A 71,489-nucleotide genomic window follows, 5' to 3' on the forward strand; every position below is an offset into this window, starting at 1 on the left:
GTCTTTATAAAGATGTCTGCATCAGCTTTACATAAAATTGACCTTTGCACTCTAACAGATCACATGTTAAATTTGTGGCTACAGTGAAGACAGAAACTGGGAGCATATTTGTAAAGAGAATCGCATAATGAAGTTTCTCATTATGAGAGTATTGAAAATAGGAAATTAGTGCTAGAAGGCTGCTAAACACAATTTGTAACATTAATTTGGATAGACAAGTTGCCTAGAGAACTAAATAGTAGAACCCAAGCTTCCAGATCATTTAAAATATGTTAATACGGTGCACAGTTAGTGCATTTCCTATTTGAGAATGCAGGATTGTACAATTTTACACCATCTCAACTCCTAATCCCATACTGATAATATTTAAATAGCTCAGTAGTTAACACAAGTTACCATGGACTTGTATATCAGTACCATAATTGTTACAGATGACAACTCTGTCTACAAAAGGTTAAAGGAACAGTTAATACTCCCCCATGTGGTGCTTTAATCACATTCTCTTATCGAAGCAAGCCAATAAACACGGTGAGAAAATCCAAACATTCTTCCAGACCTACAACAGCAATACAATGCCAAAACAGTGCTATGGGATGCTATGGAGAAAGATATTCAGAAGCAATGCATTTGTGAGCGTAATGCTATCAAACCCAATGGAAAGTCACAGAAGACATACTTGTCTCTGGGAAAGTTCAGATTTGCAATGTTCTTAGGAGGAACCCTAGCTGTGACCAGTGATTTTCATACTTTACAAGCATGGATGATAAAACAGTGGATCCGTATGAAAACTGATTGAAAGATTTACCTTGGACGTTTGGCCAGGCTGTTTTTCTAGCCACTGCTGAAATTGCCCTCAACCGTCAACAATCCATTTTTAAAACAATTTTGCAAGTGCTGAGTGGGCTGGGCAAGAAGCTGGTGTCAAGAATTACTATAGTAGCAATCCTTACTACTTATACACACACATCTGAATCTGATGTGTATTCAGTCACTTTACATTCACGGTATACTCCCAATTAAAAGGAGCCCTTATCAAGTTCAATGGGATTTGCTCCCAGGTCACTGTGTATAGGACTGCAGCTCTGTAGTGCTCTATAGATGCTGAAACTCTATTCATAACTATCCATCCTTTCTTTCTTTCTTTTGTTCCACTAATGAAAGCAGTTTCCTTTTACAAGAGTCAGCACAAGATCCTTGCTCTGCAGGCCCCTTTGTGCCGCATGCATACCTTCTGCTTATGGGTTTCTAGCACAGTAGAGCTTCCATGTTATAATGCAGCATTCTGTGTTGCCACCATTTTAGACCATGTCCTCCATTAATATTCACATAATAAAAAGTGCCAAGAAACCATGTTTTATTCCCTGTCACAGCATCTCAGTTGCAACACAGCCACGTAAGGGCTCCAGCAGATAATGGGCTTTCTAAAAGGAGATCTGTTGTTGTCACAAGCATGGTTGTTAATATGTTTATTTGATTTATATTGCATCCCTCTTCTGAAAGAGCCCAGGGTGGATAACCTATGCAAAACAGATTACGCCCCATAAACAATATTCAGACAAACTCTCTGAAAGCATAACTATATCATAAAATAGCATAAAATCATCGACACAATATTGTCTGTTTTAGCAGAGCAGCTGCTTCCTGCTCAGGGCATACAGTCTGGTGTTCACAAAGCAGCACTCTTTAGGAATCCCATTACCTACAAAGGTATTAAGAAAGTGTTCCCAGCTGAAAGCATTTATCCAATTCCAATTGTTGTTTGGACAACTGAACTATTAGGGAAGGTTGCTACTGTTTCAAAGATTGCAATTGCTGCTTAGAGTCAAACCTTGCTTTGTGAAAAGCTGATCTTATTTGTGGGAATTATTGCCATGTTTATATTTAAAATTATACTTATTTGACTGAGGTCAGCTTAAAAGAAGGAATATCAAATAGAACAGTAACAGAATGTTCTGGGTTACTTAGGGATAACCGTTCGTGTCTGTGAGATGTTAAGAGGGAGTGTGTGTGTGTAAAGCCGTCAGACTCTGCTTACAGACAGAGGACAGCCATGTTAGTCTGTTGCAGTAAAAACAAGAAAGGCTTTTGTTGCAACTTGAGGCTAAACTAGAATCTTCTCTGCATCTTTATACAGTGAAATAGCAATCACCTGGGTAAGAAACAAAAATGTTTAACTGATGCTTTAACTTGAAGTCCTGAATGGAGCAGGGGGTTGGATTTAATGTCTTTATAGGCCCCTTTGAACTCTACTATTCTACAATCCTATGTTAATATTCCAGTAGTTCTCTTGATATTTTGCTAAGCCTGAAGCGAAACAATATCCATTTGCAAACAGGAAATTTTTCTTTCCCTTGTTCAATCAGTGATCAGAACCAACCTAGTATATGGGGAACAGGTTTATTCCAGTCTTCTCCAATGTGGTATCCTCCAGAGGTATTGGACTACAACTCCCAGCATGCTTCATTCCACATTACTGGCTAGCAGATACTAGGAGATATAGTCTGGAGAAGGATGGCTTATTCACATGTTCTCAGATAACAAAGCAAAACAGAGAATATTCTCAGTCATCTCCTCTCTATAGATAACAGTGCCATAAATGAATGTGGATATTTGTTCCAGCCATTTAAGACTGGCTAGTGCAAATAAGATACCAAACTTGATCATAAGATACCAAGGATCCATGTAGGCCAATAAAGACAAATAAAGTTATAGTTCTAATTTTAAAACTCCAGCTTTTCAGGTATTTTCTATCCATAAAAATATTGTGTATTGTTTATACTAAATTCTTAAAATGGGTCATTTGTTTAAAGGTGTGGCTCTGATTTTTCCCCTTTAAAGAGATGTTAATACTCAGATATATCCATTAATTCATTCTGAAAGCTTAAAAACACAAATTTCATTTCCAAAGGAAATATTCCTTTACCATGCCAGAGCTCTTAGCAGACACCTAACACATTTTAAAACCGCTTTTTTCACTCCATAAGGAATAAATCCAAATCAGATGAGCAGCCTATAGGACAGTGGTGGCGAACCTATGGCACACGTGCCACAGTGGGCACGCAGAGCCCTCTCTGTCAGCACGTGAGCCAAGACGCCCCAGCATCGCCCCAGCAGCCGAGCATCAGATAACAGCACACACAGGGGCAATGCACACGCTCAGAAAGGAGCAGCGGCACCAGGCAATGACATCACAAGCCACGACTCATTAGCTGTGACTCATCTGAGCTTTCGCATGGCCAGTAAGTGTGCTGCCAAGGATATATATATATTTACTTGGACTGACTGTGAGTTGTTTTTTCTAAATTAAAACCTCAGTTTTCAGGTTTTATTGCAGTGTTGGCACTTTGAGATAAATGAGTGGGTTTTGGGTTCCAGTTTGGGCACTCGGTCTCTAAAAGGTTCACCATCACTGGGTTAGGGTTAGAAAAACGAGGTGACCTGGTATGATTTTGATGGTTGGAATATGTTTAGAATGGGCAGAAATGATGAGCAGTGCAGAAAAAGCTACTCAAGGAAGGCTTTTTCGCAATCGCCCCCTTTTCTATGGAACTTTAGACCTCTATTAGGGTTAGGGGTGTGCACCAGGGTAGGGTTAAGGTTACAAAAACATCGTGTCCTGGCATGATTTTGATGCTTGGCATATGTTTAGAATGGGCAGAAATGATGAGCTGTGCAGAAAAACCTACTCAAGGAAGGCTTTTTCAAAATCGCCCTTTTTTCTATGGAACATCACAAGCTGCGAACTCATTAGCTGCGGCTCGTCCAAGTTTTTGCATGGCCAGTAAGTGTGCTGCCAAAGATATATATATATTTGCTTGGACTGGCTGTAAGTTGTTTTTTTCTAAACTAAAACCTTAGTATTCAAGTTTGATTGCAGGATTGCCACTGTGTGATAAATCAGTGGGTTTTGGGCTGCAGTTTGGGCACTTGGTCTCTAAAAGGTTCGCCATAACTGCTCTAGGATATGGAGGCATAATTTGCCATTTAATATAGTGAAAGGTGTTTATCCCACTGAATCTCCAAAACATCAGAACACCTAGAGATTATGATTCCACAGTTTAAACAATGCATACAGATAGACAGAACATATTTACATATATGCTATTTGAATATATGCATCTTGGTGGAAGAAAAATGTGAATTTATGTCAGCAATCATTTGGATCACCTAAGGGACTCAGATTATTGATTTTTGAAACATAATGGTAATGAAAGTCCCCTTTAAGTTTCCTTTATTATAATTATTTATGTTTTTGGCTGCCTTGGTTTCTTAGACAAGCACAAGGGATATATAAACAATGATTCATTGATAGTTTTAAACATGTGAAAGGACTTGCTTCTAATTTTCATGTCAGTATTCCTTACTGAGGTGGACTTATATCGCAGTTTATTAAGTCTCAGTAGAAATTTAGACTTCTATCTATTGAAAGTATCATCTTTTTTGTTGGGCTGGGGGTGAAATCATCTTCAAAAATAGTTTTCCACCACCCCCATTCTATTCTGGAATACTCATATAGGCCCTCAGTTTCACTGTCTACACCCATTCCTGGAGGAGACGTGTCCTAGAAATGCCAGGGCATTTTCTTTAGATTCTCCCAATGTTCTCCACATGTTTCCACTCATGTTATTTTTGTCCATCCTCTTACCACTGAGATGCTGACACAAGGTTCTGATTAAAAAGGCTCAGTGTGTCTCCCTGGCAGATGAAAGGTAGATCACAACCCTGGCCAGTGTGCTAGAGGCACAGTCAGAGATGGATGAGGGATTCTTGGGGTTTAGCTTTGGCTAAGTGGACTAAACAGGGCAGGCTAGAAGGTTGGAAGCCTTTAGTGATGACCAGGGTGGTCATCCCATGTAGTGTACATCCCATGGCAGTTATCTCTCTCTGGGCTCAACAATTTTCTCAAAAGCTCTTCTGGTGCTTAGGCAGCACTGCTCTGCATTAATTTGGATCTCTCAGCCCTTTCAGCCTTAAACAAGGGATGGGCAATTTTAAGTTGGTTAAAACAGCAACAGCTTTTAAAGTTTGATCTCTGCATTTTGCCTTTGTTCTGCTCTGATACACAATTTCACTGAGGCTTCTGAAACAATGTCATTCAGAATTCCAAGAGTGGAGTTTGGTAGATTAAGGCCAAAAAATGAACAACAAAAAGTCTCAGCTCAGCTTTTTACATGCTAAACTACTTTGCATTCTTCAGCATAATTCAACTTATTGAATAAGGCTACATTTAGAACTGAAATGCTAATTCCAGTGAACTCCATGTGATTACTTTCTAGTAGTCCAGTCCTATGTATATTTATTCACAAGTATTTCCTATAGACTTCAGTTGGATTTGCTCCTATGTAAATGTTTTTAAGACACACTTCCAAGCAGGTTCAAGAGCAGAGCTTAGTCAACTAACTAGCCTGCCAATGGACAAAAAGCTATGTTGATCTTTGCCTTGATGTAGAATATGCCGTTTTTGTACAGCTGTTATATATTGCAGGGTTTGGGAACCTGCTCCCCAGATACTGTTGGACTACAGATCTCATGTGCTTGGGTCATTTGGCTGGGAATTCAATACCATCCAGAAGGCCACTGGTCTTCACATTCCATATCTTGGAGCTGAAAATAGATTCTCAAAATAGAGAACTCAAAATAGATTCTGGGATGAGAGGGCTCCAACACAGCTCAGGATCAAAGTTTCCGCTTTTATGGTTGAATCCCCACTTTGATAAGCCACAGTGGGTTGTATCCGGGTTTCACTCTGAACTTTTAAGGAGTTGTCCGTGGTACTGAACCTATATTGGATTAGCACCATGGATAGCTCCTTAACGGTCCCAAAGTGAACACATTGACCTACTGACACTGAAGCTCCCAACCTCCATCCATATAAGAACTTCTCCATCCATATAAGCCTACCCAGACCCTAAGACTGTCATGGCAACCCAGAGTACGGCCTTCTGAGTTGTGGCGCCCCATCTATGGAATCAGCTTTGCAGAGATATTCACCAAGTTCCATCCTTATACACATTCTGGAGCCAGACCAAGACTTTTTTTTTATTCAAGGAGCATTTTAATTGTTATTTTAGTTGGAATTTGATTTTAATTGGTATTTAAAGTAAAGTTTAGTATTTGTGATTGTGATTTTTCCAATCTGTTGTTAAACTATTATGTGGTGTTCTTGCTATGAGGGTGATGTTCCTTTATTTTTACCATTTATTGATACTGTGGTTTAATTGTTTATGTATGAAGTTTAATGTTGTTGGTTTTTACTATGTAAACCATCTATAGAGCCATGTGGCTATGAGATGGTGTATAAAAGTGCTAAATAAATAAATAATAAAACCTCCACGGGTGATAAGTCTCTTTTGTCTCCAGTCTTCCAGTAACAAACTGAATGGACACTAAATTATAAGGAGTGGCCACAGTACTGCACATGGTAGGCATGTCATGAGTGGAGCCAGCTGGAGCTGGGGGTCAAACCAGATGGCCCAGCAGACCCCTTCTGACTCTCCCTGTTTCTATGTTTCCACTTAGTGCTGCTTTTTCTGCTTTCACGCAAGTATTCCTTCCCTGCATCGTTTTTTCCTCCCTCTTTGTAGGAAGGGGCATGTGCTGTAGCATCATCAGCCATGCCTTCCCCCTGAGGCTTTCATGGCGACACTTCCTAGAATGCTTAGAAGACTACAGGATGTCTCATGATCTCCAGAGCATTCAGGAACTGCTACTGGGCTGAAAGTCTCTATTCTAAAGCCTTGCCTTGCTGCAAGCGAGAACGGGCCTTCCAGAATCTCAGGGCACAATTCTATGCATGCACAGATAGGGAAAAAAATCTACAACTGCCAGAATACTAACTCGGCTAACCCATTTTGGACGTCTCAGCATGCATAGGATTGCACCCTAACAAAAGATCTTTTTTTTCCTTTAAAAAAAAAATTTTTAGGACCTTCTCTGTGGCAGTTCCCAGGCTGTGAAACTTCCTGCCCACAAGCAATTTGCCTTGTTTCTTCATGAATGGTTTTTCATTGCCAGTGTAAAAACCTTCTTTGGTATGAATTTGGCATGCCTTCTGCTTCATCAAAAGCCTCCATTTTCTTTCTTACATGTTTAAATTATATGTTATGGTATCTATGTATTTTATTCTGGTTATGTTTAATGATGGTACACTGCTGTTCAAGAGCAAATAAAGCCAGAACTTTTCCTGGAAGCAAAAATGACAAAACTGAAGCCGTTGTATTTAAGGCATATCATAAGAAGACAGCACTTACTGAAGAAGACAATAATGATAGGGAAAGTTGAAGGCAGAAGAAGGGGAAAACCAACTAGGAGATGGATCGAAGCTACAGCCTGGAGCTTGTAAGAGCTGAACAGGGCTGTGAATGCATGCATTTTGGAGTGCATGCATTCATGGGGTCACCATAAGTAGATGACTTGACAGCACACAGTAGCACCATACTGGTGGTGCTGCCATTAGGACAAGATTTGCAGGGGCAGAAGTCAGAACATCACTCAGTATAATGAGCAGGAGGGGCCCCAGCAGAGGAGTCACATGCTGAAGTAACTGGTTTTGAGGGGCTATCCAAGGCCAGGTTAACTGGGGCCTGTAAGCTGGCGCAAATTCACTCAGTACCTCTTTCTGATGAGTAGACATACAGGACTGCAATACATTGAGAGTTAGTGCAGTGTGGTGGTTAAGAATGCAGAACTGGGACTCAGGCAATCTGGGTTCTAGTTCCTGCTCAGCCATGGAGCCAAGTGGCTGACTTTGGGCTAGTCATACACTCAGTACAACCTATTCATAGGATTGTTGTTGTGGGGATAAGACTGGAAACAGCAGCAAGAGACCGATGCAAGTCACTATTATTCCCAAAAGCAGGGAGGCCTATTAAGGCTTAATAAGGATATTAAGTCTCTGAGCCAAACTTGCCTAACCATGATATTGCTTAATGAACTGCAAACAAACTACCAAACAGGAGAATGCCCTTGGGAAAATGCAAGGTGCATTGCCTTAAATTACTTTGGATGCAATTCTAGTGATGGTTAGACAGTAAAAAGTCCTACAGGCTCAGCATTCCTGAGCCCTGGCTAGGAGTTGTAGAACATTTTTCTGTCTAAACATGCATGAGGCTGCACCCGAAGGAATAGCCATCCATAGACATTTGAGAAAGGGAGCAAATGATTTCAAGATACACAAGCTTAAGCCTTAAGATTTATGTTACACCTAGGTCCTGTAATAAGAGTTGGCAACCTAGCACCTGAATTTTTACACTGCAGCTCTCACAGTCCCTGAGAAAGAGCCATGCTTGTCAGGGTTTATGGGAGAGGTAGTCCAAAGCTACTAGCTGCCTACCTCTGCTCTCTAAGACCCCTGGAAAGCTGATTGTAGGCACATTTCCTCGGAAGGAGCCCCACTCTTTCCAGCTCAGAGCTTCCTAAGGAGCTAGCACTGAATGGCTTTCAGCAGTGCAGTCCTATGCCCGTGTACTGAGAAGTAAGTCCAGCGGGCCTTACTCCCAGGAAACTCTGCGGGCGATTGCATCTTCGGCAGTACAACCAGGCCCGCCCACGAGGTAGGCCGCTTGGCCGGCTGCAGCGAACACGGGTCGCTGGGTGAAGGGCGGGGTAGGCGCAACTGCCGAGCAAAGGGCAAAGGAGCCAGCAGCCAGGCAGTAATTACAAAGCAAACAAGAAGCGAAACCTCGGCTGGGTCTTGCCAGTGACAAAATTCTTGCGTTGCCTTCGCTGCCCATTTGTTTGTGTAGCTATATTTAACAGCACTTGATTGAGGAAATGTTGAAAATAGCCGCTCGGGCTTCCCTAATGAGACCTCTAGAGGAAAGCAGCGGCATGCAGGGGCTCGGAAAGAAGGGGAGGAGGTGTCCAAGCGCGGGGGGGGGGGGGGGGAGGGAGCCTTAACCCCTTCCAGGGAGAAAGCTTTTCCCCGCACGGCCTGAGAAGGGCTCTTCTTCCGCTGGGGTATATTGGCGAAGCGAGGCCAAAACCCCTATGGCTGCCGTTTATTCCGCCTTATCACTCCTGCCAATTCTACTCGCTTACATTTCTCTCGCTCGCTCTTCCTCCCAATCCCTTCTAGCCTCGGCCAACCAAGCCGCTTCTTGGAAAGGTTTTTGCGGAATGTGGGCCTATGCAAAGCGCTCCATCAGCTCCTTATTGGTAAATACAGCACAGCTGAGACAATGCGCAGCTTGCGTGTGTGCAGTGGAAGGCAGACAGACAGACATAGCTGAGATCGTTGCATTACAGCCAGCCCTTGCTCTTTTTTTCCTCCTGCGTCACAAATGTGACTGTGCTGGGAGGCTTAGAAAAACTGCAGCCCTGTGATGCTTTTGCACGGATTGCCTAATGCGGTTTGGAATCCACTGCCTACTCATCAGAAGTACCTGCTGTTTTACTTCCCTTTAACCCAGCCTGATCGTGAGTATAACACGAGACCTCCACCTTCTCGTCTCGAGTATAACATCTCGTCTCCACTCCACGAGGGTTCACCAAAAACAGCACTCCACCTTCTTGCCAAGTCCCGCTTGCCCGCCAAACACGCTTCATCCCTCTTGCCCTCCACCTTTATTTTCCCCGGTACCCATTCTCTTGATCTACCTAGCTCCGAAGAAAGTCTGACGTATCTGCAGGGCACAGTCGTTTTTGTTCTACTTTATTGCAAAGATCCCACTACCCTTGCTATCATCTTGTTTTCTGCATTATTTTATTTATTTACTGCTCTATACCTGATGTGTTGAATAAAAGTATAAAAACAATGTATTCAGAAGGCAATGCATTTTTTCTTCCTCTTCCTCCTTTATAATAATAAACAGTTACCTTTATGTTTCTCATTATTCCATTTCCCTATCCTTTCTGCTATACTGATGCTTTGTCAAAGATCCCTTTGTCTTGGGCACTGTATTTCAAAGTTAGAACAACTTAATAATGTTGCTTAGTTTTATAACAAGCATAAAATTAGAAGATAGGCTGGGCAAGTATCACCAAGAGTTATATAAACTATATTTGCAGTCCTAACCAATTTTATATGGAAGTAATGCTGCTGAAACCAGACAAGATTCAAATAGAGTTCTAGGGACTGATATTTTCATATAAGAATTGCTCTATCAGATGTGCAACGAAAAAACATTCAATAAAAATAGTAGAATGCAGCAAAGTTTAAAATAACAAATCATCACCATTGCAATCAATCTTCTATATTAAAAGAGAAAAAATCTTTTTTCACTGTAGATGAACCACTGTAGCTGAAATCTAAATGCCTAGTTTCAATAGCTCAATTCCATGACTACTCAGACAAAAATATCATCAAGTTCAATGAGACTGACTCCAGAACCATTGTATCCTGGACTTACTTCCACCTTTGTATCCAAGGATGGCCTATCTCCTTGTAAGTCCTTATAGCGCTGCAGTGTTTTGGCATAACTGAAGCTGGCAAGAACCTGCTTAGTCCTACACACTTACAAGAGAGTAAGTGTTTTTGCATTCCGTGCAACTTTTTGCATTCCGTGCAATAAATGTGTATTGGATTAAACGGTTCATAAATTGGGCTTTTTTGGAGGGGAGGGGGTATATTTCCTCATTTCTATAATTCAGATACAAAACCTAAGCCGGATTGCGCAAGGGATACTTAAAATAGGGGAGTCCCCTACACATATACATGCACACCATTTCCTGTATCATTAATGAAAATACAAGATCTACAATAGGTCAGAGATATATTCATTTTAAGGGAGTTTTCATACAGTAGGCTTAATAAGATTATTTCTACAGTGGATTTGTATTGCAAAAACAAAGCATGCTGGGTTACAGTTTGACTGCAAATACCTCTCTCCCTCATTACTGCCCAAATGTTGGTTCACTCAGGATGCCATCTGAGTGACTATGCCTCGGCATGTGCTAACACAGGCACATTGGCCACTACGTGCAGTGCACACATTCAGATCGTGTCGGGAAGAATGTTTGACTGGCTGCAGGGACACATTCCTGGCTGAAAGGGCTTCTCCGCTTGTTTGTGCAGAATACTAACCAATACCGGGCACCTCTCAGATCCTGCTCCGCACAGACCCAGCTAAGCCGCCCAGTTGGATCAGCTGCCTGAGAATGTTTCTGACTGTGTGGAGACTGCAGGAGGGATTAACAGGCCCTCAGCAACAGGAGCCTGGTGCTCATTCCTTGCGCGCCTAGATAACGTGAGGGTGTGGAAGAGCGCGGGGCCTGGCTGAGAAGCAGAGCAGGCATTCCTTCAAGCGTGTGTCTCTCATGTGGTAGGCAGCTTGGTGCCATACAGATGTTTTAGACTGCAGCTTTCATCAGCCCTCGCCAGCCAGAAGGGATTATGAGAGGTGCAGTCCAAAATATAGACAGGATACCTGGCTCCATATTCTTGGTTTAGCATCTATGCCTAGTCTAGATTGAGACCCTATCAGGGCGGGAGGGTCATGTAAAGGGTTTTTAAAATCTGGATTGGACTTCAACGCCTTCCCTCTGCTTTGGAATACACAAGACCCGTCAGAGGGGAGCTGTGGAGTTAACTGCAGCGGAATCAACTGGGTGTTTTGCGCCCACTTAAAGCAGCCCTACCCGATACCTTCCCTTCCTGACGTGCCTAGCTGGGGGTGCTGGGGGATGTAGTCCAACACCTCTGGAGGGTCCCATGTTGGAGAAGACTGCCTTAAACACATTTCTGGGGCAATCCTATATTCAGAAATAAGTATTATTGTGTTCAATGGGACATACTCCCAGGAAAGGGGTTAAAGATATGTTAACATATACAGAGAGTTTGAAGTATAATTCTTCATCATTCATTTGAGAGTAAGATTGCACTCTTACTGTGGCATAAACTTTCTTCTAGCACAGTCCCATCTATTTCCGCTCAAAAGTAAGTGAATGTGCATTTTAGTGAGGTAAATGTGTATAGGATTTCAGTCTTAGTTTTTAGGCTGCCGTCAGACGCATTGCTGTTTCTTAGACATATAGAGAAGGCCAGAGTTTCTTGTAGAACATACAATCTGCAAAAGCTCCAGTATAGCTCTTCTCCATCCAGAATCTGCAAGACCTTCTCAAGTCAGGAGGTAATGAGCCAACGGTCTGACTTAGGAGGCAGCTCCCTGTGCCCCAGTAGGATGAAAGAAGTACACACCTAGAATTCCCCACACCAATGAGTAGCCATACCTCACCTGTCTCCATACATCTAGTACTAGAGGGGTAATACTTCCAGATTTGTTTAAGCATCCTTGGGTGTCTCTGAAGAACTTAAACACAAAACTCATCCCTCCTCACCTCTTCACCTAAAAGTATAGTGTTTGATCTTGCATTCAGGTTCCCTTACTCTGTTTCTATTGTGAAGGGATGGATTTACTGGTAGATGGTTGGCATTCTTTCAAGGAGTGGGTATTGGAGGGCCAAGCAGGGTTTATAACAGCAATGCTAAAGTTGAAATGACACTACAGTCTTTCTTCCAACTGGACAGTCATGGACTCTTAGCCCAACCTGCCTCACAGGGTTGTTGTGAGGATAAGCTTGAGAAGAGGAGGAGATCTATGCAAGCCACCTTGGCTATATAAATATAATAAAACAAATAAACACAGAAATCATTAAGAAGTTTGGGTGATGCTTGTTTTTATCAGAGTGCTTAGGGCGGGTGCAGCTGAACGCTGAGAAAGGGTTGGAACAATTAATCGAGGTCACTTTATTTAGAACATGCCTCCTGCGTTTTTACTGTATGTTGCTGATTTACTTCCACTCAGGGCAGCAGCCAGTTCCGTGGTGAGCATTTCGAAGTAACTCTTCAAAATAAGGAGTTCTGATCTTGTGAAGATGCTCGCGCCACCTCGGCAAGGAAACACGGTTTGAAGGAGGTTATTTCCCAAGAAGCCACTCCGTCCTATACCAATGCGTGCTGGGAGCTTTTTCCCGTCGGAGGTCATTCACTCCCTGACTTATTTTCCAACAATTTCAGGAATGTCCGAACGCTAATAGCATGCTCTGTCTATCCATCTACTCAGAAGCAAGCCCTATGGGGTTCAGTGGGGTTTAGCCCCGGGTAAATGGGTATAAGGTTGCACCGGAAGTCCCTTTCCTGTCTCCTAGTGTATTTTGAATCCATCAAGGGGAACGGCGGGCTTTGTTCGCTTATCGCTCTGATAAGAAGGATGATCAAACGGAACGTGTCGTTTTACGACGATTAACCTGACTATCGATTCCCATTTAGGATTCTTCTAGCGGCAAGCAAGCGCTTGGCCCGCTGCAGAGACGGTGCAGCTCAGCGCACCAGTCCCGACACCTCGTCATCTCTCAGTGCATTTCTACTGGAAAGTAAGCCCATTGACATGCAACAGGATGATCTCTCCGGTGAGGTTGCAGCATTGCCACCTAAAGGTAGTTCGGTGCCCAGCTTCTTCAGACTACTTGCTCTTGAATGGCTTCCGTGCAACCAGCTAATCCACAATCCTTTATTTCGCGAATTGACCTCTAGCTGTCTTTAGGATCGCAGTCTTTAATCGAGTAACTTTCCCCTTCCTCCTCCTCCTCGCGGTTGGCCTTTAGAGTCTTTTAAACCTTCCTGTCAGTGTAAATGTACATTAAACCTTGGGCTGTACCCATGTGCTTGGAAGGAACCCCACTGAACTCGATAGGAATTCCTTCTGAATTAGCAGATAAGGGATTGCGCCACCGACTGCTCTAATCCGATGAGAGAGACTCTGCGCACAGCGTCATAAATCCAAAATACACCAGGACACAGGAAAGTGCCGGGTAGTCAACCCCATTGAGTTCGATGGGACCTGTTCCTGATGCGTACACAGGGGGCTGCTGTTAGGGTTTCGACGTTGCTCGAATGGTTGAAACGGGGGAAGCGCTATCAGAATCTCTGACTAGGCATGCGTCTCTCTGCGGAAAAAACCTGCCGCTCCTTGGCTCTGACAAGACACAGTAGTTCAATTTACAGGAAGTGTAGTCTGAGGCTGCGCTGTTCGCGCAGATATGATATGAAGCGGTAATATTTCGGATGGAGTTTTGTAAGCCAGGGTGTGGGAAGTACCACAGTCATTCTGCCTTTGCATTGAATGCACTGCCATTCAAAAGAGATTTCCCCTGGCCTTTGCTACATATTTCTTTATCTCAAGCATGTCTGTACCACCCGATGGGCACAGCTCTCTGGGCCCACCACAGCAATCCGAATTCTACTTCTTTCTTTACTTGTCAGCGTTGGCAGAAGCAGTTCACCGGTAGGAGCAAAATAGGTTCTCTTTCAGGGGTAACCAAACATAAGCAGGCAGAACAGCCTACTAAGTTTATAATCCTCTAATACCTACCCAGGCGTGAGTCCCACTGAATCAGATGGGGCTGGCTTCTGAGCAGGCAGACATAGGCGTGCCCTGGCATTGTCTATCGGAGCAAACCTGGTCTATTTCAATCAAGAACATGTTGATCCTGCTCTCCCTCAGGTGGGGATGCTATTCTCTGGAACTTAGCAGCCTGAACAGTGTATGTCATCCGAATCTCTCTTTTGTATTATTTGTGGCTGTGGGCTCATGACATTGTAAGGATTGTTTCGTTTCAGCTTTTTCCTCTAGTAGTGGAAGACTTATGAACCTTAGGATTCATTTCTATAATTTGCTTTTCCATAGCAAAGTATATGTCTGCACCCTAAATCTGTGATTGTAAGTCATGAGACTTCTTTCCATGCTGTATCCTCAGAATTGTGATGTCATGTGTTACAAAGTGAGTTAAGACCCAATCCTGTGCAAGTGTAGACAGAAAAAAAAAATCAACAGGTCCCAGCATTGGGAATTGTGAGGCATTTTTTCCTGTTTAATCATGCAAAGGATTACACCCTTAATGCCTATTTTGTTTAAACCCCTTCCATCTGGTTTGGACCATGTGGAGATGCTGTAATGAGCAAAAAGGGAGAGTTATCAGAATAGTAAAATTACATGAGCTCAGACGTTGTCAGCAATGAGAACATCTATCGATTTATTAAATTAAATTAAGGCACAATCCAAAAAGCATGTTTCGTTTTAAGTTTTCATTCCCCTAGAATTTTAATTCACAACCATTTGAAAAGAGTCTCTACACAAAATGAAGAGGCAACATGAGAAATCATGTTGTAAGGACACTTATATCTAATATTTTGAATATAAATATATGTAATCTCAGTCTTGATTACTGATGCGTTGTCAGTCTTCCTGGAGGTAGTGTTCTCCAGATGTGTAGGACTTCAAGTCCCATTGACACATCTGGAGGACACCACCTTGAGAAAGGCGGTGCTATGCCATTCCGAATTTCAGTTTGGGACCATTCGTTTCTCACCTTGTCGCACCCTGTGTGGTGTATGATCACCTGACAAAGTGAGTTATTTCCCGGGTTAACTCATGCTAGGATGCAGCAGTATCAGTCCATTCCTTTAGATGCTTATTCAGATGTGACACGTACTGCATATACTGGCGCTTACTTCCAGGCAAATGTGACTGCGTCTGCTCAGAAAGAAGCCCCACTGAATGAGTGCCTGGACAACTGTGCGCTGATCGCAGCCTTGGTTAGTTCTGAACAGATGCATTTAGGATCGCCACAGTGCTATTGTTCAATTTATATCACACCTTTTTCCCTTTCGCAAGGAACCCAGGGCAACTTACACGATCGTCTTCTGCTCATTTTATTTCAGAACAACCCTTTGAGGTAGCTTAGGCTGAAAGGCAGTGACTAACCCAAGTCATCCCGCGAGCTTCGAGGCCAGGACGGGACTTGAACCCAGATCTCTCCCCTTCCAGACCAACACTCTAAGCACTGTGCCATGCTGGCTTTCAGTCCTGCAATATAGGGTATAATCGTATGCAATGTAACATGGAGTCTAGTCTTATACGTATCTGCTCCGAAGTAAGTCCCATTCTTTTCAGTGAGGCTTCCTTAGAGGTGGGGGGTACAGAATCTCACCCACAGCCATAAAGGACCACAAAGGCCGTTTTCCCAGTGTGCTGTTTGTAGCCATGATTGTGCCGATCTCCCACGCACTTCCTTTCTTATTCTTATTCCCCGCACACATGAAGCCTGGGCTTCTACACGCTACGTGTGTTTGGGCCAGGGCCAGGGCCAGGGCCAGGTCGGAGGAGGAGGAGGAGGAGGGGCAAAGGGGCAGTCGCTCCCCCAGCAGGCAGTTTCCACACGCACCAGCTGCGAATACATAAAATAAATGCGGGTTTCGTCTCCAGCAGCATCTGCCCGGCTGCGCTCGGCGGGCTCAGCCGTTCGCTCCCAGCGGCCGGAAAGGAGGACGCGCAGGCGAGCGCGGAGAAGGGAAGGTCTCCCAACACGTCTGCTGCCTGCCCGCTTTTCCAGTAAGCCCCCTGTGTTTATGTTATGACATTTTCTGTTTGTAATTATTTTTATTTTAATTTATGTCATTTTTAACATGAGCCAGAACATTTTTCCCCTTCGCCTTTTGTACACAATGACTCTCTTCATGATAAGATGTTCTTTCCTAAACCCGGTATATTCCCCCACCCCCAACCCATCAGAGAGCATGTTTACTATGCTCTATTAGCAGAGTTTCCTAATATTTCTTCCTCTCCCCCACCCCAATACCCTCTATGCCCGGGCGTGTGTGTGCTCTAAGAATTTGCTCCTGTCTTGCTTTATTTGTTTGTGTGAAATTTAGTTTGAAAGCAGATCAGAGAGCGCAGGAGGGGTTTGTCATGAGAGAATGACCAAGTGACCTGAAGTCTGATTATATGTCATTATCTGGAGACTTGGTATATCCAAATTACCAAAACGGCCTCACTCAGCCAGATCAATTACGTTTAGATACAGAGGGAGGGAAAGGGGAGGGAAAGGGGGGGGAGGAGGGGAGGTTGAATATACAAATACATGCACACCGACACCTTTCTGGCACGGTGTGAGTGTTGCGCATTATACACAACTTTTGCAAAAGTCGTTCACTTTAGCTTAAAATCCAACTTTTTTTCCCCCTTACTTTACTTGGTAAAAATCCTATGTTGTGGCAGGCAGACCAGTCCTGAAACTGCAATCCCCGATCGGCTTCCTGGGAATAAGCCCCATTGAACTCAATGGGACTTGGTTCTGAGTAAACGTGCATAGGACTACGCTCAGCAAGCGACCAGATGAATTCAACACGCGTTGAGATTTGACTATCTTAGGATTTGGTTCCCCACGTTCCAGAAGCCCGGCTTGGATCCAGAAGAGACTGACCTCATCTGACGTCACAAGACAAATGCACTTAAAAATGAGCTAGCTAATCACCCGGGGCAACTCCGGTAGAAATTTAGGCAGGTGCTTAGCAATTCTGTAAAAAAATAACACGGAAAAAATGCTCGTTTCTGACTCAATCGCGCCCCATATTTGGTAGTCTGACTCCTAAACTCGACCGGTCTTTAAAGGCAACTAATAAAACGTGAAACCACCTGGGCAAGTTTTCCAAATCGAGGAAATGATTCCCTCGACAACATGTCATGCATGTTAAAGCGCCTTCCCCAACAGCTTAACAGCCACCGACCTCCCGTAATCCCCAGCCAACAATAGCTTCGCCGTATTTCCACACAGAACACCGTCTCCAACTCTGGCGATTCCCCACGTTTTGCACTGGATCCCACCACCCGGGCCTTGTTCGATCCACGGGGCAATTCGATAGCTCCAGCTAGGATTGCCCTCTCTTCCTTTTCTGGTCGCGGCCCTATCGCCTTCTGCAGTTCCGGGGTCGTGAGGACCTGAGCGCCAAGGAGATGCCACGAGCGGGGTGCGGGTGGGGGGGGGGCTGGGGGGGGCAGCATTTCTGCTGCCGTGCAGCTCTTACAGCCGCAGTGACGCTGGCAGAGGAAGGTGGAGGCAATCTTCCATTTGCACTGCAACCACAAGGGGGTATTGCTTTCATAAAAGCTGGCCGTGCGCAACTGTCTCCAGGACTGCAAAGGAGCCGGTGCCGCGCACCTCCGCAGAGGCTGCCTCACCTGCCTGTGTTCCTGCCAGCACTGAATAAAAATCAGCCCTTATAAGCCTAGAGCCGGGTGCTAGAATGGGGCCGATACTCCATGTTTACGCTATCCTATGGCAGACCTTGAAACAGACGAAGCGATGCCCTCTTTACCCGGGGATCGTTTCATTGCTTAGCCCGCGGTTCCCTGCTATGCTCAAGGTAGCGTACAGGATCCCCCACACCCGTTTTATCCTGGACGCACGAAAGCCAAGGACAAGGGCGGCTCCCTTGGTTCGCAGAGGGCACTCGAGGCTGCAGGCTGCATTTCCTCCGCTTTACAGTTTATCCTCCTTGGGAGGCAGGTTAGGCTAAGAAAGGCAGACTGGCCTGAGGTCACCAGGCGAGCCCCGTGCCATTGACTCTTGACCCAAAGGGCTGGGTAGCGCCTCGCAAGGAGATCACCCCTGAGAAAGGGGCCCTCCTTTGGTCCGCAGGGCAGGCAGCGGGTTGTTTTACATGTTTCAGAAAGCCCGCGTCCGAGAACTCTGACGGAGCCGTAACTTGTGGCGTCCTTTAACCCCAGACTCTAAGCAAGCAGTCCACGTCCCCCTGACTGCGTTTGAAACCACTGCCTTACGGGCCGATTCTAAGCAGGCTCACTCCGCTGTATTGTCCATCGAGATTACAAAGTGCCTTCTCCAACCTGGTGCTCTCCGGATGTTTGGGACCTCACCTCCCGTCTTCTGCAGTCAGCAAAGGTAAAGGTCAGGAATGTTTGGAGTTGTCCTCCAAAAGGTCTGAAGGGCACCAGGCTGCGCTAGAGTCTGATTATCTCCTTCGCGGAGATCGGCTGATGACTGTAAGCAGGCCGGACGCTCTGGGGTTTCTTTCTACATGGGCTTTAGTTCCCCCACTACCTCTGCGGCAGCTCCCAAACAGAAGGATGCAGCATTCTGCTCGGCGGCGGCGGCGGCGACTGCCAAGGCAAAAGCCAGCCAAGCCAAGGAACTCGCCTCGGAGATGTTCCAGTCCATTGGCCGAACTGGGACTGCGCAGTCCATCCTGAAACAGCACCCAGGGAAGTACATTCTACTGGAAAGCAATGTGTTTACTTTGGGACAATACATAGGCTGATGCTTCCTCTTGGTCAGACGAAGTGCTGGTAAATTGAAAATATGTTTTCTTCCAGGGCTGTCGATGGCCAGCACAACCACAATCATCATGGCTGTTTACGCAGAAGTAAGTCCTATTTGTGTTAACTTCCCGACCAGTGCGCACTTGGACAGCAGCCAGCCGAAGTCTCCCATGCTGCATTTCTTTACTTGGATGCAATTCTCAGAATGTAAAGCTGTAATCTCAAAACACCTGTACTAGTGAATGTGAAACCAGAAGTTATATCTGAATAAATATTCTTAGGATTGAGATTCGATGCAAGCTTCACTGATTTCTGTTGATTTTAGCATTCATACCCAGAATAGTTCCCTGAAAGAAACCGATGAAATATACACTTTAAATGCCACGTTTGTTTTTGGGTGTTGACAGGGTTCCTCTATTCAACCTTTTGTTAAATTCTGAATATTAGGCATGGAGATGGGAAGGAATCAAATACCAATAAAAGCACAGAATTGTTCATTTTTCAAGGTGTGGCTTTAAAAAACTAAAGGCAAACTTAGAAATGTTGTTCTAAAAAATATATCATACATTATGACAACAAAACAGTAAGGGAAAGAAACAAACCATATAAATAACATCTGTTTTGAAAATGGCATTGCAGTCAGAGCTGCATATATCTGAAAGAAAAATCCCAAAAACAATAATAGCCTGTCCTCTTTTAGGCTGCAGTCTATATTCACTTACCAAGGAGGTAGTCCCATTGACCTCTATGGGAGAAGACATGTACAGTATTACATTGTTAGGATTCTTCAAAAAGACAAAACTTACTTCCACCAGAGCAGCCTTCCCTAATCTGGTACCCTTGAGATAACCGTTCCCAGCATCCCTGATTATCAACCATGCTGGCTGGGGCTGATGGGATTTGCAGTCCAAAATATCAGGAGGGCAGCAGGTAGGAAAAGGCAAAATTCCATGACATGTAGAAACTGTGTGTGTTCACTGTGCGGACTGATTTCAAGGTGATGGAGTCTGATCTCACCCATCTTGAGTCTGTGCATCAAATAGGCCTGCTTTTTAGTGAATGGCAAAGCTGGGAAATGCAAGGCTATAAAAGTAAAGAGCTTCAGTTCCTTGACGGTGTATTGCAAAGGCCTGCCCTGTTGTTTCTACCACCCACCCACAAACAGGCCTTTCTATTCTTGGTCAATTTCTGTAACTGGAACTGCTGAGGTGGGGGTGGGGAGGATGCAGCCAGCCAGATGTCAGCTCGCTTTCAAGACTCCCTGATTTCTGCATAAATTAATAATTCAAATTGAGAGTGAGGGGGAAGCTTGGCAGAAAGACGATACCAGCCCTCAAAGAATAAACCTGTCAGTCTCTAGGCCTACCCTAAGCATAAGTTGACTTGGGGGTAATTCCCAACTATTTCAGTGGAACTTATTTCTGGGAGGCTTAGGCCAACCATTTTCGCTGGATTGCTCCTAATCGGTTTAATATAGCAAATGTAAGGATGCAAACCACAAGCCTGCAAGCATCTTAAATCCAACACTCTGGATAAGCTGGGAATTAAGGGGAAGAAGCTGTTCCACTTCCGGATTCCTCCCCCACTCTCCAAATAATCAGAAGTAAATCCGGAGTCATCTGAAAGAACTCCCGAAGAAGCCACGTTTGGAATGAATGAAAGAAACCTGGGAGAAGAGCAAGCTGCACATCAATAAATATGGCTACTAGGAACCACCAGGCAGCAGTTTAGGAGAACCTGCTCTAAGGAACTTTATCCACAAACATTCCAAACCCTGAGACAAAGTCAAGCCAAATTCCACTGAAAGCCTTGGGATACTTTTCCAGCTTTAGGACTGGGGGGTGCACTGAGGTACTTTAGGACTAGGGGAGTACTGGAATTACAATAGAGAGGCGGAGTAAAAAATATCTTGGTAAATCAATAAATAACCACAGTGCTGTCAACTGGGGTGAGCGGGTGAAAGTGGGAGGACACGCACCCCTTGGCCGCAGCTTGCAAATCCTCACAGGTCACGCAGCCTTCTGAGCCTTCTAGCAGAATTCACAGGCTCATTAAGGCGACCACGCAGTTGACTTTCAAGCCAATGAATACCTGAATGACTGATCTTATTTCTCAAGTGCTGTCAATTCAGCCTCTTCTGGATGAGGGGTCGACCAGCATACTGCACTTGAGGCTCACCTCCATATACTCTCGGATTCCGGTCCCAGTGGCTATAATGGGCTTGCTCAGAACTGCCATCTTAGGTGCCAGGGAGATTCGGTTTATAAACTGGAGTGCTCTTTCACCGGCTCATTGGCCAAACGATTCTCTAAGGACAAACCAGGTGCAAAAACATGAGGGACAACTCCATTTGAGTGTGAGAGGGGAAAACAGCCACCAGCCAGTGGCTGCATTAGGAGACCGGGTGCCTGAACCTCTTTTCTGTTTGACCAGTTATACCTCCAAACACAAACTTTTATTCTCACTGCGAACCAGAACTATCAGATGGATATTATGCTGCAGTGGCTGCATAAATCCTATTGCACATGTCACTCTCATTTTATTATATCTGTGAGCTGCTTGGAAGTGGGAGGGGTGAGGAGGCATGTGTGGGAGAAAGGGGGCGCAGAAATTGTCGCCTTGGGTCTATTTTCCTGGTGGAAGGGCAGAGTATGAAGGAATGAAGGAATGAAGGAATGAATTTGTTTCTGAATAGGCATGGATAAGACCGCTTTGCACAAGGTTTTTTGGGTGCAAATGGGACTTGGTTTGCATCTTGGAGAGCTAAAGCTGCACTGAACAATATTGTTATGGTACAATATATTTCTGCTTTCCTGTACATCCCCCCCACACACACATTTTTTGTTTGTTTGCTGTAAGACTTTGAAATAATTGTATCAAAACACATTTGTCAATCCCTACCTTAAAAATCAGAGGTGACTGAAGCAAGCTGATGAGAGTTGATTTGTCAGAAAATACAAAAAAGTGGCATGCTTCTTTGACCTGTGTCATTTTATTAGTCTTTAAGTTTCCATTCTTTGGAATTGTAAAAGAAACCAAAAAATAAAAAGCTACAAAACACTGCATTTCCCCTACAACCCAATGTCCCTTTCATATACATTGTGTGTGTTTCTGTGCATGTTATTTGTAATATAATATAATCTTGCAATGTTAAAGGGAAACTAAAGTATCTCCCCCAACTTCAATTCCTTTCTTAAAAGACTAAAACAAAATAAAAATGGATTAAGGGAAGTTAGAAAGTAAAACATATAAGCCTAACCCTATATTTGCAGGTAGCAGGGACTGCCAAGGCAGAAGGATTTCACTTTCAAATGCACAGCACCTTGCACACAGAAGTCTCTGATAGGGAGCAGCACTCCGACATCCAGGACGCAGAGAAGCAGGGTCACCTTGATGCGCTTTGACTTCCAGCTCGGAGAAGGGCAGCCCGCCCAAATAATCAGCTGGGCTCTCTCCAAGGCTCCCTCTCTCCAGGCCCACAGGAAAGATCCAGCCAGCAATGTCTGGGGCTTCTTTCAGGTGACTTTTGCACTCAGTTTGTAAGCACCCCAAGCTTCAGGCAAGGCTTGGCTAGCCATTGGATCAAAAAGGGTTCTGAAAGACAAGAAATAAAGACTCATAAACAGGTATATTGATTTGGTGTGCAGACATCAGATTTGCTCAAAGAAAGACACCTAGTTTCGCTCTTCCTCTCTTTTGCCTTCCTCTGCTTTATCTTCACCATCATTAATTTTGAATTCATCTGCTGTTCTTCGGTTGCTTTTATAATGTTCTCTTTTTTCACCAGCCCTCCTTCTTTCCCCCATCTTGTCTCATAATCTGTAACTGTGTACGTTTTAGTGTATACATCATAACTGACCTTCCTTCATTCCAACAAGCTGACCAGCTGGAATTGAAAGTAGTTGGCAACACAGTCCTGAGCACAACTATCCGCAGCAGAGGACTCAGAATTCATTTAGTTCCCCCAGACTCTGACCCCACAGGTGGGTAAACTGCTTAAGAATGCCACCCTGTGCCCACTGACTTGGCAGGATGCCCGGTTGAACTCAATGAGACTTACTTCTGAGCTGACATGCAGAAGATTGCTCTGTAACTTTGCCATTTGCTTCAGTGAAATTTAAGCACTCTAAATGCGTGCAGGAAATTTTATTTCATCTTAACAGGCTTTTTATTATACAGTGAGCTGCTACCATGAATGCACTAGAGACTCCGTTCATGGTTTGTAAGAAGCAATAGTTTATGGAACTAAGAAATCCCACACGCAGGCACACACAGCAAACACTCCAAATGCGAATCCTTTAAAACTCGGAATACCGTTGTTATTTTGTTCAGACCCACAAAGTCTGCCTCAGTGGGAAGTCAGCGTTACTGGTTTCTGAGGCTTCCAGTTCGGGCTTTTAGGATTTGAACAGAATGGAAAGCACATACGAAATTCGGGGGCGGGTGGGACTGGTTAGTTGGAGTAAATTGAAGGAAAGTTTTCCAAAGGAGAGGATCAAAAGCGGGAGGTAGCTTTGGGGGCGGGGAGACCGATCCTGCTCGGACGAGTCTGCCTGGAGGTTTCAGGATAACTAAAGCAACACATTCTGAAAGCAAATCAAGAAGCCCACGGACAGTGGTGCGTGAAGGGCCCCTGACTGCGAATACCGAGAAGGGAATGGCCTTCTCCTCTTCCTCTACTGAATAAGCCGTTTGCAGTTTGCCCCTCTGATGCACGAGTTCCGCTCGCCTTTCCTCAGCCCTTTGCTTGCCAGGGCTTTTCTCCCCGAAGAGATGAGGGAACCAGCTGCAGCGGTTTGGCGCTGAGAAGTTTTTCCGCCCTGCGCTTGGGCATGTCCTAAGGCTGCGCGAGGGAGCCCAGTTTTAATTGCGAGCGAAAAATACTTGCGAAAGAAATCGCTTCCTCCAGTCCTCTGAGAAGTCCTAATTTCTTTCCGGACAGATAGACGAACGCGGGATGTATCATCCGACTGCAAGCGAGGGCATTATTAAGCAGACGGCTGGGTTGTTCTCGCCCCTCCGCCAGCCACCCCGCGCTCTCCGGCAAGCAGCTCCGCTCAGCCTCGGACAGCCGGATTCCCAGAGTCCGACTGAGCTCCTAATGCAAGCAATCCCAGTCCTAAAACAAAGGGCATTTCCTCGCGAGGAAGGGAGTCCCCCGAGCTTCGTTCAAGGGGACTTGCTCTCCAGGAAGGTTGCATTCAGGATTGCAAAGTAGTATTTGGGAGCCAATATTAAGCTGGATTGAGCACGTTTATTGCAAGACCACCGAAAACAGTGCAGGTTTTACTTCCAAGTAAACGCCTTTAGGATCGGGGTGCCAATTAGCTTAATCGGGAAATCGGAATTAAAGCGAATGCTTGGCTTTAGCCGGACTGCCGAGGGAGGCTCTGATTTCCCCATCCGGACTCCTTTCCTGACAGTCATCCTTCACATTAATTGAATACAATCCAAGCTCCATTGAAAACCATGGCACAATTCTCATGTGGCTGTAAATAATTAGAATTCCACTCACTATATTTAATCGTTGTATGAGAAGAATATCTAACCAGGAGAGAATTTGGGATTTGTATGCACCAAGATCTTGAAAGAGATCTGCACATTTCTTTACCATATTCAGATGCATTCTATTTGTATATCCATTATACTTCCGCTATGTGGATCTTTATTTAAATTGCTGCTGCTTGACTGAGCTATGCATCCATTCATGAATGTGCCAGCACAAGCTCAAGTCTAACTCTGATATGAAGAGTTCTGTTTGACTGGCTGAAGAAAATTCTAATAGTAAGATAAATGGGGTTTGCCCTGATCTCAGGATCATCGGTCAGGGCACACAATTCCTGACACTCTGATCTTAAGGCTGCAACTGTAGTCACAGCCCCACTGAACTTACTGAGATAGTCCCAGGCTGTACTTTGATTGCAACTGAACTAAGTCAATTTATATGACATTAATATCTCTACAAGATGAAGCTGCAAGCAGTTATTTTTATTCCTAGCCTATTTAAGCAAAGAGCATCCTCTAGCGTGACACATTATAGGATGCGGTTTGGATCCAAACAGTGCCACAGTTGGAGCCCATCCACTGAAATTTATGAGATTTAAATTAAGGCTTTAAATCCCATAGATTTCAAGGGGTCTGCTCAAAATATGGCAAAGACTGGATTTAGCCTCAAATTAGGAACAAGATTCCTGAGACAAATATGGCAGGCACCAATCTGAAAGATTTCTCACCAAGAGATGTTTACTTGAGTTTAAGGGGCAACCTGTTTGATGGAACATGCTCCCAGTCCAAGTGCAACATATTTTGAATGCTCCAAAGACACCCTTAACTTTGTCCCTACATTTCTTCTCCAAGCATCAGGTACCCATGAAAAGTTTACCTGGATTCCTCAGAAGGGCTTGTGCCTGAGATCTGCAAACTGTGAGTGTTCAGGTTTAAGCCAAAGAAGCAGCAAGAAGTAAAGTCCCATTTCACTCATGGATTCATGGTCTGGGGGGTTTGTTAACGTGATTTCCCCACAATTTTTGGAACTGCATGTTAATCTACTCCAAATCCAGCAGTCCTCTTGCCAAGGCTGGAAAAAAAATGCCCAGCTATTGAGTCTTCTTTGGGGAAGGCAACAGGAAACTCTTTGCTCCGTTTCTTACCTCCAGTTACCAATTTCTCAATGAAAAGCAGGTTGGAATCCCTTTTCCTGTTAGAATGTGTTCAACATCTCACAGGCACAAAAGTTTTTATATCTCTTGGCTTTCAGCGGGCAGCCTTTAAACCTTTCTTTAATTACTCCCCCTCCCTAAGTGAAACCTGTTTTCTTCATGATGCCTTGGCATTTTGATCAGTTATTACTATTATTATAGGCAGCAGTGATTTTATAGCAAAATAAGAAAAATGCAAAGAGATATTTATATCTTTGTTAACCTAAACGGGAAAATAACATAACATGCTGTTAATAAGATCTGGTTACTTACTCTGTTGAGCTGCTTAAGTCGAAGGGAAACTTATTTCAGGCAGGGAGCGTGTGAATACCCACAGAACTGAAAGAAAAGGATTCAGATGTCATCATTTTGCTTTGGAAAAGAAAAACATAATTATTCTTGAAAGATTACTTTCTCATCCATTTGAGCAATGGATTTGTTTGTGTCTGTAAGAAGCAAAGGTTTGCAAGCAACACCATCCAATTCCTAGTTTGGAGCATTAATTTTGCCATATATACCACATGTAACAAGCTTTTTAGACCAGATTAATCATAAACAAGCCAATAGATCTTGGCTGTAAGTCTTCCTGAATGGACCAAAGTGGATGAAAGGAGCAAATGCATTACTATAGTCTACTGTAAGAATATTTTGTTAGATAATTTCTGATAATTTCTAAGTGGCACTCAGATTCTGAATTCATTTTCCTTGGAAGTGCATCTCATTCATTTCAAAGGAGTTTACTTCCAAGCTGTAATAAATGCTAATCTCAGTTCGAAGAATCTTTCTGATATTGTCCCACTTCAATATTTTTCTTTAAGAATTATGCATGTAAACATATGTAATGTAACTAAATTGATCGTCCACATTATCTATTGTTACCACTTTCGGCAGTCAATATGGTCTTATAGTACAGCATACACTATAGAAATACATGCAGGTTATTGCAATCTAGAGTACAGCCGAATTTATAAGCAATTTTAGATTATCTATCTGTCGATCTGTCTATTTCAGCAACCAAAATATCGGCATGCATAGACATACTTACAGCAAAGCATTGTTAAATACTTGCATTAACCTCTGTCGGTGCTGGAAGGGGGGGACCCTTTCCCTCGTTTGTTTTAATTATATTATGGATAGGAACGGCAGCCAATCCTAAAAGAGAAGCCGAACAATTAGCAGCGCGAAGATCAAAAAAAAGTTTTATGGCCCAGAGCGCTGAGCCCCGCCCCCGACGTCGCCGATTGGCCGAGAGAACCTCTGACGACATATATTAACCCGAGCTGCCCTAAAGATGTAGCTGTACATGGAGATCAGGCTGGGAAATTCGACCAGCGCTCTACGCACCTCCGAATCTGGAAAGCAATCCTGAACGCGACTGGTTTTTTTCCTCCATTCCTCTCTTTTTGCCCCTTTTCGTCACCACCATCTTCTTCACAGTCGTCATCATCCTTCTCAGCAGCTCCTCCATAGGAATAGAAAGTTTCGGATTTCCCCGAGGGGTGGACTCTGTGGGTTCTAGTCCCCCACGCTAAGCCAGGGGAAAATGCTGGGATCTTTCATGATATAACGAGCGAGCGAGTCGCTTCCCGTGCAGGGAGCAGAAGCAAGTGGACAGACCTTGGGGAAACGGTTCGGCCGAGTGGGGGCTTGCGGAGAAAATGCAGGTGTAAGTAAACATCCCTCCCTCCGCGCCCACTTATTTCGCCCTCCCCCCATCAAAGCCGAGAAGAAGCAAAGCAAGGACAGCCAGTGAAGCTCGAACCTATCCGTGGGGGGAGGGCTCCTCTTTTGAGGGAGGGGGGCTGCGCCCCCTGCCCTGGCTGGATTGGGTGGTTACTTCCAGCTTCAGCCCGCTCCTGCTGCTCCGCATGAGTGCCGAGGGAGGCCCTGATCCTGCCCTCGGAGGGCTCCGGGGACTCTGCAGCGCCCACCCCATGGCGACCGCCCTGTGCTAAGGCCAGCCGAAGGCGGGGGCCCGTCTTCTCGGGAGCTGAGATCCAGGGGACAGGATCGGGGGTGGTGGGCGGCCGGGGGCCCGGCGATGAGCCTGGTGGGGGGCTTCCCCCACCATCCGGTGGTCCACCATGAGGGCTACCCGTTCGCCGCCGCCGCCGCCGCCGCTGCCGCCGCCGCCGCCGCCAGTCGCTGCAGCCACGAGGAGAACCCCTACTTCCACGGCTGGCTGATCAGCAGCCACCCCTCGGAGATGTCTCCGCCCGACTACAGCATGGCGCTCTCCTACAGCCCCGAGTACGCCAACGGCGCGGCGGGCCTGGAGCACCCGCACCACTACGTGGGCGGCGTGCCGCCCCCGGGCAGCGGCGGCGGGCCGCCGGGCTTGGGGGGCGGCGGCGGCGGCGGCGGCGGCCCCCGGCCGGTCAAGCGCCGCGGCACGGCCAACCGCAAGGAGCGGCGCAGGACTCAGAGCATCAACAGCGCCTTCGCCGAGCTGCGCGAGTGCATCCCCAACGTGCCGGCGGACACGAAGCTCTCCAAGATCAAGACGCTGCGCCTGGCCACCAGCTACATCGCCTACCTCATGGACCTGCTGGCCAAGGACGACGCCAACGGCGAGGCCGAGGCCTTCAAGGCCGAGATCAAGAAGACCGACGTCAAGGAGGACAAGAGGAAGAAGGAGCTGGTCAGTAGTGCTCGCCGCCGCCGCCCGCCGCCGCCGCCGCCGCCGCCGGTCCGGGGAGGGTGGCGCGAGGAGGAGCGGGGAGGGCGCGCGGCGCGCAGCCCCCGACGCCGGGGACGGGTAGGCCGGCCTCCTCCAGGGCGCGCCGCAGGGACTCGGGCCGCCGTCCTCCGAGCCTGGGAGACCGAGCGCAGCCCTGGAGGTGCGCCCCGGGACCGCAGGGGACGGGCTGTTCCTCCCCGCGGCTGGGCCCGCCTCCGTCCGGTGGGGAACGCGCGGCGGAGCTGCCAGGGCAGGTCCCGGGCGCGCGGGACAGGGCCCCACGCGGGAAAGGAGCCGCGGGTGGGGGAGGCGAAGCGACGGGGATGGCTTATCCCATTTCGCGGCCGGTGAAGGAAGGCCCTGGAGCATCCACGGCGGCCGGGATCTTCCACTGCCGAGCTAGAACTCGCGTTTGGCGCTCGGGCTTGTTGCACGGAAAAGCAGCGTCTAAGCGCTCCTCGCTGGAACCGAGTTCCGCGGACCGGAGCCGTGTGAACTGAACGAGTGCCAAGCCCTCGAGGAGCGTGCAGCTTCGCTCACGGGGGGACGTTTAATGTGAGAGGGGCTGTGTTGGGACACTGATTTCAGCCGGCCTTATTTCCAGGGAAGTATTCTAAAGGCAGTGGAGTCCCCGGCCTCCCACACTCCCGTTTAAACACGACCTCTTGTCCCAGAAATCCCATTACTTTCCCCAGAACCGAGCTGGGGTTCTGTCCAGTAGTGCTCTGTCCGACGCGTAATTTGCTTTCGCAGCGACCTTTCGGTCCGCATGTTTCTAGATGGAAGGACAATAGGTTTGGGAACTAGTCGATTCTAGATACATAGTCACGCCCCTCTATTTGAAAGGAAGGTCTACTATACCGCTCATTATTAATATTATCATTGTTATTAATAATCATTAATCAGAAAGTATAGGGAAGGCCTCAGGGGGCGGTATCAAAGGAAGAAGTTTATATCCGTCCCCTGCGCCTTCACCATTTGCTGTATAAACTGCAGGGGCCCTTCGAAAAATACTGAATTGGTGAATTTCCCCACTGAGTTTAGTGCAGTTTGTTTTCGTTTGAGGCTTTCTTGGGGTACGCATGATCTTGGAAATTAAACCTCGTTCATTGACGGTGAACGCGCTCCTATTTCGAAGGAAGAGCTTTTAGGATCGCTGCAGCCATGAAGGCATTATAGGCAGGGATCCACGCAACAAACATTAGGTCAAGTAAGACCGAAGCAGTCCCGGAGCGTCCTTGCCCATCTCGATCCTAAACGCGCTTCCAGGGAATCTCAAGGAAATGCAAAGAGGCCTGCTTAAAGAGGAATCTCCTGGCGGTGGGGATGGGGGCGGAGAGAGAAACTCTTTGTGATCCGAGTGGCTGCGGTCTTGGGAGTGGGAAGACAACCGGCCGTTCTCGCTCTTGTTTCGGCCCGTGGATGTCAACGACAAACATTCATGCCCGATTAAATTCATGGATTTCGCTCTTACCCAGTCTCGGGTCGGACCGGAAATGTCCTCGCTCCAGTCCGTGGATGAAGCTGTCAGTTTTACAGTCCACAACTCACAAATTTCGCAGCGCTGCCTTTAAAATCAAAAGGAAAGGAACGCCTTGTAATGAGGGAGTCGTGGATTGATCCCCCAGTCGGCAAAGCCCCGCAGAGATCCTGAGTTCCGTCCAAAAACTTGCGGGGGGGGGCTATGAATCGTCTCAAAAGGCATTTTCTGGGATAGGGGAGGGGTAAGCAGTCCCACAACATCAGTGGCATTTCAGTGACGCAATCCCAGACTGCAGACCCAGTTGCAAGATTTCGGATTTATGACACCGGCCGGTGTGTTCGGGTTTCTTCTTCCTCGCCGCTGAAATCTGCAAATCATGTGTTGCAGTACTGAGGGCTTTGCTAAACCCTAGTTACACATTCGCGCAGAAGCATTCAGATCCAATAGATCTGATCTCAACTCAATTCCAACGATCACCCCTTTTCGGAGATAATCCAGGGACCTCGATTCTCTCCGTGTGCGCACCAGTTCGCTTAATGCAGGATACAGTCTACCGTTCAAATGCCTGTTAAGGGGCGGCCCCTTCCTCTACCAATAATTCAAAATATCCGACCTTTTATCTTCTTGGAAGCCAAGAATTAACCTACAGAGTAAAACCTAATTAATCACATGGGGAAACCAGGTTATAATAACCTCAAATTTTCTGCTGATGTTCTTCCTTAAATATGTTTGAGAAGGATGACTGGGAAGACAATATTCTCTGCAGGACTTTGAATCTCAATTCGCATTAGAATGGTTAATCATGCGAACAATCCTGAACTCAAACACTCGGAATACATTTTCTTTTCCCAACTAAACCTCCACACATTTTTTCAGGCAGTGAGATTAAGCCTTAGGAAGTATCTTCCATTGAAAACAATGGGCTATTTGGAAATGCAATAGTGCAATGTGTGACCGTAGGAAAGGTGGAGCACTGTAGACTGGGGTCAAAAAGAATCTGAGTATATACTATACACAAAAAGAAAAAGATCCCACCGAACTAAGGAAAGGAACTAAGATTATTTTGGGGCTCAAATCCCACTCATATGCAATATTATTCAATGGATATTGTAAGGCTGCAGTCCTCTGCATGTTGAAACAGAAAAAAGGCCCTACATTTCCCGGCATAGCTTGCACCCTATACCTGTTTGGGCTCAGTCCGTGAAGTTTGGGCCCTAAACCTGTTAAGCTAGGTCCAAAACCCATGGAATGTGGTTTCCGAGGCAGAAGTGTTTATGATCGGGGCGCCGCAATTTTTTCAGGGATCTGCCTTGGAGTAAGCCTTTTATACCCTGCTCAACCATCCATTCTTTAATTTGTGGCGTTGAGGGTGGTGGTACAGACTTGGAACAGACTTTCTTGGACAAGCAGGAAGGCTGCAGGAGGGGCTTCCTGTGCTCTTAGAGGGGAATCCCCCGCCCATTAAGCCCCCGCCATCCCAAGCTTCCAAAGATTTATTCTTAGTCATGATCTAGCCATTTACAATCAGCTTGGCTAAGCATATGGAGCTCGTGTATCCACAAAGTTATAGAAATCAGTTTTCTATGCAGTGTTTGTGTGAATAATATACAGATGTGCTGCGAGGAGGGCGGGAATGACTGCATGGATGCGAAGTAAAATGGGAAGGGAAATTGCATGTTGACTCAGGCGTGTGTTCCACAATACATGCATTTCATAGCAAGAGTCACAGGGAATTTGTCTGAACCTGCCATTCGGAGAAATTATACAGTCCCTCTACAATATGTTTCCGTAGATGCTTTTGTTTTTAAGGGGAGGTGTTGGTGAGTCATCGTGCGTGTGTTTGTGTGTGTACACGCATGAGTGCGCGCACACACACAATATGAGCGGGCGGCTCGGTTGATGCTCTGTTTGGCTCAGACCTGCGGCTCTATCATGCCGGTTCTGAAATCGCTTAACCCGGAGCCGTGGGCATACCCCTCATAACGAGAGGGAGGGAGAACCCAGAGCTTCGCTTTCCAAGGCACTTCGCTCTTCGTGATCCGCTTCAGAGAGCCATCCCGCTTGCCATCTACCTCCACGTTGACGCGGAAGTTCCCCTGGGTTCAGTGCTCTGTACTCCGGGGTATGTGGTCCTACCGCAGCGCCAAGCGCTTTGCGAATCAGCCCAGGCTCGTTCAGAAGGTGCAAGACTGCGTAAGACTGAAAAGCTTTTGTGTAAGACTGAAAAGCCCCCTCCCCACAGGGCGCACACGCCGCTTTGCGGGCGCCTGCAGCCGGAGAGAGTTAGGCAAAGCCTGCGGTTCGATCTACGGTCGGGAGGCCTCAGCGAGAGCTGGGCAGTCCTGAACTACGCGCGAAGCGGCTCCAGAAGTGAGCGAGGCATGTTTCCCTGCCTTGTGCCCCGAAGGTGAGGCTGGCGGGAGGAGGTGACCCAGAAACCGCAGGGCGATAATCTCTTTGTTTCTCCTCTTCGCCTCCTTTCCCAAACAGAACGAAATTCTGAAAAGCACAGTTAGCAGCAGTGACAAGAAAACCAAAGGGAGAACTGGCTGGCCGCAGCACGTGTGGGCTTTGGAGCTCAAGCAGTGAGAGCGCGGCGAGGACTGGAGGAAATAATGTCTTGGAGGACGCTGGAACTTCAGGAGAGGTTGCTGAGCTGGGGACATCTTTTATTTCTTGTTTGGAATCGTCTGGTTTATTTATGTGCAATTTCCCTCCCCTAGTCTCCCCTTTCAAAATGTGGATCTTTGGAAGAAAAGCATTCCATATTTGAATATATGAAGAGGAAAACTCCGGCGTGGTAAGGGATCGTGTGGTCTCGCTAGTTATTTTCCCCCTCCCATGAATGTTATTTTGCTTTGTTTGTATAGAACACACGGGACGAAATAATAATAATAATAATAATCTTGAAGGCATTAGTGTGTTATGTGAAGTGTATATGTTTAATACTTGCCCTGTTGGATGAACATGTGGATGGGAAGCTCAGATCAAAACAGTCCCGTCCCGCCCCCGCCCCCGCCCCCCCCCCCGCCTATCCCTCCCCGAGATTGCTGTGTCTTGCGCTGAGATGGGACTTCATTGTTCTGCCTTTTCCTTGTGGTCGCTCAATGGTCGGAAGAGATTGTTCGAACAGCTCTTTGTTAATGTGCACTTCGGTCCTCCCTAAGGAAGCAAAACCTAAAATTAAAATAATAATTATAATAATCCGTGGAGTTGAATTAATATTGAAAGGTGTAAATGCTGTAAGTATTCAATAAACCACTGTGTGTTTGGGTTTTTTTTTTTTTACTAAATGCAAATCTGACGCTTTATGTCTCAAAAAAATTTTTTAAACACAATCTCTCCGAGAGACAGAGACAGAGAGGTTGTGGTATGCATAATATTTGGAGGGGAATGATCAAGGTGACATCTAAAAGGTGATCCTTTGGAGGGCTACCTGGGAAAGGACCCTGAACTCTGTAGCGCTTTCGTTGCTCATCTATTCTGAGTGCAGGTTCTCCCCGGGGAAGCAAAAGAGAACTTTCTTTACCGTTTCGAAGCGGAAGGAGCGATAAAGAAGTGGGGTGTCATTTCTGAGATTTTTGGCTTTCCTCTTAACCAGGGATTCTTCATAGAAATCCCACTGAAATCAAGGGGTCCGGAGCGTTCGCATTCGGCTGAACGCTGCTTCTTCGTGTCTAAATGCAGCAGTAGTTTGCGCTGGAGCGAGTCAGAGACGAGCTTTGCATTGTTTTCTCTGTCGGGGAATGAGGAGGGAAAGAGAGAAGGAGCCAGAGAGACGGTCTCTTTTTCCAGAAGCCCTAGCCATTTACAGTGAGCTTCTCAAGGTGTTTGGCTGTGAAAGAGGGAGGGAACTGTGGACGGAAGCTAACGTGACACGTACTTCATACTTACTGGATCCACTGTTTTCGCTGCGTCTTATACTCGGGATATTGCAGAAAGCCGTAAGAAGCGGACTCCAACCTGGACCCGCCCTAGCGCTTTGGCTGGGGCAGGCCAAAGACACTCGCAAGCCTTGGTAGAAGTGATTATGTAACAAGTAATTTTGCCTCCTCGAGTACGAAGCAGAGAACAAGGCGAGGGATTTAGGGAAGGGATGGGGGATGGGTTGGGGAGAGATGCAAGATTTACAGTGAGGTATAGTGACCTCACCGAGTTCGCCCAAACTCGCTCGGGTTGCAGTCTTCCAACTCGCAGGAAGAAGTATTCAATCAATAAATACATGGCTTTAAAGGAGAAACTACTCTGGCAAAGGAATGCGAGTTAGACTGGTGGAAACTCCGAACCTAACCCTGATGGGTGGAGTAGACACCCCTCCAGGTCTATCGGTCTCCCCGCCTCCCTTGAATCTGACTAAGGCTTCGATCGCGTTTGTTTCTTAAGCGAAGCCGCTTCGGAAAGGACGTGGACTGCGTTTGGACTGAAGGGTTAGGACGGACCCGTTCTAGGATCGCTTAGTTTGAATTATCTCCCCTGGGTGGGGGTGTGCGCGCGCGCAACAGATCTTTCTTAAGCCAATTTCTTTATATTTCCTAAGCCTAGGGATTCAGCATGTAATGTATCGATTGATAAGGCGGATACTGATCGATGCTTATCTTTTTATCGCTCGATTGAGCACTAACGGCATCTTGGGGCTGCCGGAGTGAGGTCGAAGCCACCCCTGGTTTGCAAGGAGTCCAGCTGGCCCCGAGGAAGCTCGGTGGGGTCTCAGTCGGGTTAAGAGAGAAGATTTTTCATCTGTCCTTTCTCTCAAACTCGCTTTCATGTAGCGAGCACGCCGGACTCGCTGCCTAAATGGGACGGCATCCAGGTTGGGCGCCCGCCCCCTTTTGAGTGGCTTGCTCCAGCCGGGCCAGAGGGCTCTGACCACGAGAGAAGGTAGATCTCCAGCTGCCCATAAAAAGATAAGCACGCTCTTGTACAGCGCTGCCCAGGCCTCCCTGACAACAGGGAGGTTGCGAGGTTAGAACAACCAGGCCAACATGATGTGCCCTCTTCCCGTCTCGGGGTCAGGCGGCTTGGGCCGGGCTGGCCCGGGTCGCTGTGTTTACAGGCACGCCTGCCTTCGAAAGGACACCCCCTTTTCCAAAGTTTTCCTTCTAGTTCCCGCTGCTGAGGAGGTGGATACAATCCCTCCACCGCACACACCAGTAGCTTTCTGTGAATGATTATCATGTTATCAGATTTCTAAGTTCTTCTCTGGCTAGAGAAAGAAATGACTCCAGATCGCACAACTACTGAGGGGTTGTATCCAATGCTAGTCCTGCTTAGAGGAGACCCATTCATTGTGTAAGCCTGGCAGTAAGGCCTAGGGGAAGGTTGCTACCTTGTGCCTGAGGAGACTTGCACAGGATCGCCCTTTGGATTAGATTAACATTGGATGCAAGGCTAACCCCTCCTCCATTGTGGCTTGTTTGTGTCTGTTCCTAGTTTCCTGGCACAGACCCCAACTGCACAAGTTTTTCTTGTGCAATCAGTGTACTGTATTTTTATTCTTCGAAAAATGCAACTCTTTTATACAGTGCTGTAGAAGAGCCAAGTTTATGTCCAAGATTTGTAGTGTTTAGAGGAGATTTGATTTTTGTTTTGGTGGTTTTTATGTCTTTTTCTTTTTTGGAAGGAAGAAATATTTCCCAATTTAGCAAAGAAAAGAGATCTCTCCCACACTTATTTCCTACTCAAACTCTCCTTCTTAAGCAGCAGATACAACTGAAACCTGCACAAAGTTAATTTACACTCCCTCGACCCAGGTTTTCCCTCACTCCGTGGTTCACAGGCACCCTCCACCATGCCGCCATTCCAAACTTAATTTGGTGGGATTAAGGCTCAGGGCCATCCTGGGGAAAGACTTCCAAGAATTGGCAGAGGGGCCAATAATTCAATAGTGTGGGTAAGGCAGCTGAGACATCAGTGTGAGAACAGGTTCTGTCCTTGATTCAGGTTTGCATACAGGAAAAACTGAAATATACTATAGAATCCAAAAGGGACCAAAATGGGGGATTGGTAATTTGGGGGCTGCAGTCCTGGGATCACTTAAATGCGGAACAGCAACTTGGGTAATAATGATGAAATTGATGGACTGACTTCTTAGTAAGCGCTGATACTGGTTGAGTTACTGCACCATGCAGCAAATAAAGCTGCCAATGCTAAGAAAATTGTTCTGCTAATGTGTTTTAAAGCATTTTAGGGCACAAGCCTGTGCCTGTTTAGGCAGAAAAATAGTCCTACATCTCTTGCAGGGGAATGCTAGAAGTTGTAGGACTTTTTCTGCCTAAGCAGAGGTAGCATTACACCCTAAAGGACACAATCCTGTGCAAGTTTATATAGAAAAAAGGCCTACAACTCCCGGTGCAAGTGACTTGGTTGTGCTGGGAGTTCCAGGCCTTTTTCTGTCTAAACTCTCAAGATTGTGCCCTAAAGTCTTTGATGGGACCAGACCCTTAGATTTGTTCCTCAGATGTTGAGATACCATTCCCTTGTCCCCCACAAACCCTAACAACCATTGGGTGAAAGAAGAGCTGGCTGATTTCCAAGTAAGCATAACTTAGGATCTCAGCCTCAATAAGCAGACATTGGGTGGTGAATGGCTGGCTGGCGTTGCCCCATTCCCACACACAAGATGATCAATAGGGCTTTTGGCTTTTAAATATTCCCCCACCCCCCCGCACCCGACCCACTGAAAGGTGATGGCGGGCAGGCTAAGAGAGCTAGGAGAGAGCATGAACGGGGGAGAGGGGGAGGGGAGGGGGAAAGATCCTTTTTAATTGCTCGGTAATGGGGCTGTTGCTATTTTCTCAGGAGCAATCATTCCTGGAGCTAAATCGCAAGAGCCCTAGACAGGCCGGAGCCGACAAAAATGTAGCTTTTGACGTTAAAAGCTAAATGGGGAAGCGGGGCGGTGGAAGGTAAATTGATGGCCGATTGGGATGTCAGCAGCCCTGGCCCCAGATCGCCGGGCTGGAGCGGAGAGCCTGATAAGGCCTCTCCGCTCTCGGGAGCGCGGCCCTCTCGGCCGGCGACTCGCTGGGAACCGGGCTGGCCTGGCAGAGAGAGACGCGGCTCTTCTCCGCTCCCCCCGCCGCCCTCCCAGCGCTCTATCTGCAGAGTTCCTGCTGAGGTCAGGCCTGAACTTCTCAGTCGCCTTATCCGCAACCCCTCCCCGTGTTCCCCTTCCCCCCCGATAACCGCTCCGCAGCGAGCAAGAGAGGGGCCAAGAGCAGGATCTCGCTCTCTTCTCGCCTCCTGGCTGGTGCTAATGGCTAAAAGGCTGCAGCAGCTATTTGGTTAGGTAATCCGAGAGGGAAATTAATGAATGAGAGAGGAGAATTTCCTACAGCTGCCTTGGAGGAAAAATGGCCTCGAGGAAAGCACGAAGAGCTTGCACTAAAGCAACTTCTGCAAACCTAAAGAGTCTGTCCTATCGGTGTGATAGGCCGGCTTGAATCGTTTTTGTAGTGAGCATACAAAATATTGGGCTCGATCCCCAGCGAGGACGATTCTATAGTGGGGGGGGGGGGGGGGTGTCTGGCTTAATCAGTGCTTTGTTTTCCAGTAAATCCTTTGTTTTGGGGATCAGTACCCCTACCAGACTGTGACCCTGATATCATGGGTTGGATCCTGGGTTTTACTCATGCTTAAGAATAAGTTCCCTTGAGTTCAGTGGGTACGTTCTGAATCTGGATCCAAACCTGGATTCCTAGCTTCACTTTTAGAGTAGCGAGTTACATCAAAATGTATGTGGTTTTCTTTCTCACTGGAGACTGTACTTGTACACATAATTCCCTGGGAGTGAATCCCATTGAACGTAACAGGTGTAACTTCTGAGTAGACATTCATAGGATTGTGTTGTAAATATGATTTGGAAGAGATACCTAACCACAATCTTACTGGAAGTCTTAGCTGATATTATCTACTGTCAGTTGTCATTTAAGGAGTGTATATAGGCCAGTGTGATTATGTTGCTGTTATTGCTAACTGGCTTGGCATCAGAAGTCCTTCTTGGTTTTACTGCAAATTACTCAGAGACCTCCTAGTACAGCCAGATCCATCTATCTCCTGCCCACGCTTGCTATAGGTCTACACTCATACATTTGAGAGCAAGCTTTCTAGTGAACATGCATTATGTTCAGGTTGTGCACCAGTTATTTGAAAGCAACAAAATTGTCCAAGTGGGAATTCCAAGCAATGCATTTTGCTCATGACCAAAGATTTGCAAGAACTTAGCACATTCCCCTCTATTAAATAATATGCAGATATTCATAAGTGTTCTATAATTTGGGAAGGTATTAGGGAGCTATATCTTTGTTTTCCAAATGGGATCCTGCTTTGTCTTCTTTGAGTGAGCAAGAGTCATGGGGGGGGGGGCGGGTTGTATAATTTTCTCAGGAATAAGGAACAGGGCCTTATTTTTTACTATTCTTGGAACTGTACAGACCTAGCAAACAATATTATTTTCTTTACTTGCAGCATTGCACTCTTTGCTTAAAGGGAAACGTTTTTAAATGATTTTAAGGCTGTTATGCTATCTACACTTCCGTGGGAATAAGACCCATTGGTTTCTGAGAGGTTCCAAGCTGTACACAAGACAGTTCCATCACTGGACATACTGACCCTAAAAGGTAGTACTTGAAAGAATTAGGTTTTGGGGTTGATTTCAGTAGGTCTCCTTCTCCCTTAGCTGAAGGTGGAGTGGCTTGTCATATTTGGAGCAGTTCCTTACAGTATCTTATTTTAAATGGACAATCTGAACTGTCTGAGACTAACTGGTTTGTGGATTGCCGTTAGGCACTCCAATCCTATGCACTTTTGTTTGGAAATTAACTTCTTTTGATTTCTGGTCTTCACTTACTCATATTTTCAGTATGGGGTGTTACTCTTTTATAGCTTCAGTGGTGCTGCTGTGAATTTTAGGAGGTGACAGTGAAATTCATGAATTCGTGTAGCATAGACATTCGGTTGGGATCTGAAATTCTACTTTGCCGGAAGTAGATTCCACTGGAATATCTCAAAAATATAATGTGGGATAACAGGCTTGCTGGGTGGGGAGAAAGACATTTTGCCTTTCTGCTTTTAGCTCAAGGCGCAGAGATCTACATCAATTTCTTGACAGATTAACTAGAAAGTAAGAATCTTCAAAATGCAAATTGTTTGTCTGTTTAGAAAGGTCAGGTGATTTTTAATAACCAGTTTTAACTTCATACATATGATGCAGTTGAAATTGGAAGACTTGATTTACCATAAAGTTGTGTATGTGTGTGGTAGGCATATTAGCCACAATCTAGCAAAATTCAGTAGGAGAGTTAAGAATACACATGACACTGAATTTCTATACATATTTGCTAGAGAATAAGTCCAATTGAACAAAGTGGGATTTTCTTCCAAATGTGTATTTGGATCCCTCCCATGGTAATAACAGTGCTGAAAAGTACGTAATTTGGGTTACATTGAGCCCATTTGATTTTTCAAACGCAGGACTTAGATAAATATACAGATAGAGAAATGTCCACAGATTTCTATTTCAATCTTACCATTTATCCTCCCTCAGGGATCCTACCTTTTCACAGCTTGGATCAGAATACTGAGAAGCCAAAATACCAGGGCTTAATTGAATTTATGTTGGTCTTAAGACTTTCATGAGTAACTTAAAAGCAAGCATGTTTAAGATGAAAATGCCAACATATAATTCCACGTATCTTAAACTTCTGCCAAATGCATCTGTTTGGAAAAAGTGTCTTTTTGCTTCTAAAAAGACTTCCTGGCAAAAAGACACTTCAAGTGTATATAAGTACACAATTATGTTGATCCACTTGCCTGTTTGCATCCAGGTACTTCAGCACAGGTATTAGTAGTAGTCATTCCACTGCTGATACTTATCAATCCTTCCCTTTCTCAATATATAGAATAACATTTTTACTGGTCTCAACAAGGCTTACTTTCAAGTAAGCAGACACATGTACTGAGCCTATCGGGTACACGTGATCGTTTATACAGGTAAATAAATAATCATGCAACAGATTCTCTGATACAAATAATCTCCTGTACTAAAATCCCTTAAAATTGTTTACGTCAGTATTGAAACCAATGGCGAGGGCGTGCGCGTGTGCACTTATAGCTTCCCACCGGCTATATGTATCGAAAGCTTATTTTGCCATCAGTTTAATCCACGCAAGCCTCTAGATCCTAAAGGAATTTCCCCCATGCAGATTCCAAAATCTGTTTCCCTGTTAGATGGCCAGAGAAACAGAAAAGGAAGTATTTCAATGCCTCTCCCCTCCCCCACCGCGCGAATGCACTCAAACAGCAGATGGCGTTAGAAAGAAGTTAGAAATCACTCGCTAGGAATCAGTGTGCGTCTTTCTAGCACCCGGGTTGGCCTTGTCGCCGTTGCCAGTGGCTGTGTGAGCTTTCTGCGTTGCGCCGTTCCCAGCCTAACTCTGCCGCGGCTCCTGAGCGTCGCAAACGCCGGAGAAGGGAAAGAGGGGTGATCGCGCCTGTTCGCCAGTGATGACGCCAGCGCGACATCCGGTTCTGTGGGTCCCCTTTTGGGAGCCGCCCTCCAACAGCTTCAGGGTCCTCCATCCACTTGCCAGCGATTGAGATTCTCGGAGCAAGCCCTCAGGAGGCGTGCGGAGGATTGCGCTGGAAGGGTGCGTGCCGAAGGTTGCGTTTCCTCTTAGGCTCCCGTCTTCGACGCCTGGGAATTGTGCGATCTTGTGCGTGTCTACTCAGAAGTAGGTTACAGGGAGCCTGCTGCTGACTGCAGAAGGATGGGGGCTGACTTCCAAACAAGCTTGCTGTCCTGACCTGTAAGGCAAGGTGGACTTCACCCATCTGTGCTCAGACCTGAGGACAGAGACATGTTAACAATATTCACTGTGAATGAAGGCTTTTCTGAAAAGGAAGAAATAAACGAATTCTTTCACCCGCTGTTATAATATCTTCTACGATAGTAATTTAGGTTTTTTTTTTTTTTTTGTTCTCTCTCTGTCTTCTTTCCAGCCTATGAAATATGTTCCTTTTTTCCAAAGCAGCTTCAGTCTTTTCCATTTCTAATTGGCCAATTACGACCCGGCTGTTCCAGCCTGCCCCTCTAAAAGGAGATTAAAGCACAGTTGTTCTCCGAATTCTGTATTCACATAAATTCTGAAAAGCATCGAAAATGAAATGGGCAGTATGCTGGGACCTCCAGCCTTCAGACGACCCTTGGGTCTGCGCTCCCACCCCCTCCAAAGGCCGGCAGGCGGGCTCCCCCCTCCCCCCGGCAATATTCCCCAAGCAGTATTGATGCTTTGATGATGGGCTCGTAGAAAACTGATTACAAATTTATTCTTAGGCACCATATAAGTCTTGATATTTGCTATTAAGGACATCTGGCAGTGATTAGAACCATTCGCTGCCCGCGCCTCCGCTCCCGGCACGCGCACGCGCACGGGTGCTCCGTCTTGCAACGCCAGTCTTTGTGGACACCCTGACGTCAGATCAGACCGCGAGGAGCCATCCTGTGCAAGAGTTGGGTGTAATCACCGCGCCGGTTTCCAAACACCAGCTCGGTCCAGGCCACGAGCTGGAAGGCGGATGCAAGAGAAAACCTCCCTCCCTCCCTCCCCCCTTCTCCTTCTCGTCCATTTTAATTCAGCATTTTCTTCCTCCCCCCGCAAAATGTTTGTTTGCTGAGGTCTTGCAGGCTGTTAACTGGCTTATTTTTATTTTATGTCACTGTAAATCTTGTTCAAAACAGAAGTGGAGCAGGGGGAGAAAAATCAGACTTATGTGAAGGCACAGTAACGCATCTTCAAGATTTGAGTGCTTTTTAATTCCAGTTTGTCTGCTTTCAGTAATGGTGGTGAAGCACTCTTCAAAAACTGAACAAATTTTTGCTCCAGAATCTATATTCATGCCAGCATTCTGTCCTGCACTAAGCTAAATCAAAGCATAGGCTAACTGGCTGTAGCACTGGGAACTTGCCAGCATTCAGTGCTTACCTCCAAAACTGTTCTATTTAAGTTTTTACCTTATTCTGAATCAAAAATGGCATCCAGAGCAGGTTACATGTCACTTTTAAAAATTTAGGCCCTGTCCTCGGATTTATAATCTCAAAGACATGGCACAAAAGGAAAAGAGTTGTGGAAGGAAGAGGGGGAGAAAACTTGAGCACCACTTTCCAGTGTTACAAAGAAAGACTGGCTGGGTGTTCCAAAGAGAAGGAGCGGAAAGTGGCTAGTCTTGCAGCAGAACTGATGGTGGCCCTGTATCCTTGTGTGTCCTTCCTCACTACAGTTTGCTTACATGGCTGCTGCCACTTGGCACTTGATGGAGGAAGGCTATTGCATGTGTGCATGCTTAGAACTGTATTTGCTTTCTCCCATACATTATCATCTGCTTTCCCTTCTCTGCATTTTCTGCTCATGCATTCAAAGGAGAGAGAGAGAAGGCTGGTCCACACTTGCTACTCAGCTCCCATTGCCCAAAGATGGGAGAGGGGACCTTCAAGAACTTCTAGATCCGGTACATAAAAGCTCTTGAACTCAGTCCATGGGACAAATCCTGCCTGCCTGGTGATCCCAGTCATGCTTGCCTCACCGAAGGCTTAGTTTCTGGCAGTTAAGAGCACGCGGCTACAGTATTTTATTTATTTTTATTTATTTATTTAGAAAATTTCTAGGCCGCCCCATTTGCCGAAGCCTGGGGCGGTTTACAAATAAATAAATGAAAATACATAAATAACAATATAAAATACATGTAACCATATAAAATAAGTCACCCTGGCCAAAAAACTTAAAATAAAAATAACATAAACAATTAAAATGATGCTTGAATAAAAAGGTCTTCGCCTGGCACCGAAAAACAAATAACGACGCCCGCCAGGCGGACCTCTGTGGGGAGCGCATTCCATAGATTGGGCGCCACCGCAGAGAAAGCCCTCCTCTGAGTACCTATCCTCCTAATTTCCTTCATGGAAGGTTCCGAAGAAGGGCCTCTCTCGCTTGCTGATCTCAGGGGGCGGTAGCAATATGCTGACATTTGGAATATTTTCCTCTTCTGCCTTGTTGTAGGTAACCTAGTTTTTGGAGTGATGGTGGTGTATCTGTCATGTATATGAGTTCAGCATTTTGAAGACAGAGTAGCTTTCCACTACAGCCTGCTAACAAAGCCCATAGTGATATCGATCCAGTCCTGGCCCTAGCACCTGTGAAAATTAAAGGGAACCTCTGGGCATGTACCAAGTTCATTTCCTCCTCATAGACTTAAAAGTAGCCCAAGGAGATGTCCTCCCTCTCCCAATCTGAGATTAAGGCACAAACCATTTTAGGCAAGGATTCTGCCCCTGAAACTCACTGTTTGTTCATTTTTTAAAAAATGTTAAATCCTAGGGCTGTGTGAGTGAAAATTATGTCTTTTTACTATCTTCTCTTCCAAATACCTGATGTACAAGAGCAAGATGGAAAAGTCCCACAGATTTACAAATAAGCACAAAACAGATCTGTGGGAACTGTGATCTAGAAATAGAGAGCTTCTTTTCTGCCCACACAAGAACACCATCCTTCTCCGGGCCCTTTTCCCTTTGTTAGCTACATGCGCACACTCAGTTCAGCTGAAGTAGCTGCTGCTGCTTAACGGTTTCAACAATCCAGTGATAGGCTCTGGGTCTTCCGCCTTCAGTTCTCCACAAGCAAGACTTCTGCTCCAAACGATACTCCAGACTTAATAGGAATCCATCAAAAAATCTTGATGGTCATACGCAAACATTGAATAGCCATCCAGCTACTACGAAGGAGGAAAGAAGATGGTGTCTCCTTTCATATTCCTCTTAAGCTGTATAAAGAATGGATACTTTCCTTTCCAAGTAGAACTTTATTAGACTATTCTGTTTTCCATGACTGGGAGAATATTCCAGAGAAACCTATTCATGGAGATGGATGAATAAGGGACATTTCTGGACATTGTTCTGTGAATTTAAAAATACCTAAAATATAGATAACAAAAATACATACATACACCCCATTTCTTTTTATCATCCTGAGAATGGTCCTTAGGCTGCAGTCCTTGAACCACATTCAGTTATATTTAACCAAACAAATCCAGTTTTTGCAGATGTTTTTTAAAACTCTTCACCACCAATTTGAGATTTCTGAGTTATGCCAAGCCAGATCCTATGGAAAAAGCAGGAGGACTTGCTTAAATGTCAGAGAAGGTAGAGGTATTTGCTTGCACCTGTTCCTGAAGCTGAACAGATTGTGTTTGACACAGAACTACTTTCTGCTTTGTGGAATGCTACCAGTATTACATTGCTTTTCAGGTACATGTTTTGCTCCCACAGCATTCTTGTCAGGAAACTACCCCATGAAACATGGTTTTATCACTTTTCTCCTTGCTGAGGCACTATGCTTCCAATATTTTACAGATGAACCAGGAAAACAGATGCAGCTTCTCTAATCATGCTATCTTTAAAGTGTGGGAAATAGTATATTTTGATTTTCCACCTGTGTGGGATTCTCTTTTTTTCTGGAAAGGCCACTTTGATTTGAAGAAGAGACAATGGCCAGCTATTGAAATTAGTATTCATACAACATAATTTCCAGAAAGACTTCGGTTGTCTTTACCTTCCTTTCTGTTGCTAGGCCTATCTGTAGAATGCAAATATCAAAGTCTCTTCCACAGGGCCCTGCTATGAGCGTGAGTGAGCTATCCACATCAGCGGTAGGCAACCTCATGCCAGTCAGCTGTTTGGGCTAAACATCCAATCAGCCCCAGTCAAAACAGCCAATCATCGGGGATGATGGCAGTTTGAGTCAAAATATCTGAGTTACTGACTCCTTGTATCTGTAGTATAGTGTGACATGATTGTACCTAGATGAATTATACATTATAAATCACTTTTCCAATCTATAGCTCTTCATCTCTGCACCAGTTATATCTAAAATGAGAGGTGCCTACAAGCCATACTATTCTTTGGAAACAGGCTTAACCCTTCTCACACTAAATCCAGATGTGTAAAAGTGGGCTGCAATTACTCAAGGCAAGGAGCAAACTCATTTGGTACATGCTGGGCTTGTGAGCTTTCTTCCAAGACCAGACCTCAGCTGTACTACTAAAAAAGACTTCTGGGCTGAGCTGTCACTAAAATCTCTTGTAGCCATGATTCTCCTCCATTCTGGGGCATATTAAGACTCATTATGAAATAGAAACCCAGTACTAAGACTTGGGGTTTGGAACCATTTATTTGACTTGGACTCTGCTTTCCACCAAGAAAATTGTTTTCAAGGTGGCTAACAATCATAGGAACAGTGAAAGAGAAAGATAACTTGGTTAAAGCAATAATAAAAGAAGGCATTAAAAGCACACTTTGAACAGTGCAACAACCGAGGAACTGTTCACCTGTTAAGAGAAAAAAAAGTTATTTTGTAAGACTGTGTAACAAGCAGCCTGTTATCCTAAACGTTGGGAAAGGAAAAAGAGGGAAAGATTTTATAATACTGGAGGAAGATGGAGGAGCCAGGACAGGGTTATGATTGGCCCTAATTAGGAATGGCTTTCTTTGTCCTTGCCAATCATACAACCACATTTCCTTGTAACCAGAGGAAACTCCAGTTTCTCACTAAGCAGGAATTAGATTCTGGTATAACTATTATCTTCAAGGGAAACAAGAAGTGTTCTGGCTTGACATAAAAGTATACATTAGTATTGAATCCAGGGAGAAAATATGTGCCAGTACAGCCTTCCCAACATGCCCCAGATGTGTTGTACTACAACTTCCAGCATCCCCGCCCAGATGCTGGAAGGCAACAGGTTGAAAGGCTATGCTCCTACTATAGTTGCAGAAAGGGGAAGAGAACTCTAACACTAAAAATACTTATGCAGACATAAATCCCGATTGATGACAATGAAGTGATGAACTTCTAAATAAACCTGATTAAAATGGCAATTGTTTATATGAAACTCAGATATAGGATATGGAACTTGTCAGTGTGTTACAACATCCTAAACATGTGTGCATAAAAGTAAAGCCACACTGGAAACAAAGGGGTTTAGGACTGAGTATAAGCCTTGTTTTAAGCAGCTGGGCAAATAATACAGTGATCATAATGAAGAGCTGTCTACCAAGGTGATACTTTGAGGATGTGCGATGGAAAGGGTTATTTTCCTCAAGTTAACCAGACAGTTTGTTCTTGGAGGAATCCAGCATCTGACTCAAGAACTGCAGAAAGACTACTGGAGAACTGCTGGCAGTCATAAATGCCCTTCCTTCTCTGCCTACAATCCGAACGGAAGGCTCTTCTGGCCTGACCCTATGCACATTTAGTGACATTGTGCTCAAGTAAGCATGAAAAGGATTGCATGGCTTGTGCAACAGAGTGCTAAGCATTTTTCTCAAAAGTTTGGCTCAAAGGATGAAAAATCCATAGGTGAACAATCCATAATTAATGCAACAACAAACTATGGGTTCTCTTCAGTTGCTTCATTCATTTGACACAATAACCTATTTGAATGACAACCCATACTCAATCTATATTCAGCCTCCAAGCATGGATCATCAGAAATGGAACTTACTCCTCCCTAACTGAGATAGGGGTAAAAGTTGTCTTAATAGACCACTTATGGAGGGAGAGAGATAGCAAGGAAGCAAGCAAGAAAGAAACCAAAACACCTAGAAGGTCCATAGCCCTGTCCAGTCAGATGGACAAGGTGTCTTCCAGATATGTTGAACTGGAACTCCTATTATTCTCAGTTATTATATGGAGGAAGTTACAGCTGGACACTTATGGAGGGCACTAGCTTGAGAGAAATGCAGATTTGTGGAGCAAAAGCATTGGAAACACATCATCTTACAGTATTTCATCCTCTTCTGCCTAGGAAACTGATTCTACAGCAGTTATTTTCTCCCTACAGAATTGGATCTTCCTGTACAGTTATGCTGCAACCAAAGCCCACATCTTGCAAATGGAGCCAAAAAAGTTCCTCATGTCCTCCATCTATTAAAGAAACAAATGGCTGTCGGAAAAAGAGCATGGTGCTCTAAGACCTCTTCTATCTACCTTAAACCAGCTGGAGCCCAGTCTAGTTTAACAGAGGAACTGCATGGAAAATTGAAACAACCTTTTCCCTTTTCTCCATCATGAAATGAAGTTTTGCATGACACAGATCCAAAGGATAGGACACTCTGCATTAAACAAAAGACAGACAGTAGAATGAAAACTTTGATTTCTAGAGGCAAGCCCCACCTAAGATCAGTGATCTGCATTAGGTAAAATCCAACATAAGTCTTACATAGAGCAGGCTTACTGGAATGAATAGAAATTAAGTAGGATTTTACCACTGATCTTTAAAAAAGCCATGGATGAGTGAACCCATCTCCCTTTCCTAACTAGTCTTATTTCTATGCCAAATCCAAGGGAATGAATTGAATCTGAGCCAGGGAGGTCTTGATGATATGCTTTACCTTAGAGGTTAGATGGTTGTCACCTGGGATGAGAAGTAGGACTAGTTCACAAATGTCATCAGATGAGGTATAGAGGAATGGACAGCTGATGAAATACCACAGAGAAGAATTTCTTATACCTTCACACACACATGTGGGAGTTAACAAGTAAAGAGAAAAGATGCATCTACTTTTCAACAAAATATGTTCCAAAGGTCTCGATTTTAAAATCTCAGAGCGTCAGCTGTAGGTTCAGTTTAGTTAGTTTGCTGGACATAAAGCTTATATCTGCCTCCCTCCTAATTATTCTAATTTTGAGTGCAACTACATGATCAGATAGTGCATGTGTAGGGATAGAGGAGATTAAACTATTTCTGACCTTAAGTGGGTCTCTAACACTTGTAGCTGGAACAACATTTATACTTGAAAGTAAAAGGAGGTGATAGATTTGGCAATAAGATGTGCCTTTATTTAAAAAAAATACTTTTGCAAATTAAAAAAAATTCTAGAGCACCAGATAGAATGGATTTAGGCCACTTGCACTCTGAAATGCTGCTGTTCTCTCTGCCTGCTCAGGCTTTTATCATACCTTTCTACTGCATGAGAAAAGCTACACTAAGACCCCCAGCTTTTGAAGGCATTGGGGCAGGCTTAAGCTGCAGTGAGCGGCTGGTGGAGACTTTTTCCATGCATCCTGATCAGTTTTAAAAGACTAGCACAGCAGGTGAGACGCTCTATCCCAGTTCACTTCCTGCTGTGTTAAGTTTTCAGAAGGCATCGCCCAGGTGGTGGTTGACTACAAATGTATAGTCGTTTGTTTAAACATGGGAGAATTCCCATATTTTATTCCCCACCCCACCCTTTTGCAACAAGAAAGGCCTTTCTGCCTCATTTTGCTTCTACCCATCTCAGCTGCCGGTATACTTTACTTCTTGCTGAGAAATAGAAGTCTGGGTCCCCTTTATGGGAGAACAATGGCTGGGATACCACACCCTGCCCCCTACCCCCAAAAAAGACAAAGGGATGTGCCAAGTCTAGGATGACATGGAGCTGGAAACGCCCCTCCTAATTTTAGGCAGGATGGCGTTGGCACTCGTGGGAGCAGCTGTAACGCGATTGTGGGAGACATTCCCTGGGCGCCCAGCACCTTTAATGATGCCCCAGCTGAGATATATAACATGGAATCTTATCCCAGAAAGGAGTAAAGGGCTTGAGGAATGCAGGACAGCATCCTGGAATTTAGTTTGCGCATGTGGCAGCCCAATCCTATGTGGCTGTAAGCCCCAGTCAGCCCTAGGATACAACCCTAAACTCACTAGTTAATGGGACCTGATTCTAAGATTTCTGCAAGTAATTGTGGCATAGTAATTAGAGTGCTGGACTGAAATTTGGAAATCCAGGTTCAAATTCCTACTCGACTATGAAGCTCAGAGTGACTGGGCCAGTCACTGGTTCTCAGCCCAGGCTGCCTCACAGGGTTGTTATGAGAACGCAATGGAGAGGGGAATAAGCCAACTTGGGTTCCTTGAAAAATTAAACTAGGATGTAAATGCAGTTACAATGATATATGCCTATGATGGTGCTCTCTATAAGGTTTTGGAGGGAATAAGCACATTGAACTCAATGTGAATTCCTAGTAGGCATGCAGAGGGTTAACTGTTGGAACTGAGGACTTCAGGACTGTGTTACTCTAACTTAATTCCATTCTGTTCAATGGGCTTACTCAGAGTAGGACTAACATAGGGTACAATCCTTAGACAGTCAGACAGAGAGGAGCACGTCTCCACACCGCACAGAGCCGAGCTATGGGCTCCGCGGCCACCCCTTTGGACGTCTGCGGATTGGCCAAACTCCCGCAGGAGAAAGCTATCCATGGCTGCTAGATCTGAAGGCTCTGTGCTGCCTCTGGTTTCAGAGACCGACGCCTGCACAGACCAGCATAGTCCTGCCAGTGGTTTCCTGTGAGCAGCTGCTTGGCCACCCTGTGAACAGAACACTGGACTGAGAAGGGCTCTTTCTCTGCCCAAGTTGGGTCGTCTTGTGTGTGTATGCGCAGAACGCCCCCCCGCCCCGCATCAGAAGAGCGCCCCCTACAGGAGCATGTGTCCAGGACAGTCAGTTTGGGCATTTCTTTTTCTACAACCTAACCAGTGTTTCAGAGGACAGGCATGCAGAGTGCGGGCCGGTGGGGGGGGGGGGGGCGCTGCCTCCCTCACGCACCCCAAACCTGGTTTTTATGGAGCCAAGCGCAGCAATTGCTTTCAGCTGTAACGGTCTCTCAAATTATCCATCAGAGCCTTTCCGAGGATGCCGGCCCGAAGCTGATGGCCTTTTGTGGTCCTGAGAGATGCCTGCCGGCGGCGACACCTCGCACGGAGGGGCTCCCGTCTTCATTCCGCCCCCGAAGTCAGCAAATCGAGCCCCGGAATCCTTGCGCAGCCTCCTCCCCTCCCGGGGAGGGGGCGGCTGGTCTGAAGACGGACCGATCTGGCTGCGTGTGCGCGCAAGCGAGTCCCGTGGAGGCGGCTGTCAGCGGTGACAGATCCCAGACCCGGGCGCTACCGTAGGGCAGATTGAGTTTCCCATGCGAAACCTCGCGTCCTTCCGCCCTCCTTTCTCCAGCGTCGTCTCTCCCGCCCCCCAAAAAAGAAGCCTTCCCCAGATCCTGCGACCCCCACTTCGCCAGCTCCAGCGGGAAAATTGAGGGCTGCTTGCGCTCGGGTGAGAAGAGTCGCCCTCGCCCCCGTCTCTCTGCGCTTTCTTTCGTGCCCAGCTTTTTTCCGCTCGGAGATCGCCGCCGGAAAAACGCACCAGGAGAACTCAGGTAACCGACCCCCGGGCGGGCGCCGGGCGCTTTAGCCGAGCGGGTGGCGCCTCTTGGGGCTCGTTTGCGCAAGGCCGTCCAGCTTCGAAGAGGCCTGTCCCACCGTCCTGGAGTCCCACGGAAGGTCTCCCCGCTCCGCTGCTGGAAAGACTCGGCTGCCTTCCTTGGCGGAGAGCAACGCGGGTCCCTGCGGCAGAGACTCCTCCGTAGTCTCTTGCAGTGCTGCGGGCGCGTTTCCCGTGTTTGGTCGGTGGGTGGAAGGGAAGGAGGCGCTGATCCGAAACTCTTTCGGTCGTCCCACGGAAGGCAGAAGACCGAACTCAGGTTAGCTCAACCCTCCTCCCAACCTGGAACTTGGGCATCCACATTTAAGGGGGGGGGGATCCAAATCATTGGGAGTTTTCTGTGCTTCTGCAAGGAGTCCAGAAGCCAAGTGTTTCTATTTCACCCTAGAAAGCATTGTACAGGAGGATCCCCCAACCAAAGAAAAAGAACCCGTTGATTCAAATCATGATGTTGTTCACTCCTCCGTTTACTAACTCTCAGTGACTTCAGCGAGCCTTACTCCGAAGTAAGTGCACCGAAGAAAGAACGCAACCTTAGTCAGCCCACTATAGTCCCTCCTCCGCCACAATTAACAACGCCCCGCAGCTTCAGTTCGAACTAGCCAGCGCTCATCGAGTCTACGTTTTCTGGATCGGTTTATAAATTTATATCCATTCATTCGTAACTAGGGTTGCTAAACTCACATGACTCAAAGACTGAATGAAATGCAGATAGTGAGGAAAACCAAGCTTCTGTGGTGGGAGAGTCCAGGGTGTGGCTTCTTACTCGGAAGTAAAACAGTTTTAAATCAGTCAGTCTTTCAAGCCAGTTTCGTATTGGAGGCTTCTCCAATACTCAAGTTCCCTGGTTCAGGATCAGAGTTAGGGAGTATGTGCCTTTGTGAATACTGCGACTGACATATACAGATCATAAGGAGATGTTTCCAAGAAAGAGCGCTAGATGATCCCACCTTTGCCGGCCGCTTCCTCAAACTCACCTTGGGAAAATAACTGGCTGCGTATCAGTCCCTCTGCGGGGCAAATGTGTAATTTTGCCGGACGAGTCAGATGGCTCAGAGCAAGGGGCCTTGTACTGTGGACTTCGCCGCAGCCTGAGTGCCTCAACTAACAGGATTCTGACCTACTGGCTTGCACCCAGTGTTATTCTAGCACCCCGAGCCTAGCTCAAGCCCGAGTCATTGCAAGAGGTCTACTCTAAGTAGGCGTAACAACAGATGCAACCCTCTGCCCTGGAGAAATGTTATCTTAGGCTCCCCACTGGATGCTCGACCCTCAGCACATTTGCAGATCAAATTTAGACAACTGGCACTCTGATCCTAAGAACAATATAAAAATAAGTAGATAAAGCACCTCCGACCAGGATGAAAAAGGCCTTTGGGGTGCTGTCCAGCCCCTCCACGAACATCAGTGGAGGTTTTGCCACTGAGTTCAAGTAAGTGGAAGTTCTTTGCTGCTGTTTATTTCTTTTTAACTTTTACGCCCCTGTAATCAAAACAATTTATCCCTGAGAAGATCTCGTGGGCCTTCGTTGGGACTTACTCGTTGTCCGTCTACCTTAGGATTGCAGACTTACCGCAAACTCATAAGCACCGTGTCCAGCGCGTGTGCTTCGGTTCCCAGCATTATTTGTGGATTTATTGGTTTTGTTTTTCCCGACGTCTTCGGCAGACGTTAGACGACAACCGGACCCCGTTCCTTAGGGAGTTCCAGGGACACATCCATGCACAGCACAGAGCGGCAGCTATCCTCCCGCAAGCAAAGGGTGCCCACTTTTCTCCCACTGCTGCAGCTTCACGTGCATCCTAGTCTCGTTTTCTCCCCTGCTCCCCTGCTGGCTTCTCTCGCTCTTGCTCTTGCTCTCGCCTGCCGCTTCTCTCCTTGCCGCCGGGAAAACTCCCGCGCGGCACACGGAGGACACCGGCTCCTAGCCACGCCGGGCAGCTCGGCTGAGCGCGCCCCGCTCTCTCCCGCCGCCACCGGGCGCGTCTGCCCGGCCCCCGCCTTCGAGGCGCCGGGGCGCCGGCCGCGGCCGAGGGACAAGGCGCGGCAGGATGCGCGCCTGCCGCAGGACACGTGCGAGCTTGGCGAGATCTCACGGGGCGCACGGGCGCCTGGGTCTCCCCTGCGGAGGCGAGAGGCCCCCGAAGGCGAGCGGGCCGCCCGCGGCTTGCTGCGAACAAAGGGAGGCCCGCGGCGCTCCCGCTCGTGGCTGCAGCGCCTTGCCAAAATCTGGACGGGGCTCGACTCCAGCTTTAGTCGTCATCAGAGCAGCCGTACGGAAATCGGCGGAATGTTAAATGCGCCCCTGCTAAGCGCACGACGAAATTCGGCATGAGCCCAGTGGATTGTACCCGATGTTAGGCTAACTTAAGTCCTATTCGTTTCAATGGCTCTGCTCTAAGGAGGGCTAACACTGGATGCAACTTCTGGACTTCAGAGGTGATCCCTTGGCGCTGTTTACTTGTTTGATGTACTGCGTATTTACTGCCGAAACCGCAAACCGGTTCAGGGGAGCTGCCGCATGGAGGGGACTCGTGTCTTTAGTGGAACTTCAGTCGGCTCAGATCCAAGTCCTTCTGCTTAATGAGGTTGCGGTCGGAGATCTATAGGATGGAATCAATAGGAAAGCGGCTGCGGACGAGCCCAGACCGTGCGGTGGCGCAGCGATCCGCAACTCGAAAAAAACCGACAGCCCGTGTGCTTGCAGGCCCGGAGACTTCAGCCCCATCCACGCTGACCTAGAAGTGCACACCAGACTTGACAGCGGGGCTTGCTTATTCTGAGTAAGCCTGGGTAGCGTTAGACTGGGTTGCTGCCGGATGCAAAGCACTGCGTGTTTACTTGGAAGCGAGTCCCATTGTGATGAATGGTGCTTGTTACTCAAGACATTTCCGACCTATTTATGAATTCCCTCCAAAACATCCTTGCAAACTCAAGGCTGTGGCTCCCATTATGGAATCTTGTATTTGGTGATGAGGACCGTCAAATTTCTTTTTTCCCCTTTTGCCAGGCTTCTTTTGCCTTTCCCTTTCCCTAGCATTGTCTTCTTCAATGAGAATGGAGCTTACTCCTGAACAAGACTGTGTAGGTTTTCAGCTTTTCCTGGTGCCCTGGAATGGGGCTCAAGGTACAAGCCACTTACTGCAATAAAGCTAAATGAAGCATCGCACCTTTTCAGCATATTCCGAGTCACAAGTCTGGCTGCAATCCTATACCTGCTTAGGTAGGAATAAACCCTTCGTCGTAACGGGACTTTTAAACGGACACGCATAGGAGAGCCCTGGGTGAAAAGCAGTTTCAGTTTCAAACAGGGACACTCGGCATAAGACGGTGAGGAGGGGGCTGCTCGAGAGCAAGTGCTGCTGGCTGGCCAGTGGATCAGCCTGGCATGGATGAACACACACTTCTGCATATTCAGAAGCAATAAAGGACTTGCATGCAGACAATGCTGGATGCAACACACAATTCAACAATCCACAGTTCTCTCCCGCCCCCTCCCACCAGTGGTGGGACCCTGGGCTGGGAGCTCTGTAAGGCTTCTCTCTTCCTGCTGAGAATTTGTTGTGACAGTCCTCCCCTAACTCCCGAATCCTGGAAAGTTTTTTCCCAGGCAAGCCCGAGCCACACCTTCCGGCTCGATCCTCCGCTCGCTGCTTCCTCGGGATCAAGGGCTGCATCTATCTAGGGGGATTTGCATCCGAGCGAGTGTGCTGTCGCCCCCTCGTTCTCGCCCGAGGCCAGATCCCGGCAGCTTGTAAAGAGAAGGCAGGGAAACAAGCCCTTAAGAGCCTAATAGGCAGGAGCACGAACACACACCGAGAGAGAAGGCTGCCAGGGCATCGGCATGGAGGGGGCGGGGGTCGGCTTCGCCCTGCCGATGAATGGAGGGGCTTTCCTTTGACCACCGCCTTTGACTTGCTTCCTCCTCTTCTTCGTTAAGCGCTGCTTTTAATGGTGACCCTGGGCTGGTCCACAAAGTCTCCTGTTGGGAGTAGTTAGCGGTGGCTGCATTAGCCGGGGAGGACCTCCCAAGTGGCCACGGCCGGCGTGTCAGCGAGAAAGGCGACTCTGCTCATCGTCCAGTCTCGCTCTCATCAAAGTCCCGGGAACTCGGGAGTCTCCTGGGCTTCTTGGCGGCGGCGGGAAGAACAGTAAACAATTTCGACCCCCACCCCATTACATTTCGCCCCCCCCTTCTCTCTGTCCTACACGCGCGCGAACATCGCCGTGACTCGGTTGTGCACCTTCCAAAAAGATCCAAAGTCACTGTATTATGGCGGAGACAGGAGTGGGTGACATTTCCGGCTGTCTTAATAGGGTGACAGTCATTTGCTGCGTGATTCCTTGATTTCTTTCTTTCACTTTGTGTCCACTTTGATGAGAACAGAACATTTTCAAACAAGGCCTGTCTTCTTTCTTTTCTTTGCCTTTACATTTTTTGAAAGCACGTGTGCGGGCCTCGAGAGTTAATCTCATTTCGGCTTCCCTTCCCGTGCAGGAAAAGGTTTTTAATGCATTTTTACGGGCTTGCAAAGCGAACAAATCAATACATTTCCCAGGTAAGCGTTGCAGCTTTACCGCTGAACGGGACTTGCTCCTAAGTAAATGTACCGCAAGGTTGCAGGCCAAGACACCTCTGAGTAAATGAACACAGATAACACCAGTGGCTGGGGAGGAAACCCTGAAAGCAGCTGGACTTACTTCTGAGTAAACATGGCTAGCACGGCACCGTCTGCGCCCCCCCACCCCCGAACCGCAAGCCAGGACGGCTTGCGTTAAAGCTGAAGGATATTTAGCCTAGGCTGGCTTATTGGTGTGGTTGTGCAGACTGAATCTGCAGCCAGTTGAACTGACGTCAGTGCAGAGAGTAGCCAGGAGTGCTGCTACCGCAGGCTGAGATCCAAAAACTCACTTACTTGGAAGTAAGCCCTGATTTGCAGCTCCAATCGGAATCCACGGTTTTTCGTGGGAGAGCCGGTGCTTGCGATAAAGGTGCGATTTAAAGAGATTTTCAGTGGAAGTCGATCCCCCCCCCTCACTTTATTTTTACATAAAAGCGTCTGCTTGGAAGGAAAACCTCCTGCTTCCGCACGCTTCACTGGCAAGTAAGGCTGTGTCCCCGGGAGTGAACGGCTCGGTTTCCCGGCCCTCGGCTCGGAGCCTGTTCGCCCGGGAACTACCCGCATGCATTTGCTGCTTGCTTTGCTCCATTCACATCGCCTCCTCCTCCTCCGAGGAACCCAGGGCGGCGTGCAGGATCCCCGCGAAGGTACGAACGGTGTTGCATAACCCGGGTCTTGGCCTCAGGCGGGCCGCTCAGTCGCTCCCGAGACCGAGAAGCGGCAGGACCAGGGCGGTGGGAGAGGGTCAGACGAGCAAAATGTCGCGGCGGAAGGTCTGAGCATCCCGTTGTTAACCTTGCACGCATTTGGGGCTTGCACGGAGATGTCACCGAAGTCCTGTTCCCCCTGAAGTGCAGTTTGCTCCCGCGTCTACTCCAGGCCCGCCTCGTACACGTGTGTGAGTGCACGGGACCACGTCATGTATGAAACGGAGCGCCGTACTGCCTGCTAATAAATCTGTTCAGGTTCAAGAGGCTCCGAGACGCGAGGCTGGCCGCGCTCCCACCATCGCGTGACGGATGTCTCTCCGACAGACGGACGGGTTTTTAGTGAAGCCCCGATCCGCAAGCCCTCCCGAGCTGAGCGGACTTCGCTCTAAATAAGTCTGGAAGCCCAATCGCAATTTAAATCAGTGAACTTGGTTGAAAATCGTTGAGCTGCTTGGAGCCAAGACTGTCCGTGTGCCACTTTTAAAAAACTTGCGAGCCCTGTGGATTTCAACGCGATTAGCCTCCGAGCAAGCGCGTCCAGGTTTGCGATGCCATGATTTTGGTTGCTATCGGCCGCAGGTCGCGTTATTGGCTCGATGGAACCCTTGTTTTATTACGTGAATTGGTCAGTTTATCAGTTAAAAGCTTGCTAGTTGGTGGATCAAGCCTCCAGAAAAGGTCAACTGACACAAAGATGGCTCCAGCTAAGACATTTATTTGATTCACTAGGTAAAGTTCAGTGATTTATTGTCTGTAAAGAAATGGCCTTCAAAAAATCCTTTTGTGCTGAAATCGTCCAACATTAGTATTAAAAGAGTACACACTTAACTGCTTAAAATAAGAAAGCAAATTATGAAAACGACTTCAGTGATTATAATATGTTATAATTTAACTACAGACAAATTAATTTTAGTGGGGCCCCATGTCTCTCTGTGAGTTAAAATGCAATTCCCCCTTGAAACACATGCATTTTTAAGCAATCAAGTTGGAAACTTGGAAGTAGTTCCCAGGAACTGTCAATATACTGAAGGAAAACTGAACTGCTTGAGCTATTATCTTCCATTTGAAATACTATGAGTACAAATGCTTTGTAGGAGTGGGAAGCAAAACCTGCAAGTATATCATCTCTACATTACTTTGCCCTTCACTTACAACAGACTCACAGTCTGGATAAGGGCCTCCAAAGAAGGAATAACACTATTTTACTTCCTGTGAGATCAACTGGACTGGTATTGCATGTGAACCAAATTAATTTGGAAGCAAAGTCATATAAATTAGGTTAGATTTAGAAGTGGGTCCTAAGAAAACCGTCTTGGGAGGTCATTCCTAATGCCACACCTCAAAATACAACTGAATTCACTTGCATTTACTTCCAGATCAAGATTTTTAAAAAATTTGGATTGTAATGTTGTTTTCAAGCAATGTGGACGGACTTCAGCTGTCACTTGGAAACGTGTTAAAGAGCAGGTTCTTCATTTTATATCTGTCTTATGGTTATGCCTTGTATTCAGCAACATCAGAAATTATATGCTATAATCAGGACCGAGAAAAATAATAATTTTTCTTCCAAACCTAAACATTCAGCTTTGATCTACTGATTGTTTAAGATGAAATTCAAAGAGTTTGGAACCTGATGTTTAGACCAGTGAAGTCCCTTTCAGTCATTCTGTTTTGGTGGCAATACTTTGTGTTTGTATGTGTGTGTGTGTGTGTGTGTGTGTGTGTGTGTGTGTGTGCTGCTGCTGCTGCTGCTGCTGCTGCTGCTGCTGCTGCTGCTGCTGCTGTTTTTTTCACTTTTCCTCCTCTTATCCTGATCAGGGAATTACTGGCTCAGCCTGGATGTCGGAATCAAAGCTACACCACTCCTGGCTCTAGTGGAGTTTGTAAATCATAATTATGTGAACAAAGAATAACCGGACAAAGAGGGTGGAGTTAGGGGGGATTAAATCTCATGTAGCAGTTATGATTCTTAAGACATGGTGTAATCGTTTACACCTGAAAAATGTTTTACTCTGATGGTGATTTGAAACATAAAACGTGTCATTATTTCTATAACATGACCATATACAGACAAATAGGGTAGCCTAATGGGCAATTTCAATGGTTTTGAATGCCCATAAAATACTGTAGTTCAAGGAGCTGTAGATTTACAGACCTTTCTCTCTCACACAAACACACGCCCTCCTCGAAGATCTCTTAAAAACATTCTCACTTGTGAAATATGAAGAACTTACGGAACCACTTGAAGCTCATAGGCACCATTTAAAGACATGTCTGGCAGGGAAAGAGAAAGAAGTGGGACAGCTGCAGTAATTCTCCTTCAGGATCTCTTGTAAATGGAAGACTTTTGGTCGAGTTTATGCCTGCGATCCAGAGCCATGGGAACCACAGGCAGAAGTTTCGGGCTGCAGTGACTTCAGTGGAATGCGCGTCTAGTGGCAGCTCTTCCCCGTTTACTGTGATGAGGCCAGGAGCAGGTGATACAAGGGAGGGGGGGCAGGACCTTAGGATCACTTAAACCCCCCCAATTTAGTGTCTTCCTTTGTTATCCTCCACCCTGCAGTCAGCTTTCTCTGGGTTTGTGTGGGCACACTTCATTGTTTTCTATGCACTGTATTTCCTATACTTTTATTTTTTGTTTAGGGCAGATGACTGAATTTTGAAACTTTCCGACAAGGGAATAACATCATCAAGATGCTAATTTAACGCTCTTTTCCCACACCGGAATCGGGGGATGGGGGTGGGCAAGAGGCCAGGTACAGACAAGAGTATTAATCTCATATTCCAGAGATCTGTTTCTAGCCAGCTTTCTTAGAAATAATTCCTGCTTTGTTCAGAGCTTTGCTGGGCGTTTAGAGCTTGGTAGCTTAGTGTTTGGGGGAGTTCAGGAAATGGTAGACAACACTGTAGGGATAGAATGCAACTTTACTGGATGGTGTGGGGGAAAAACGTTAAAAGAAAACAAAACAGAGTGCCACCATTTCAGTAATCGATTGATCAAGTAACCAGTTGATGAAGCTACCCTGACACTAAGAATATAAAAATGAATACTATAATGGTTTGATTTGCTGCTCTTTAGTATCTGTTGCCTCATTCTGGCTCATGCTAGGGCAAGGGAATTTTGTAAATGACTCTGTTCACCTCTCCTAACAGGAGAAACAAATCAGATCCATGACACCTTAAACACTATCACAAATTAAAGGCTGATCTTCTGTGGACTACAGCCCGTTTGGCCAGATCTACCAAAACGAATTCACCTTCTCAGCCTCTGTTCTGATGTTTTATTCTCAGGGGATCCCAGGCAGCTGCTTCTGGGAATAAACTTCAAAGACTCCGCATTTCAGCTCCCCTTCCCTGTCTTCCCATTTCTCCACCCACCACGGCCACACAACAGTGGCTGAGATGGAGATTCTCAGTGAACACTTCATAAGTGGCTGCTAGTAACTAACACAGAATCTAATACTTGCATTCCTTATCTTCACATTCAGCAATAAACAGCTGTGCACGTGTGACAAAAAATTACATTGCAATCCTATATCTAATCACTCAAAATGAAGTCCCAGTCCTTAATGCATTCAGTGAGAATTACTTTCACGTAAGCAGAAGGGACTGCAGGTGGCGCAGTGGCTTACACAGCTGTGCTGCTGGGCTGCTTGATCGAAAGGTCGCCGGTTCGAATCTGCACATGCCAATTTGCAGTTCGAAAGCATGCAAACGCAAGTAGATGAAAAGGTACCACTTCGGTGGGCAGGTAACAGCGTTCCGTGCACCTCGGTGTTTAGTCATGCCGGCCACATGACCACGGAGACTGTCTGCGGACAAACGCGGCTCCCTCGGCCAGGAAACGGAGATGAGCACCGCCCCCTAGAGGCAGGTATGACTGGACTTCACGTCAAGGGGAAACCTTTACCTTAAGCAGGTTGATACGGGATGGCAGATTTAGCACAGGACTTCCAGAATGGCAGTAAATTTTGTTGACTTTAGTGGACTTGACTTCTGGACTTGAAAACAGAAAAGAGTCCTCCTAAGATGGTACTGTCAGGATGGAATCAAATTATGCCTACAGCATGGAAATATTGTTGCCCTAATCCCAGATATGGAGGCTGAATGTCATAAATGGCAAAGGGAATTCTACACATGCCCCAGAACCCTATTTTGCTGATGTTTCCCATGTGGCAAACTTTTGATTTGGCCATCACAACCCTTGATTTGGGTTGACAGCTGGAGCTCAAGAGCAAAGGAATCCAAGTGAAGAGGTCTGAGTAAATGATATTCCGACAACACAGCTGGGAATCTAACTCAGAGGGAACGCTCTTCATCATGTCTTGGAAGGATTTTCTTGCTCAGTGTGGTGGGTAAGAGGGTTAAAACTTTGTGGAGAACAGTGGTGCAGACAGCCCAAATTGCCTGTGGAAGCTTTCTTCTGGGAAGAAGGGAATGAGGAAGAGAGGCAAGTCGATGGGAGTCCACATTCATCCGTCAATGCCCAGCAGCCACAGTTGTTCCTACAGGAGCAAAGGCAATTTCAGTTCAGTGTCCAGCTGTTTGGAGATTGTTAGTGAATTTGCAGGGCAAATGGTTCAGTTTCATAACAGTGCAATCAGAAGTAAGTGCCAATGAGTTCAATAGTGCTTTCTACCAGAAAAGTACATATGAGGTCGCTTCCTGCTAAAGGAAACCTTCAAGTCTGCAGCAGGAAAATGAGACCGCCTCTGAAAACAAATGTGGGAGGAAGAGAGAATGTCCTTAATGCCTATATTATTTCAGATTGCTCTGCCACGTTGCTTGTACTGGTGACAAGAGAGGGTTCTGATCTCCATTTTCTCGCTGATTTCTGTGTTTTATGCATGCTGCCCTGTCTTCCTTATCATCAAGTGGAGTTCTTTTAAAGAACCAATGTAAAATCCAGTACTCCAGGTTATGAGGGTATATTTTAAACTTGTCCATTCACAATTGATGGTCTGAGCCCCTGCTGCTTCAGTACTGATTTAAGGAATCCTTGAATCGTGATCCTCAGACTGGAAATCTTACACCACTGTAAACATATTTACTGCAATTTAAAATTCAGTTTATATGAACCCGAAGTCCTAGCGAGATAATTGTGCTACATGTAACGACCTATTATGTGGAATGCAATAGTATAAGAGCTACAGGGGTGGGGGTTATAGAATCCTAAAGGATGTACTTCCCAGTAAACTTGCTTAGGATTGCAGCGCGCAAACAATTTATGAGCTAAGATTTTGAACTCTGATGCTCTTATTGTCCTACATATCCCCAGTCGCCTGGGAAAAATCTCCCTTTCCTTTATTTATGAATAAAGATGCCTAGCCAGTTCTACCCCTCACTTTCCCTATTCATTGCAGTACGAAGAGAACAAGTTAAACCAGACAAACACATCCTAAGCTGGAAGAAAAGTTAAGTACGTGAAAGCCCCGTGGCTTTCAGTGGGAAAGATGTGCCAAAAGGAGTTCTTTCGGTCTAACAAAGTGCCTGCTGAGTCCCCTTAGAAGTGATCTGGCAAGATTGAAATGCGGACTGCCGCGCTCACTGGTCCACACACACACACACACACACACACACACTCGAGCATGCTTTTCTCAGTCACAAATACGTGATCTAAGTCCCTTGTATCTCGTCATGTCACTTTCGCTATGGTATGTTTCATAAAGGCATATGTAATGACACATTTTTTCCAAATCTTGAGTGAAAGGTTTTTCGACAAGGGTCTAAACTTGTTGCCCTTTGATCTTTTCAAAAACCTTCTTTGTGGGGTGAAGCCAATGTAAGTCTAAATTAAATCCCATTCATTCCAATGTGTCTGCCCTAAGTAGAACTAATGTTGGCTGTAACCCTGTATTTGTCATTCTCGCTAGGAGTTGTTTGCTTGTCTCCGGTTAAGATTTTTATTACACAACACCGTTGTTGGTAGCAATTTTTGGACTCCTTAGCATGCTGATTTCGTGGGGGAGAAATCCCCCAGGTATGTTGGAAACCAGGAAGAAGGGACTGAGTAGCAAACCCAGGGGCAATTCAGGGGCTTTCAAGGGCACGCACTGTCTACCCCTTGTTTTACTTTCAACATGAATTATGATATAATGAATGTCTTTACAGCAGAAAACCTGAACTTCAGATGTGTGAACTTAAAATTTTAAATGCAAAAATCACATGTGTTAAGAGACGTTCATGCATTTTCACTGACACATTGTTGCTCTTTGTGCATTTGAAATAAGTACACAAGAACATTGTAAAAAGCATCCCAAGATGGAGTGAACTCTGGTTATCATTAACCAATCATCATTATCTGAAATAATATAGACTTGGCTTTTTCTATATCTCAGATAAGTAGATCAATAAAATTATAATGTTTGGAACGAACGGAACAAATCATGTAGAATTGCTCTACCCTCCAAAATATAAAATAAAGTAACAGCTCAATAAAATCTTGGTGTGGGAACCTGATAAGAGCCTTTTGCTCAGAGCAAAATGTTATGAGTTATAAAGTCTTTAAAGGGAACATTTTATCATGGAACTATGGGCAATTTCAAACATGTGTCCCCCCCACTGTAACAGTCCATGGCTTTCAATATATTGCCAACCCAGTACAACCAGCACACAGGGATTCAACGAAGATAAATGATCAACAGCCCAGTTAAGCGAGAGCACCAAATCCAGGAAGTCCTAAAGACAGTGTTACTGAAATCTTAAAGTACTTGCTCTTGAAATAATTGAGATTTCTTCAGAAGTTTAAGGATTCCAGCCAAGGCGTGGAGTAGTTTCCTTGTTTTCAATGTTTATACGTAAGCAGACTCTGTGGGGTTGTAGACATCTCATTCCTAAAGACTCTTTCTCAGCGGAAACCACCACTGAGTTCAATGGGACATGTTTCCAGCATGAATCTTTAGGATGTCGGCCTCATTTAATAGCAAAATCTTGTCCATGTCTTTACAGGAGTAAATCCACTGAGACCCAGGCAAGTGTGGATACAATTGCTAAACATAAGGCTGTGGCCCCATACCCACCTACCTCATTGCCTTACTTCTGTCTTGACATTCATAGAGTTGGGCTGCCATTTTACACCCATTGACTTGACTAGACATAGATAGGGCTGCAGTGTTAAATGGCATCAGTTCGCCTCTTTCCCTTCTCACGCAAGCATGTTTAACTGAATTAAAATATGCATCAACACAGTTAAGTATACTGCAGCAACACAGGATCCGGACCAAATCTGGAGCACAATTCCAGCATGATTTGAACATCTTTACTTGAGAGCCATCAGTTTCCTTGATTCCAAATGAAGAGACTGCCATGGAAGGTGCCATTGGCTGAGGGAAGGTGCCATATGGTCTTTCATCAAATGAATAAATACCAACCAATGCAAGACTGAAGCAGATCAGCAGCAAGGAGGGACTCCTCTTTCTCCAAACAAGTTTTCAGACACTGAAAGCAAAAATAGGCTAAAGGACAGAAATGCAGGGATGTTGGTTGGTGTATTCAGGTGACTGAAAGCATGGGCAAGGATCCAAACAGGAGAAATAAGAGAATGCATTATTAGGACCACCTTGCCACACAGAACAGTGTGCCAGCTTCCAAGTTTTGTAGGACTCATGAAGTGCAGTGAGATCCCTTGTTGGTTCTGCTGCCACAGACCCTTCTGAAAGTTCTTACTCCCTGTGTTAAAAAGTGGAGGGTGGAGCATGTCACTCTATTCTTGGTGGTGGTCCCACAATAAAGAACCTCTCTGCAATGCTTGAAAATGTGAGGAGATTCAAGGCATTCTTCGCAGACCGGTTAGTTGGTTTTGTTTCCAGGGCACATCACTGGCTGCACCAAAGACCCTCTTTTCATGGGAGTGACCTAGGTAGATCTTGTGTGTCTGTGGGGAAAGAACCTGCCCTCCAGCAAAAAGGTAGCAGCACCCAGTTCAGCTTTTGTGGGTCTGGTGTTTTACCTAAAATTAATCTCTGGCTCTGCTAATGTAAGGCCTAACCACTTTTTGCTATGTTTGTTCTCTCTTCCCTACAAAAGATCCTTGATTTCTGATGACTGCCTGATATTGATTCCATGAATGGCTGGATATTCATATTACCAAAGGGAGAGTGACCTTTATTTCTTTGTCCCAGGATGCTTTCGGGCAATCAGTAATGGGGGGGGGGGGGAAGAAGCAACATCTTGGGACTGTCACCTGCAGCAGGCAGCAGCAGCTTCTGTGCTTTCTGTCAGCAGTCGGTGTTACTCCTTCCCCTCCAGTTTGTTTAGCATCTGCTGGAGGAAGGTTTCTGTGGAACTGGAAAGCTAGCTTTGCCGTGTTGCGATTTTTAATTGGTCTCCGTGACCAAGGTGATACGTAAAGTATCCTGTTTGAAATCAAAAGGCAGCTTTCCTTGTTCTTTAGGCTTTAATTCAGGAATGGACAATTTGTAGGCTACAACATCTGGAGAGCTGCCCTTGCACTGGAGTAAGTGATTGTACTCAGTGGATTCCCTGAACAAATGTGTCTTCCTTTTGTTCCCTTCAGCCCATCCCTTACAAAGAATTTGGTAATACGAGGTAGAATAGGAAGTGTGCTCTATTGGGATCCAGTCCTTTCTTGTGGCAATTTCTTTTATTATTTGCGAAGTTCACCTGTCCTCCAGGAGATGTGTGCCCCTGTTTTCTTGGGGGAAGTTTGATGAGCTATTCCGTGGATGAAAGGGTTGCATGATACAGTGGACCCGGTGGATCAGGTGAAAGTGAATGGTGACTTACAAAGAGCAAATGGCGGCTGTTAGTGGTACTCTCCAGAAATGCTTCTGATATCGAGGGACATCTGGAGTGCAGGTCTCCAGGGTCTCTGCCACATGTTTCCTTGGCTCAAATCCTATCCTCAGATTGTTTTCTTGTTGCATCAACTCTTGCTAAACATGCCACTGCATCATCCTAAGGCCAAACAGCCAGAGAAAGGCTGTGGCACTTTCCCCTGTTAACTGTTAAAGAAGGGGGAGATGTTAGCTTAGTGGAAAAATCCAATGTGTGTCATCCTTGCTCGAGCAGACCAGCTGAAATGAATGGGACTTCTTAGTCATGGGTAACTTATGGTCTAAGCATTCTAATGGATCTACTCTAAGAAGGACTTACATTGCATTTTACCTCGTGGTGAGAGCACATGCTTTGTAGGTTCTGTTCTTGGCATCTTCAGGTGTGCTTGGGCATTTGTAAGGGGGGCGGTGGCTGCATTCCTATCAGTCAGAGAAGGAGACAATGCTGAGCTAGAGGAGGTCGTATCACCTGGTGCAAGACAGACTCACTATGTAAAAGCCTGTGTGTGCACGCGTGTGCAAGTGTGCATGATGACAGTGCAAGGGCAAAGTCACAGAGGGATTTTTTAGATTGGCACTCTGATCCTAAACAGATTTTCTCAAAATTCATGGAAATAAAGTCCCAAATCAATCTGGGTGGCACAAGAGGGTTCAGCTTATTTAGAGGCAGCAACAATCTGATGGTAGTGCCAGCAATGTATTGTTGCGTCTGGTGAGGCAGTGTGATTCTAGTCCACATTTAAATGCTAAACTAGCTGGCAAATAAACTCAAATCTGAAGTCTTCTGATAGAAATGCAGCTACTGAACACCATTCTCAACTCACAAGTGAAACTTAACCCGAATTTCAATTGCATTACCAGGACGAAACGTCCAGAGTATTATACTTATTTCGGACAAAATCCAAACAAATTAAAAGCACACTTGAAACCAGAACCAGTTCATGAATTCTTGAAACTAAGCATAATTTGTTCAGGGAGACCTGTTTCCATATATAAGTTTGAGTCATAGCTGTCCCAATTCACTGATCTGGTAAATGGATCCAGGGGGTGTCTATCATTCACCTGAGAACCTGTTTGCATGACAATGATAATATAGAAAAGGACACCAGTGCAGTAGTGGATTTTGGTCTGTCTTGAGGTGCAACCATCAGGGCCAGAACTCTTGGACAGACAACACCAGTCCCACTAAGGAGAATAACCAGGAGGGCTCCCAGCACCGCAGGGCTGACTTGACACAGTGAACTAAGGATTGTAATACCTGTTACTTTACATGCTACTTTAAACAGTTGTCCTGTAAAAGAGGACAAAATTATCTGACTGTACTACAGAAACTATCTAGCCAAACCTGAAAGTTTAACTGAACTTTTTATCTTTAGCTAAAAATACAAAGATCAGCTTTGTATTCTATTAGAATTTTCAAATTTAAAAAATCAGATGCCATAAGAACCCACAAGAACATGAAAAGGGCCATCCTGGATTAGACCAGTGGTCCATCCAGCCCAGAATTCTGTTCACACAGTGGTCAATCAGCTGCACAGAGAAAACCACAAGGAGGATGGCATCTTCTCACCCATATTCCCCCACAGCAGGTATACAGAGGCAGAATACCTCTGATCCTGGAGGCAGCATACAGCCATCAGGACTAGCTGCCACTGATAGGCTTTTCCTCGATAGGTTTGTTCAGATCCTGTTTAAAGCCTGGTGGCCATCACTACATCTTGTGGAAGAGATTCCAGAGTTCGGCTAACTGCTGCATAAAGAAGTATTTCTGATCCTGAATCTCCCTCCAATCAGTTTCATGTGATGACTCCAGGTTCTAGTATCATGGATGAGGGAGAAAAATCTCTCCTTACCCATGTTGTCCACACCACATAATCTTGTACACCTATATTGTGCCTTTCCTTATTCACCTCCTTTCTAAACCAAACAATCCCAGTTATTGTACGGTTCTTCACAGGAGAGTTGCTCCAGCCCCTTGAACATTTTAGTTGCTCTTTTCTGCACTCTTTCCAGATTTACAATATCCTTGTCTATGTGTAGTGACCAGAACTGTATGCATCATTCTAATGAGGTTGCACCACTGATTTGTATAAGGGGAATATTGTCTTGAACCCTTTTGTGTCTTCTAATTTTGCATTTAGTGACCCTGGTTGCAAGCAAAGGAGTACTTAGGAAAACCTAGCCAGGAGCACAAGGAAAAAATTCAAGCCTTGCCCTTCCTTTGCACCAAATGCCACTAAGGCTAGGATCCTATGCACATTTTCCTGGAAGTAAGCCCCAACAGGACTTACTTCTGAGCCCTTCCCTTCAAAACCTGTGAAAGAGCTCTTGCATTTTCTTTGGACACTCCTGAGTCATGGTTTCGTACAAGCTTGAAAAGCGCAATCATTCTAAGAACCAAGGATAGGCCAGCTATCCAGTTCTATCACAAGAGGCGGTAGATGTCAGTTTCATTCCACTTGCCCTGTATCCTGCAGAGCCACATGGCCGTTTTCAGTTTCTGTCTCCTAGTTCATCTGAATGCTTCAGCAGACTGTGGAGCTGTAATGCGAAATGAACAATGCTACTTCAGCAAGCTCATAAATATATTCAGATGTTGGTTACTCTGCTGGCTAGATTCTTTTCTTAAGGGGGGGCAGTTAATGGCAGCATTATTTACTTGCAAGGTTTTTAGGATTAAGGGAGTAAATGAATCGTATGGTCATTAGTGGATCTTGAAAGGCAGTTGATTCCAGCCTTGAATCCCTTATAATTATGTTTGACTGTCTCTGGAAACCCATTTGGGCGTCCTTGACTTAAAAAAAACAAATAAAAATACATAAATATGTCCTTACAGATGTGCATAAGTGTGGGACAAGAGGTGGAAGTCTGAGTATATAATCATGAGTGTGTTTAATTCTCGCTGAATTGGTTGCTTGCTAATCGATGCAGGAACCTTGGTCTGGTTGGGTGGTAATGTTGAACTGCTGCCTCATTTGTACATTGTTTGCACTGATCGTGGAAAGCAAGGGGTAAAATGCAAGAGGTTTCCCAGGAAATGGCAGAACAGGGGGAAAGAAATATTTGCCTTTGTTAGAAGAAAAAGCAACCAACCAGTCACAAACCCTTAGAGGGTAAAACTAATGGCTATCCCTGAGTAGATCTACAGAAATGCTCTGGGCAGTGTTACTTCCTTGACTGCAGAACTTCGGCCTGGAATGAGGGGGTGGATTTTACCACTTCAGGCAGCAGACATGCAGTTTGCCTTGTTAAAATGCTCTCCCATGGTTTGAGTAAAATTCTTTGCAGTGTTGTATTTGTTCACTCAGTAAGTCAGCCTAGAAGCTGCTCTATAATAATAGTTCGCTGGGTGAATACAAGGGAAAATATTACCATTGGTATAAATTGGAGTAAATGCAGTGTACTTGCACAAAAAGTACAACTATGAAATCAAACAGATCATCTTAAAACCAAAAAGAGAGAGAGAACCCCCATATGCCACAGCTGATAGCAAATCACAGAGCAAAAACCATGCTAATCTACAGCATAATAAAAGTTTTAAAGATCTGGAAAAATAAAAATGCTCTTTACCCCTCTCTTATTTCATACACATACCATGTAGAAATAGGCAGCAGGGAAAGAGGTCACTGCTGAGAAGGCCCTGTTTCATTGCTATTGCTTGTACCTTATTGCTGCTAGTGAAAAGACCATCATCTCAAAGTATGGCTAGGCAGATACATATAAAAAGAGGCAATCTGAGATTCTGAGGTCCAAAAGCATGAACAGCTTTAAAGGCTGAAGTGGCTTCCTACGCAAATTTAAAGGGACTTCCTTCAACATGCATAGAACTGTACTGTAAGATTAGGATCTTGCACTGGGTACAGGTATGAACTGAGAGCCAAAACACCACCACAAAAGGGAAATAAAACTAGCACACTTGGGAGAAAAACCACAGGCCAAAGTATGCACTGATGTGATACTAGCATCCTTGCAAGGATATGTTTCTACAGGAGAGGCTTAAAAATATGCTATTCCTCTGTCGGTAGTCTGAAATGGCACCATCATTCTATCATCTCTGGGCCAACAATTCTGCTGCATTTGTCACATTAGACCATAGTTTTATATTCTCCTCTGTGTTTGATAACTTCCTCCCCATGGGGTAATTTAGCACACAGGGGGAAAGAGCTTTGCATAGCTCTCTCACACCTATTCACTGCTCGAGGCTTGCTTGCTTGTTTCATTCATTCTTTCATTCATATTGTGATTTATATCCTGCCTTTTTCCTACAAAGGGCTCAAGGCAGCTTACATCATTCTCCTCCTCCATCTTATCCCCACAACAACAACCTTGTGAGGTAGGTTGGGCTGAGAGTCTGTGACTGGCCCAAAGTCACCCAGTTGGCTCCATGGCTTGTTTTTAAGTGGTGGGTTATTCAAAATTCTCATCCGTCCCTCCACCTGAAATGGCTTGCAATCCCACCTGGATATACATATATGTGTATATTTGCATAGAAATGCTCCAAAGATTTGGCTACAACAATATTTTTTCTCTCCCTTGCCTAAAATTATCTCATTAGCAAAGCACAAGCAAAAGGTTAAAACGACGAACAGTTTTATTAACGTCGCATCCCTAATGACCAGCACCTTCATACATACATACATACAAAATAGACTCTAATTCTCTGAAGCGATTCTTCCTCAAGCCTGACTTTATGATGTATATCAGTTGCTTATCCATGGAAAGGAAAATGAGAAAAAAAAACTGCAAGGAAAACGAGATCCAGCGAGCATGTTTAACCCCTTGAGCTGCAGTTCTCTGCTGGGAAAGCAGGCAAGTTCCAAGCACAGTGTGCGTGTGTGTGTGTGTTTTAATGAACCTTTTTTCTAGCATTTCTGCGCTGCGAACTCTCCCGAAGGCGTGAATCCGCCCGCCACGCACAAGCAGCGGTCGGGTTATTCGTATGGGGGAACGCGAGCGCCACCCACCGGCGTCTTTTGTCAACGCCGCGGCTGCGACCAGAAAGGAGTGGGCTCAGCCCCGCTCGAGGAGGTTGCCAACTCGAAGTTCTTAAGGGACCCTCCAGACAGTGACTCGGACGGCGAAACACGTCGGATAGACTGCAGTAATCACCTCCAAACACCCTGTTGGGGAAAAGAGAAATCACCAGGAAAGGGCCTCCAGAAAGGTGTTAATGGCAAGCTGCTGTTTGCCAATATCTTCGCCTCGCTTTTGATTTAGGATCGAGGTATAAAAAGGGGGAGTGCGCGGGAGAGGATTAAGAAGAGAATGACGGAGCACGAAGTGAACGGGACCTCACGACATCTTAAGCAGAGCTACACGTTTACGTGCAAACGAGGCTCGTCCAGTTCAATGGAATTTACTCTTAAAGAAATTGTACCTAACATTGCAGCCTTCGGACGAAATCCTATGCACTTTTAGCCAGGAAAAAAGATCCTTCAGCTCCAAGCAGGCCCCATCCTACACGTCATTAGTGATTACCTAGTCCTGCATGGGAAACACTGTTTTGCTAATCCCAAACCCGTGGGGGTGAGGAGACATCTTGATCAGTTTCCCCTCAGTTCTTATTCCAAGTTAGAGGAACAGAAAGAAGAACTGACGTTATCTCCAGAGTAACACAGTAATGCATCTTGTGGCACCTTAAAGACTGCCAGACTGACATTCTTACTTGAAAGTAAGGCCCATTGACCTCAATAGGGCTCACACCTTAGCAGGTATGGATAGGATTTTACTGCTAAGCTGAATGCCTGTGGACGCCTTTGAACTTACTTCTGAGTACTATATAGGGTTGCAGTTTTTCCTGTTCTAGATGCCACTGGACAAGATGTATATAACCAAGTCAGTTCACTGTTGCTTTCGTTTCAGTCCTGCTTCAGCCTCCCTCTCTGCCTCCCTCCCCGGGCTTGCGCCAGCTTCTTGAACAGACTGACTTGGAAGCCGCCTTGTCATGCCACTGGGACTCTCTTCCAAGGAAGCGGCCTTGGGAATGCAGCCTAAATTGTCTTTGGACGCCTAAGCTGTTTCCAGCGGGCTTCAGATCTGGCAGCAGCACGGAGCTAAGGAGGCGTGAGATGAGGGATCACCATTTCCCAGGGGAGTGGAGGGTCCATTGACACGCAAGGCACCCCTCGGGCGGGCCCACGCATCACCCTTGCTCACGCCCACCGAGACTCTTCCGCCAGCAGTGTGACCTCGCTCCCTGATCATCCCAGCCAACTTGGCTTCCTCTTTCCCCTCCTCCTCTCTGGGAATGACATATCGCTGGAGCCCTAATGAAGATGCATAAGCTGTTTCCAGAAGCTGTTGACAGATCGTCCCAATAGAAAAACCATATAATTGCTCCAAATACCAGAAGACACGGGTTCTGGGATGGGGGGAGAGGGAGGGAATCTTGCTATGCGGACCCAGCGCGACTCATGCCAGATAGAGTTCAAGCCAACAGAAAGAATGTCGCTGCTGGAGAAACGACTGGAGATAAGTGAGATTCTGAGGCTGAAGGAGAAAGCCACCGAAACAGGTGTGCTAATACAGAGAACTCAGGTCAGCAGAGAAGATGCTGCAAAGCAGGCCTATTAGTGAGCCTGTATCTAAGCTGGACTAGTAACAGAGATGACACCTTTAGGAGATTTAACCTTGCCACCTGGTTTTCTAAATGCAAGATCTTTCTTTCTGTTTCTGCATGGAGAAATGTTTGCACTGGGGCGGGGGTGGGGGGCATTGCTAGGCCCTAGTCCAGGGGGCTGCAGCTGTGAATTATTTGACCAAGGCCTGGATCTTTTACCCAGAGGCCTGTATGTCAGTTGGTACCAGAGGAACGTTGGTACCACTGCAAGAACCAATTTTAAATGGGGGGCTCAGGCAAGGAGTTTCCACATGGTGCAATACCGCTTCCTTCCACTATCCAGTCTGCACCGTAATGAAGCATAGAAAAAGGTCTTCCATGGGTGTGAGTGGAGGCTTTTTTCTCCCAAGCTTTATTATTAGTATTATTATTAACAATAACAATTTATTTCATTTCTATACCACCCCATAGCTGAAGTTCTCTGGATTTTTGAGGGGTTGGAGGTAGGGCTGTTGAAAGAATCCACCCCTCTCTCCCTCCCACCTTGTGTGTGTCTCACTCATGTTCACAGCCATTGCAAAT

The 71,489-nt window shown here is 46.0% G+C and overlaps 1 protein-coding gene and 2 long non-coding RNA genes across 5 annotated transcripts; 2 read left to right on the plus strand and 1 right to left on the minus strand.

Annotated features, from left to right (window-relative positions):
- Positions 1 to 14,475: 14,475 nt before the first annotated feature.
- On the plus strand, positions 14,476 to 19,349 carry LOC123021734. Of its 2 annotated transcripts, XR_006414395.1 has the most exons (3): positions 14,486 to 15,188; positions 15,240 to 16,328; positions 19,110 to 19,349. It is a non-coding gene; the product is annotated as an uncharacterized LOC123021734 (long non-coding RNA). The 2 variants fall into 2 exon arrangements; XR_006414394.1 differs by having other exon boundaries at positions 14,476 to 16,328.
- LOC123021735 lies at positions 19,275 to 26,962 on the minus strand. 2 transcript variants are annotated; one of them, XR_006414397.1, is made up of 4 exons: positions 26,799 to 26,960; positions 26,027 to 26,092; positions 21,234 to 22,649; positions 19,275 to 19,402 (listed from the first exon to the last, which is right to left on the minus strand). It is a non-coding gene; the product is annotated as an uncharacterized LOC123021735 (long non-coding RNA). The 2 variants fall into 2 exon arrangements; XR_006414396.1 differs by having other exon boundaries at positions 19,299 to 19,402; positions 21,147 to 22,649; positions 26,799 to 26,962.
- Positions 26,963 to 27,436: 474 nt separating this feature from the next.
- LOC123021733 (heart- and neural crest derivatives-expressed protein 2) lies at positions 27,437 to 32,831 on the plus strand. The gene is made up of 2 exons (XM_044426776.1): positions 27,437 to 28,394; positions 32,407 to 32,831. Exons 1-2 carry the CDS (start codon positions 27,795 to 27,797, stop codon positions 32,503 to 32,505), a joined length of 699 nt encoding a protein of 232 aa, XP_044282711.1. The 5' UTR covers positions 27,437 to 27,794; the 3' UTR covers positions 32,506 to 32,831.
- Positions 32,832 to 71,489: the final 38,658 nt, after the last annotated feature.

The sequence above is a fragment of the Varanus komodoensis genome, unplaced genomic scaffold, assembly GCF_004798865.1.
Source record: "Varanus komodoensis strain SLA01 unplaced genomic scaffold, ASM479886v1 scaffold181, whole genome shotgun sequence".
Classification (NCBI taxonomy): domain Eukaryota; kingdom Metazoa; phylum Chordata; class Lepidosauria; order Squamata; family Varanidae; genus Varanus; species Varanus komodoensis.

What these genes read in the sequence shown, in the direction of transcription:
- LOC123021733 (XM_044426776.1), top strand. Translation starts at nt 27,795, where the DNA reads ATGAGCCTGGTGGGGGGCTTCCCCCACCATCCGGTGGTCCACCATGAG. An exon ending in ACAAGAGGAAGAAGGAGCTG is followed by an intron (nt 28,395 to 32,406) that starts GTCAGTAGTGCT and finishes TTTCCCAAACAG; the next exon opens with AACGAAATTCTGAAAAGCAC.